The 72089-nt window shown below is 37.0% G+C and overlaps 1 pseudogene; it reads left to right on the top strand.

The window, feature by feature from the left end:
* Nucleotides 1–52603: 52603 nt before the first annotated feature.
* Nucleotides 52604–52971, top strand: LOC102270710 (histone H2B type 2-K1-like; annotated as a pseudogene).
* Nucleotides 52972–72089: the final 19118 nt, after the last annotated feature.

Below are 72089 nucleotides of genomic sequence, written 5' to 3'. Positions count from 1 at the left end.
GGGAATGGTGATGCAATTCTCTCTGAAGGGAAGGCACAAAGAGGATATAGATCATGAGTTCAGTTTGCTGCATTTACATTTGACAGCCTGCTAGGTCATTTAATTCATGAGGAAGAGACTGTATTTGGGGAAGCTTAAGCAAATATATGATCTTCCCTGTAGCTCCCTGTAAGCAAAGATATAATAGGAAACCGAAGGAGTTTTTTGAAATGAAGGGTTATGTTATAAAATTTCTAACATAGAACAAATAAGTTAAAATAAAGAGTAGTATTAGCATCAGAAAGTCTCATTACTCTAGACAATGTATTATTTAAAATTCAGGAGAAAGTTAAAACATATATGAAACTGGAACTCATGTCTTCTTTATCAAATTCTACCTATTCTCCCAGTACTGGCTTTAGTCAGGGAGGTTCTCTCTCTTTTGTGGTTCACATTGTATCCTGAGCACACTTTGCTAGTCTAAATTTTTAGAATGCTCTCTTCTTCCTTACTCTTTATGCAAATTTTATTTGTTTGTGAGCTAAACTCAGGTCCTATCATGTCTATGATAGCTCAGAATTGATTTACATTGTGATATAATGGCTTTATGTATTTGAATCTCATTTTATCAACTAAGATTTAAAACAAAAGGGATTTTCTTAACTATCTTTGTTTCCCCTTTAATGACTTTATAGATCTGAACATCTACTAAGTCCTAGTAAATATTGCTGATGAAAAAGAAGCATTGGGCTGATTGCTTAGAAATAAAAATAAATACAGAGGAAGGAGATCTCTCCCAAGATGAACTGCTTAATCTCATAATAATTTTTTTATAACTTGGGAGTACATTCAAATATTTATGAAAGATTGCAAGGTACTTTGCTAATTGTTTAGAAAATTGTTGCTTGAGGAATTTAAAGTGTTTTCTATAGACACGAGAGAATCTATGCAACTTCTAGAGAGGCTGACAAGGTAGTAAGGGGACAATAATATTCAGAACAATAATATACAGAATACCTCACTTTTTTCCCTATATCCCAGGAATACTCTCTGCCAAGAGTCACACTAAAGGGGATATATAAATTAGAAGGGTGACATGCTCCTGAGAAGAGTAACCATATGGAGCTACAAATAGTCAGGCTAGTTTCCTTTCTTTATTCAGCAATCTGAATCTTGCTGTGGTTTGCCCAAGGTCACAAACCTTTGAAAAGAAATTCAAAGTGCTCTCCAATAAATGAAACTTACATTTGTACTTCAAATGCAGATATATTTATTAATAGTAATACAAGAATAAAAAGCAAACCTATTGTAATTGCATAATTCAAATGATCAGCAGCACCAAAAAAAAAAAAAAAAGCCTTCTAAATTTGCTTTTTTAAAATATATGTCTTCCTAAGGCTAGAATTATTTTGCCTAGATTTTGCTGGAGTATTTTTTCTCATTCAAATTATGAAGTACAAAAGTAAAAGAATGCAGTGAAATTGCAGACAGAACTTTAACATAAATAGCACTAATTTATAACATGCCACCAACTTAAAAGAAAGTAACAAGAGGTCTCCTAAAATGTGTGAATACATTGATAATCAATATTTCATAATTTATTCATGTGAATGCTAAACTGGAAGATATAACTAGAATACTATTACTGAAAAACCTGATGGATTTAGATTATAATACATAGTGAAAATAACTAGGTATATATGGTAGTTTACATTGTGGTTACTTTTTATTATAATTACTCTTTCTAATATCATCCTAAAATAAAACATATACATTTACTCTTTCAGTACTTTTCTTTGAATCAAGCATAACCAATAATGGATTGGAAGGATTACAAAACCTGTCATAGTGACTTGAGGAGGAAAATATTTTCCAAAATGCTATTTGAATAAAAGTATAATTAGAGGCAATATATATAATTGTTATTTTTTTATTTCATAGAAACTTTACCTTTAACACTGCACTTTCTTTGGACTCAATATATAAAGAACAAAAGCACAATGAATCAAATAAGAAAATAACCATTTCTTAAAAAAACACATTTTAAGATGTTTATATCTGCTATAGATTTGATGTTTAGTCAGAAAAAAACATGTTTATAGCAAATGGTGATTAAACGATATTGTACAAATGAAAAAAATCAGTAAGTGAAGGTTTGTGGAAGATCATATTTTTATTAGCAATGATTTCCATATGATCAGATGTGAGATGTGACACATTTGATCAGAAGTCACATGTGACAGGATGGTTACATGAAGCTTGTTTTTTAAAAATTTCATTTCAAGTGGTTTTCCTGATGATTTGATTTATAGCCCAATTAGTCAATTTTTCAAATACCATAAGGGTAAGGCATGCTGGGAGAGTTTTTATATTCTCATCTGTCATACACTCTGAATTTTATTTCATTTAATGTTTACCAATTGTTTTGAATGTATATGGCAAGTCAGAGATATTCTAAGATAACAAAATGCTATAGTAGCATCAAAATAATGGAAATATTTAAATGGTCAAAAAATAATAGGGATATATGTTTATAACAATCTTTAGTGAGAAAATGCTTGCAAAGTGAAAGGTCAAACACTGTATTTCTTAAGTGCCATATGCAGAATCTATCATTCTTAAAAAATGTTTTGTTATTTATAAATGTTCAGTTCAGTTCAGTTCAGTCCAGTCATTCAGTCGTGTCTGACTCTTTGCGACCCCAAGAATCGCAGTATGCCAGGTTCCCCTATCCATCACCATCTCCCGGAGTTCACCCAAACTCATGTGCATCGAGTCGGTGATGCCATCCAGCCATCTCATCCTCTGTCGTCCCCTTCTCTTCCTGCCCCCAATCCCTCCCAGCATCAATTGATGCTTTTGAACTGTGTTGCTGGAGAAGAAGACTCTTGAGAGTCCCTTGAACTGCAAAGAGATCCAACCAGTCCATCCTAAAGGAGACCAGTCCTGGGTGTTCATTGGAAGGACTGATGCTGAGGCTGAAACTCCAATACTTTGGCCACTTCATGTGAAGAGTTGACTCACTGGAAAAGACCCTGATGTTGGGAGGGATTGGGGGCTGGAGGAGAAGGGGACAACAGAGGATGAGATGGCTGGATGGCATCACCGACTCGATGCACATGAGTTTGGATCAACTCCGGGAGTTGGTGATGGACAGGGAGGCCTGGCGTGCTGCAGTTAATGGGGTCGCAAAGAGTTGGACACGACTGAGCGACTGAACTGAACTGAATTGAACAGTTTGACACAGCTACTAAAAAAACAACCAGAGGAGAAATCAGGACATCCCCTATCCATGAGGTTTTCTCCTTCTGAAACCCTAGATAAACCTAAATAACTGACTGCTTAAGTAACCTGCCAACTCTCTCCTAGTACTCTAATTCTCATTATTATGCTTTGAATTAACCAATAAGAGTGAACCTGAAACTATAGATGCCTCGTCCTTCACCTGATAAAAGCAGAGCTCCAGGTCTGAGGAAAACATCTGCAGCTGTTTCTCAGGAGTAACAAGGACCAGGCCAGGGAAGTACCTCAGGAATTTGTCATGTACTATCATTATATGGTTGGACAGAACTTAGCAATTATACCACAACCATCATCATTTTCAAAAGGCTGGGACCTATAGGACATGTAGACACATAGGCAGTGATTAGGTAAATAAAATCATTGTGTTCTACTGCTTAGTTTAGAAATGAAATGCAAGAAAAGATAGTTACATCCACAATGATAGCAAGGTGAAAGTTGTGACTACTTACGTTAACTTTTTGATTCCAATAGAATTAGAGGTATGACCCTAACTATCCTTTTAATGATCAAAAGGAAACTAACATTGTCAAATGCAGATTGGGTCACTCTATCATTTAACATCTAAGGAAGAGAAACTCAAACCCAGTACCATTTCCTGTGTAAAATACGAAGTAAATTCTCAGATGCGCATTCTCATATCACCTCTGGCAGAGTTCCTGCTTCTGTCAGTTGAGCTAAATGTATGGAGTTCTCATTATCTTGGAATTGCTGCTTCTACCCCTTGACCTTTTCTTTCTTACAAAAGACAAAGTGCTTGCTCATGGCCTGTTTGCACTTGGAACACTCAGTCCATTTTGAAACCTATGACTCATGTCAATGCAAATATCTGTGTTGTTGTTATTGTTCAGTTACTAAGTCATGTCTGACTCTAAGACCCCATAGACTTCAGCACTCCAGGCTTCCCTGTCCTTCACTATCTCCCGGAGTTTGCTCAAATTCATGTCCATTAAATTGGTGATGCTATCTAACCATCTCACCTTCTGCTGCCCCTTTCTCCTTTTGCCTTCAATCTTTCCCAGAATTAGTATCCCAACTTTTAAAGAGGCAAAATTTTATCTCCTGTCTTTTTATACAGAAGTATGAGAACCATCATCTACCCCACTACTTTTTTTTTTTCTCTTCTTCCTGTGTCATCAAATACAAAACAAACCAAAAAGAGAACTCAAATAAATTCCCAATGTTTTCTGTTTAAACAGGGAGAAACTTAAGTCCTTTTGTAGTTTTGAAGTCTCCTGTGAGATTCTGTGTTTGATGTGAAATATCTTTTCTTATACAGTTTTGTTTTATAAACAAAGATAATTCTTTGTAAGAGGAATCAGATAGCAAGGGAAATATCAACTACCAAATTCCTAGAAAGATTATTTTTATCAGGAATTTTAGCCAGGCAGGCCTTGATGTTAAATTATTATCCTTTCTTTTGGATTTCAAATGTCAGATCTCACAACTAGAGGCACTCAGTTGGTCAGGTGACCCCTAATTCCCTTGTCCTCAAAGCAGTTCTCACTTTTCACATTTAAGTGCAATTCTTCATCTACATGTTTTATTCCCTGACCAGACTGAATACTACTTGAGTGCAGGAATCCAGTAATATTCACAGATCAACATAAAGAGCATCATAGGATCAACAACTCAAACTCAGTGAATGGGTACACCAAGCATATCATGAAAGAGGAGGGAAGGCATAAGTGATGCCATGGCCACATAACCATCCTCTCTTTAGAATGTGAACTGAATGTGTCTTTCTCTTTATATATATTGCATATGTTGTATTATAGGAAGTGATTTGCTTAAATACCCACACTATTTCTTGAATCTAAGTAATTTTATGACTTTCTTGAGTCAGCAGTTCCATTTCTCTCTCTGGCTCTAATATTCCATTAGAATTCTAAGCAGTCTCCTGCTCTTCCCTTATTTGATTCCCTAATTTTTGATTGGTCTTTTAGTATATTATTATAACACACATAGTAGTATTTTGGACAAAAGGATTTCTAATTTCACAATTAGAAGAAGGAGCTAATATACATTCAACTTGATACTCTTGAAAAACAGAAAGGAAACAAAAGAACTCATATAGTGTCATAGACTCTGTGTGATTTTTCATTCCATGAATTTATACCCCAGTAAATAAGATAGGATCTCTGGTTCTCTTTTTTATCAGTTGTCATAGATGCCTTTCACCTCCTTAAAATCAGCATTTCTCCAAATTAAGTGTAATGATGGTATAAATCTATTGTTTAGAAAACCACTTTCCTCCAGGGCATGTAACCAGTGAATCACAGGGTACAGAGCAGATGGGCATTTATTATATTGGTTGTTAAAAGTTTGTATTTATTATGTATGCAATGTTGAATAATTTAAAATGGATTTTAGAAAAAATACTTAGATATAGACAGCTATCACATGGCATTGCCAAATAAAGAAATGGTGATTAGATACAACAATGAGGAAAAAACTGTCTGTGTTGGTATTAGGCATGGTTTCCCTGAGGGACTTTCAAATATGATTAAAACTAAACACAATTTTTTGCTCTATGTACTGAATTTCCCAAAGAATCTCTAGAGTAAAAGTACTCTTCAGTGTAACACTTTATATTCCTCAATCCTATTATAAAGTCAGTCACTTTGTAGCTCTATGATAAAATATTTCTCCTTAGTGATACACACACAATATATATATATATGTAGTGTGTGTGTGTGTGTGTGTGTGTGTGTGACCACAGATGAATGGAGATGGTTTTACTATTATTAGACAACTATTTTACTTTTTGAAACAAAATCACTGTGGGTCAAAGTACCAAACATCTAAAATAAAAATATCTAGAGCAAGATTATCTCCCTATCTGTGGTTTTCCTTTATTTCTTTTTTCCTAATAGTGATTCACTGGCCATTGACTATGAAACACACAGACCTAGGGGATGCTTTCAGTTTTGGTGGCAAGAGGTGAGAGAGGGGAGAGATTGCTGAATTTTATTAAAAATAAAACCATGCTTTAAAGTAAAACAGAGTTGTTTGGAGTGTAATAGACCCAGAACATATCAGTGTTTATGATAAGAAAGGAAGCAGTGACAGGATGCAGCAGCTATGCTGTGATATAATTATGGGGAGAGTGGTGTTTTTAGTGAGTTAAGTCTATTTTAAATGTACCTATGAGTACTTAGCACATATCTGATGTCCAATAATGAAATAACAATGTAGTTTAAAAGGAAGATAAGGATAGTGGACAGCCAAAATTTGAATTTGCCTGGAGGTTATGGTAAGGAAGAAAGACTTCATCCATCTTTATTGATAACACTACTATTCTGTCTCATACATAATATTACTTTAATTTTAATGAACTTTTATGTCTTAATATTGGCATTGAAAGCTGAATTTGTTATATTCCCCTTAAGATATTATTTTTCCTGGATGTCACCCTTCTCTCATCTCACAGCCACTTGTATGATCCTTCTCTAGTTTGCCCAAGCTCTCAAAACTGAAACCTCTTATTCTCCTTGTCCTCTAAGTTATCAGCAAGTCCCCCAAAATTCTATATACATTTTAAAATCTTGCTTGCCTTTCCTATGTTCTAAATAACTGCTGATCTTAGTTAAATTCCTAAGTAATGTGTATAGACTTTTCTGTTCAATTATGATACAGAAACTTTCCCTAGATATTTCTCCAATTCATTTCTCAACATGCTTGATGTAGCATTCTCACCTAGTACTTTTTTAATGATTCTTAATTATTTTATATAATATTTTCTTTCAAGATTCTGTGTGTGAGTTAAGTGTGAGTTAACTCTTAAGTGTGAGTTAACCATCCTAATTTTTCATCTCTACTAGGTATGGAGTTATGTGTCCCAGGTCGGTTTCCTATTCTGCAATCTAACATGTGCAGCACCCCAAATTTACCTTTTGGCAAATGAACTTGAAGGAAAGTTCATGGAATCGACCCCTGAAAACTATTATATTGAGAAAGGATGAAGGGGAATATTTGCTATAGCCATGCCCTTCACAATTATTTTTAGAATATAAGCAATATTAGTTTTTATCTTCCTAACCTGAAAAAATGTTACTTCATTCCAACTTAACATTATTTTTCCAGCATGTTTTGATAGTAATATTTTAGACTTTTCAACTATTATCATTTATTAAGAGCTATATATTGATCACTGTTTTGTGGCAGGTATTTTACCAGTCATTTTTTTTTTAAACATTGGCTATGGAGATAGAAAGGCTTATGTTGTAGAAGAAGACAAAAGTAGGTAAGCAAATAACCAAGATCATTTCAATAGAAATAGGTCCTAAGAGAGAGTAAACGAGATACTTATAATAAAGGGCAATAACAGTGGGGAAAAAGAAGTGGAAATCTTCAATAGAGTAGTCTAATTCCTCCACAGACAACCTTGTAATGATCTGAGGAAAGTCCATACCTGACAAAAACAATAAACACAGAGACTATGATGTGAAATTGGAGACAAAGGCAGAGTATGACCTTAAGCCTTATGAGGAATTTGTAAGGTGTTTATAATTTAGCCTAGGTATAATTTAGCCTAGGTATAAGTATAAAGGTATAATTTATACTTATAGGTATATTTAGCCTGCTGCTGCTGCTAAATCGCTTCCGTCGTGTCCGACTCTGTGCGACCCCATAGACGACAGCCCACCAGGCTCCCTCGTCCCTGGGATTCTCCAGGCAAGAACACTGGAGTGGGTTGCCATTTCCTTCTCCGGTGCATGAAAGTGAAAAGTGAAAGGGAAGTCGCTCAGTCGTGTCTGACTCTGAGCGACCCCATGGACTGGAGCCTACTAGGCTCCTTCATCCAGGGGATTTTCCAGGCAAGAGTACTGGAGTGGGGTGCCATTGCCTTCTCCGATATTTAGCCTAGGTGTAAGTATAAAACTATTAGAGATTTTGAATAAGAAAGTTATCATTCTCATTTCTATGTAGATAAAAAATTATAAAATACATCACATCAAGCTTGACTGTCATGCATTTGTCAACTTACCTCACTGGCCTTTCTGAACATAATATAGAGATAAAAAGAAATTCCAGGCCTGAGTCTTCAGACATACTGGTATTTAGAGTTTGATCATATGCAGGAAGGACAAGAATTGGAGAATGAAAAGGAGAGCTTTGGGATGGGAAGAAAATCAGAGTAGTATGCAGTTATGGTAACCGTGATCCAAAAACACCTCAAGAAAATAGAAAGTGGTCAACTGTGTCTTATGCTGCTTAGAGGTAGAGTTAATACGTGTTGAAAATGAGCATTGGATATTACAACATAAATGTCTGTGATGACTGTAACAAAGAGAAGTTTTGTTGAATTGGGGATGGTGAAGTGGGGAGATTAAAAACTATAAACAGAAAGCTGAGATATTGAAAGCTTGATTGTAAGGGGGAGAAACAATTTTCTTTAAAAAATATTATTTATTTCCTTGGGTGTGCACACCCAGTTACATTTGACTCTTTGTGACCCCATGGACTGAAGCCTGACAGGCTCCTTTGTCCTTATTTCACAGTCAAGAATACTGAAGTTCATTGCCATTTCCTTCTCCAGGGGATCTTCCTGACCCAGGGATCAAAACTGCGTCATGTCTAATGTCTCCTACATTGACAAGTGGATTTTTTACCACTGAGATGTTTTTATTTATTTGACTGTGCTGGGTCTTATTTAGGGCTGTGCTGGATCTTGGATCTTGGTTGAGAAGTGTGAGGACTCTTAATTGTACCATGTAGGATATGGCTCCCTGACCAGGGATTGAATCCAGACCCCCTGGGAATATGGAGTCGTAGCCACTGGACCATCAGGGAAGTCCCAAAACAATTTTCAAAGTAAGAATATAGTCAACAGAGATCTTTTTAGTTAATTAACTTATAAATTTAACAAGACCTAAAAATAAAATATATTGTATGCTGGGGAGCATGAATCCAAAGACTGAAAAATCGATGATATAGAAATATATATATATATATATATATAAAATCACCATAGTCAAGATATTAGTTCTAGAGAAAATTAAATTCAGCAATCAAATAAATGGAAACTTACAGTAAAGGCACAGTAGCAAAGGAAAATTGTTTGGTACAGATGTAGCTTGTTAACCGATTTGATGGTGAGAATATAAAAACTTTCCTCAATTCCTTTTTTTATTTTTTAATGAAATAAAAGGCAAAATCTTAGCTGAGATAATTGACAGAGGATTGGGAAATGATTTGGTAGGGACTAGGTAGTGTGAAATAGCCTTCTCAGGGGCTTGGAAGGAAAGCACACTAGACAAATGTATATGTGAACAGTGCTGAGTGGCTCATACAAGAGTCAAGATTATGAATTTCAAGTGAGACAAGTGAACACTGTTGTGTCATTTTTTAAAGAAATATTGACCTACAAGTGGGGATGTGTAGAGAGCTGAGATTTAAGACCTAGATGACAGAAAAGAGTTGTTTTTCTTGAAATATGGTGTCCTGATGAATATATCCCTAGTTCTAGAATCCCACATTGGCTGTATGTTTAATTTCAGTTCCAGTGGTCTTCCTCATATAGTTGCACTTTTAACTCCAAAGAACATCATATAAAAAGGGATCTGATGAGTTCTACATGTAATTATTTAGGTAAGTCATTCAAAACATTGATGCACCAAGAAACAATTTAAAGAGGCAAAAATTCCCTCAGAAGATCCTGATATTAAAAAGGCTTCATTTACTATGTAATTTTATTTCTAAATTTTATTAATTCAATGTTATTTATTCAATAACAATTCAATGTTAATTAATATAATTTTATACAAAAATTTTGGAGAATTCAATGGCAAGCCACTCCAGTACTCTTGCCTGGAAAATCCCATGGATGGAGGATGCTGGTTGGCTGCAGTCCATGGGGTCCCTACGAGTCGGATTCGACTGAGCGACTTCACTTTCACTTTTCACTTTCACACAATGGAGACGGAAATGGCAACCCACTCCAGTGTTCTTGCCTGGAGAATCCCAGGGACTGGGGAGCCTTGTGGGTTGCCGTCTATGGGGTCGCACAGAGTCGGACACGACTGATGCAACTTAGCAGCAGCAGCAGCATACAAAATTTTATATGCATTTATATTTGGTGCATACTTTAATCACCAATATAAATAACGTATAAAGTCTAATAAAGTTTGTCTTGTCATATTTGTAATGTCACATATTAAATTGTTAACAAATAGTATAGTATGGAAATATATAAGGGTTATTTTTATGTATACTAGAGCTTCAGTCCCTATCAGATGAACAAGATACTGCATTATTATACATGATTTAATCACACCAAGACAAAATAAATAAAATATAAATTAAAAAGATAATTTTTTAGTGTGTAGTCTTATTAAAGATATTTTGCTTTTACTAGATTTAAATAAATATCTAGTGTATAAAATTTGAAATAGAACATGTTTTTAATGCTACTGTTTCCAACTGTAATGAATTTTGTAAAGTCTAAGTAAAAATTACGATCTTGTAGTGGAATATACCATACTATGATGTTACCTTAGATAGTTTTCAATATTACTATCTTGAAGTTTTGCTTATTTTGATCATTTCCAAAGCTGCAGCTTTTTTCTTCCCATTCAAACCATTGAAATTAGACTATTACTACCTTCTATCGGTAAATAAAAGTTGTATTACAACTCTAGATATTTAGGCACTACTACTGTTTGAGCTGTGATGTCATCTCTGTATTTTTATATTTTGAAAGAATTATTTTGAACTTTGCTTTAGCACAGTGTATAAAGTGTTTAAAGTTTGGGGATATGCTCTGTTTTGTATAGGTCAGCAATAAATATTCTTTTTAATATAAGTATTTAACAATCCTCATCCTTATTGTATTTGATTAGCAGAGTCTCTGATATGTCTATAAATATGCATTCAATACAGTCTAAATCAGACTTGAACTTACTTTATGCTAGAAGGTGGGTAATATTTTAGCGGTTATAAGCCAAATAGAGTCCTTATATGATGTTTGTTTCTTTAACTTTATATTTAACTGTTTGCCTAAAATTATAGGCTTTTGAGGAAGTTAGTAATGTTGGGCCACTTTGTCAGATACACTTGGATATTCCAACTGTAATTTCATCTGAAATGTATTAAAATTTTTCTCACTCAAGCCTATTTTCTTTTTTTTTTTTTTTCTCTTAAAGACTATTTTCAGTGATCAGTCAATAGCTTGTCAGTGGTAAATCAGAGATTGTTAAATACAAAATCTAGCAGGCTGAATATGTCCTCTTGGAAGATAGTGGTTAATGGATTCCTGATCTCTCTTTCCTTTTATTAAATTGTCAAAATCAGCTCCAATTTTTATCTTTGATATATCAGTGTCACCATCAAGAGACAAATTCTTTGACTAAGCATTCTCACCACAAATTCCAACTGCTCTTGAGAAATAAAATAAAACAAAATAAATCTAGTGTTCAGGTATAACCATTTTCATTCATGTAGTAGCAAGATTTTCTCCTATTGGTAATGCTATGCCTTATCAATCTTTTGACTGTGATGTATACAAACTTATAATATCTTTCTTCAAGTTGCTATTTCCTTTCATTTAATGATAAAATTATCTGTTCCTGATAGGAAGAAGTAAGTGAAGTAAAGTCCCTCAGTCGTGTCCAACTGTTTGCGACCCCATGGACTGGGGCTTACCAGGCTCCTCCCATGGGATTTTCCAGGCAAGAGTACTTGAATGGGTTGCCATTTCCTTCTCCAGAGGATATTCCCCACCCAGGGATCAAACCCAGGTCTCCTGCCTTGTAGGCAGATGCTTTATCGCCTGAGCCACCAGGAAGGAATACTTATGGGAAATCTCAGTTTATCAAAGAAGGTTATTAGAAAGCTTAGATGATTTTGTTTTATGATAGAAAATTACCAAAGAAGTAGTGATTGAGATAAATAACAATAAATCTCATTTTTAGATAGTAATTTTCACAACTTCTAGTTGTTATTTTTTTCATTGCTTATGTGAAATCAAGATATTCAGAGATTAATTCATCCTGCTGCTGCTAAGTCGCTTCAGTCGTGTCCGACTCTGTGCAACCCCATAGACGGAAGCCCACCAGGGTCCCCCGTCTCTGGGATTCTCCAGGCAAGAATACTGGAGTGGGTTGCCATTTCCTTCTCCAGTGCATAAAAGTGAAAAGTGAAAGTGAATGTCCGCTCAGTCATGTCCGACTCTTAGCGACCCCATCGACTGCAGCCTACCAGGCTCCGCCATCCATGGGATTTTCCAGGCAAGAATGCTGGAGTAGGGTGCCATTGCCTTCTCCCTAATTCTTCCTACCTTTTGCAAATAACCATAATTCTACCATAATTCATAATATGAACCATAATTCATAAAAGAAGCAGTGATCATTTAAAATTTTACAAATGTAAACAAACACAAATGACTTAAATATGAATTTGCTGAAAGGTACTAACACAGTTCTTAAAATTTATGTACATAATTTAAAAACATAATAATAATTATAAAAATATGGAACTCTGTAAAAGTCAAAATTAGCCATTCTTTTCAAATGTATAAAGAAAATTATTCAAACTTCTATTAATAATTTCTCTCTGCATTTGCCAGATTTTCAAAGGACTATTTAATATATCAGTAGGAACCTTGATGACTTGCAGAAGACTCTGAGAAATATTGTTATTAGCATATTTCAATGTTTCTCAAACTTTAAGAGTCATGAGTAGAGCTTATTACATTGTCATCCCTCAGAGCTCTGGTTTCTTTGGTGATTCTAAAGTGGGATCCAGAAGTTTGCTATTTATTTAATTATTTACTGTGCTGTGCTCAGATGCTCAGTCATATCCAACTCTTTGTGACTCCATGGACTGTAGCCCGCCAGGCTCCTCTGTCCATGGGATTCTCCTGGTAGGAATACTGGAATGGGGTCCAATTTCTTCCTCCGGTGAATTTTTCTGACCCAGGGATCAAGCCATTGTCTCTTACACCTGTCTCCTGCATTGGCAGACAGATTTATTTTTTTTACCACTAGCACCACCAGGGAAGCCCATTTACTTACTGGTAGTTTCCAAATCAATTCAAAACAATTGTATGCAATTACTTCATCGATTTCTCTCCCTCAATTAATTCTCCTCTTCTTTTCTAATGAGTTGCCCCTAACTTATCCTCCTGCTTATAAATCCACCTTAGGCATTTTTTTTCTCTCCTCTTTCTTCTGTATCTCACCTATCTCCAAAATAGTCATTGTATTTCTACTTATCTACCACTCCCAGTGGTATTGCCTTAATTCAATCAACTGCTGAGCTTAACTCCATTTTATCCATTCTGTGCAATATAGAAGAATCATCCTATTAAAACACACTTTTTGCTTTACAAAAGTTTGATTCTATGTTTTCTTGTATTTTCAAATTCCTTGAAATATCTATTAAGGTGTTCTGACCCAAGTCTGGCTTTAATTATAAACAACATTCACAATATATCTTCCTCTTTACCTAATTATTTTTTATTTGTACTTTTTTTCTGACATCACAACCTTTCAAATGGTAGTGGTCAGAGGTAATTCTTAGTCTAATGGACCTCTCTATATATTCTTCAATAATGATTTAAACTTTTAAGGCCATTATGCTTTCATTTCTAGTTTAATAGTCCCAATTTAGAGAGAATGAAAATCATAAAGCATCCTTTAGCTTGAATTGAAACCTTATAATCTTTAATAAGTTCAGTAGAGCTTTTCAAATAATGTGCCATAGCATGCTTGGTACTGAGTGGAATATTTAGGTATTTATTACTACAGTCCTTGGGATAATGGGGTGGAGTACGAGATAGCCAGAGCCTTTGGTTCTTTCTTCTTACCATGAGCTACCTCACTTCTTTCCCCACGTGCGCCATGATGAAAAAGAGATTGAGAACCATACCACTACTCTGATTACTACTATGGTCACTTCAATTTTATGTCTTTCACTTTGTAAACAGCACACAAATAATTGGATATTACTTTAATTAGCTTCAACTTAAAAACCGCGAGGACTGGATTCTAAATTTTGTTCTTTTGTTAGGTAGTTAGAATAGGAAAAATGAGTCCAGAATGGTGGTGGCTAAAAGACAAGGAAGGGACAATCCCATGAAAATAGAACAAAGAAAGGTCCGAGGACCAGAGTGAGGACCTCAGGTAGAACAAACAGCACTCCTAGCTAGCCCAATTTACATAAAGCAGGCCCAGGAGGAGGAGAAAAAACATATACAAAGAGGAACCAAAGGACTGGGGGTCTCTCTCTCTCGGCATGCCTTCACATCTTGAGGATGTATTTTCCTTTATTTTCTAAATAAAATTGAGCTTTAACACGGAGTTGTAACACTGTTCCATCCGAGAGTTGTAACACTGGTCCGTCACTTCAAATTTTTATTGTGACAAGACAGAGGAAATTACACAGTTCCCAACACTTTCATTAACTTGGATGTGCATGAAAATTTTACAAATCCACCAACCTGATTGTCTTCACTGGAAGACGAAATGGTTGAACTAGAGATGCTAAGACCAGTTAAAGTTTTATAAATGTATGATTATATTCTTTGCAATTGCATGGAAAGCCTTGCAGTTTTATTGATGTATTATAAACTATTATATGATAATGATAAGATTATGTGCATTAACATTGTGTATTAACTTTAGAGAAATGGTAAACTATCCAGGAAAGAAATGAAGAAAAAATCTACGTCAAGTATTAATAATGATAAAGTAATAATGATTACATCCATGAATATTATACAGATGTAATACAACAAATCAAATGTCTTCCATGAAACCAAGAAAAACAAAATAACAAAATCATAAGCAGTACCTTAAAGAGTCAAGAGCTTAAAAATAATCTCTTTAGTGGTTTTGTACACATTCCAATGTTTTTTTACCCACATATTGTGATCTTCCTTTGTCCCAGGGAAGTGTTTGTGATTTTAAGAGAAAGTATGAAAATGTCAAAGGCTCAGTTATGTCTAACTCTTTGTGACCCCATGGGTTACAGCCCTGTAAACTTCCAGCCTGACAGGCTTCACTGTCCATAAAATTCTATAAGGAAAAATACTGGAGTGGGTAGTCATTCCCTTCTCCAGGAGATCTTTCCAAACTCAGGTCTCCTGCATTTCAGGCACAATTTTTACTGTCTGAGCTACCAGGGAAGTCCCTGTGGATTTTAAATATATGTAGTTAATTGGTTATAGAAGGCAAGCAAAAACATTCTGAAAGGAACTGTATATGTGTTCCAAAAGAATTAGCCTAATATTCAAAGCTTTAATTTCAGTTCTGCAATGGACTTCATCATCTGGGAGCCTGTTGAGATAACAATATTTCCCTGTCATGAATTTGATGAAAGAAATTGCAAAATAAACATCGTAAGTCAACAATATTTTAAAAATGAGATACTTATGATACAAGAGAACAAAATAATAATACATAAAAGACTCATAAGAGCAATCCTAAAATATTCACTAAATTTTCTCAAAAATTGAGTGTAGCAATAAAAATGTTAAATAGCTATAGAAGGAACAATTATTATCATCACACAATTTCAACTTGTGATGCAAAAAAAAAAAAAAAAAATCCAAGTGAAACAGCATTTTGACTGGAATAAAAGAAATAAATGCCACACATTAAGTTAATAAATTATATACCTCATAATTTATGACCTTTCTGCTGTTATAATCTTATTCTCAAAACTGCATTTTGAAATACCTTGAAAAATAGTTTCTAAGTATGTAAATGAATTATTGGCACTGTTTGCTAATTTTCTTGTGTTTTATAGAGGAAGGTAGCTTAGATATTTGATTTTGAAAACCAGAAGAGTTTGCCAGCTTGTCTCCCAAAGAGAATTCAACTAAACAAACCTTAAGAGCATGATTTTTATCTGAAGATGGATTTTTTATATCTTCCTTATTTTTATCTTTTATTTATTGATTTAATCTATGTAAATTAAATCTTTACCTATGGGCTCCAGAGCTCACATTTCCACACAGTGAAAATTCAACATTCAAAGTCAATTCTCAATTATGCAATGGCTGGTTCCCCCGTCCAGTGCAAGGATAATTCATGCTTCTGGCTGCTTCTCCTACTCTGAGTGCTTTTATTTGGCTGCTTTGCTTATTGTGATTTTTTCTGCCTCAGGATCAACAGTGATGGAATACCAGGTACATTACTCTGACAACCTTACCTTCAAATATTAGGTTATCAGCTTTAAGAAAATCAGTATTTTGGTTAGAGATTTTACCTTTGATGTCACAAGCTTTCTCTGTCTCAATTTCCCAATTTATAGCATCATGCAAATCAGCCACATGCCATAATGCAAAAACCAGATTGTTGCATTTAAACTCCTGTACTAGCTTTAGAATGAGTATTGTAGAATCTTACCAATTACTTTCTTCTAGAAACTGCTAATTTTAGTGAATATTTTAGGATTGTTCTTTATGAGTCTTCCTATATTATTATTTTGCCAGTATGTACTGGTAATGTCATAGATGACAGTAGAGAAATAAGAAATTAAAATTCTAATATCATCTCAATTTACTGTTGTTAGCAAATGTTTATTTTTTGGATGTCTTTCAGAACCATGCCAGACCCATCCCTCCTTCCTCAAGGAGGAAGAAAATGTGCTTCTCTCACACTTTAGGAAGATGCTCATTGTTCAGTGGTTCAGCTCCTACGCTTCTCCAGTGGAGAAATCACCATCATTACTCCTTGTAGGTGTGTTGTTCTTGTATCTCCTGTTATTCAGGCTCTCTAAGTAATCTATGCACCTTTAATGACAGTTACTATTAAACAAATATGATAGGTTTTGTTCTTGTTAAATGCTTAGCCCTGTTACTTAAGGACATAGAATCAAAGGTAATTGAAGAACTGGCATGAATAAAGAGAAATATGGATGTGCTCAGAATTAAGAAAAAATTATCAGAAGAAAGCACTTGACAGATCAAAAATGAAATTCAGTCACCTTAGTCAAACTGAAGAAGCTTCATCAATATGCATTTAACACTTTAGCTATTTTTCCTATTTTGCTGACTAAATATTTTGTAAATCTTAATTTAAAAATAATTTGGTTAACTATCACTTAATTGCCTACATAGAGAAATATTCTCATTGATTTATTGAATAAAGCATTACAGTGAATTTTCCAGACAAATATGAAAACTATAAATATCTAAGGAATGCAATAAAATCATAATAACATGAATTATAGCATTATATATAAAAATGCTCTCATATTTAATCTAGAGGTTTAGAGTGAGGATATTAGATTGGATTAATGCTATTTGGTTTCTTTAGAAAGATTATAAGAAAGAAATTACATAGAAACCCTGAATTGAAAACATGCTTATAAATTTTACTTTCTAAACCTTAGTTCACAGGTTAAAATACAATATTTTTTATCTGTAAGTGAAATATAAAGGAAGAATTATAACACAGAATCTCCCCTTTAACAAGTCTTTTTAAAATTAATTTATTTTTTATTGAATGAATAATTCTTTAAATTCTATTGTGCTTTACAATTTTCAAAAGTGTCACAAAGATGATTTCATATAATTCCATAATGACCCCTTTTCCCTTCCCATATATCGCACCTTTCCCTTTCCCCTTCAACACTGGTAGCCACTAATTTGTTCTCTAGATCTATGAGTCTGCATTGTTTTGGTTTATACACTAGTTGATTTGTATTATTTAAATTTCACATATAAGTGATATCATTTAGCATTTGTCTTTTTCTGATATTTCATTTAGCATAATGCCCTTCATGTTGCTATGAATGGCAAAAATCCATTATTTTATGGCTTAATAATATTCTATTGTATATATAAATATACATTTCTTCTTTATCCATTTATATGGTGATGGATACTTAGGTTGCTTCCATACCTCAAAGTGAAAATGAAAGTCGATCAATTATGTCCAATTCTTTGTGAATTCTCTAGGCCAGAATACTGGAGTGGGTAGCCTTTCCTTTCTCCAGGGGATTTTCCCAACCTAGGGATTGAACCCAGGGTTCCCGCATTGCAGGCAGATTCTTTACCAGCTAAACCTCAAGGGAAGCCCAAGAATAATGGGCTGGGTAGCCTATCCCTTAACCAGTGGATCTTTCTGGGCCAGAAATTGATCCAGGGTCCGCTTTATTGCTGGTGGATTCTTTACCAACTGAGCTATCAGGGAAGCCCAATTGTAAATAACATTGTTATGAACATTGGGGTGCATGTATCTTTTCAAAGTAGTGTTTTCGTTTTATTTTATTTTTTTTAGAAATATACCCAGGAATAGAATTGCTGGGTCATAAGGTAGTTCTATTTTCAGTTTTTTGAGAAACTTCTATACTGTTTTCCACAGTGACTCTACCAGTTTACATCCCCCTCCCCCAACAATTTACAAAAGTTATCTTTTCTCCATATCTTCACTAACATTTGTTATTTGAAGATTTTTGATGGGCTTCCCTGGTGGATCAGATGGTAAAGAATCTGCCTGCAATGTGGGAGACCTGGGTTCCATCCCTGGGTTGGGAAGATCCCCTAAAGAACGGCATGTCAACCCACTCCAGTATTCTTTCCTGAAGAATCCCCATGGAGAGAGGAGCCTGGCAGGTTACAAAAGAGTTGGACATGACTGAGCAACTAAGCATAGCACAGACTTTTTGATGATAGCCATTCTGACAAGTGTGAGGTGGTATTTCATTATGATTTTGATTTGCATTTATTTCCCTGATGATTAGTGATGTTGAGCATCTTTTCATGGGCCTGTTGTCCATCTGCTTTCAGTTTTGGAAAATTGTCTATTCAGTTTTTCTATCCAGTCCACAGAATTCTCCAGGCCAGAATACTGGACTGGGTAGCCTTTCCCTTTTCCAGGGGATCTTCCCAACCCAGGGATCAAACCCAGGTCTCCTGCATTGTGGGCAGATCCTTTACCAGCTGAGCCACAAGGGAAGCCCAATAATACTGGATTGGGTAGCTTATCCCTTCTCCAGTGGATCTTCCTGACCCAGGAATTGAACCAGGGTCTCCTGCATTGCAAGAGGATTCTTTACCATAGATTTATTTATTATAATTGTCTGGATTTATTTCTGGGCTTTGTATTATGGTACATTGATCCATGTGTCTGTTTTTGTGCTAGTACCATAATGTTTTGATTATGATGGCTTTCTAGTATAGCTTGAAATTATGGAGCATGATTCTTCCAGCTCTGTTTTTCTTTTTCCAAACTGTTTTGGTTGTTCAGGATCTTTTGTGTTTATATAGAAAATTTAGAACTATTAGTTCTAATTCTGTGCAAAATGTCATTGTTATTTCAATAGAAATTGCACTGAATCTATAGATTATCTTCGGTGGTACTGTCATTTTAATCATATTAATTCTTCCAATCCAAGAACATGATATATCTTTCCATCTGTCTGGGTCATCCTCAATTTTTTTCATTACTGCCTTACAGTTTTCCCATTACAGGCCTTTTACCTCTGTAGGTAGGCTTATTCCTTGGTATTTTATTCTTCTTCATATGATGGTAGATGGGGTTCTTTCCTTAATTTTTCTTTCTGATAGTTCAATATTAGTATATAGATTCCTATATATTAATTTTGTATCCAGCAACTTTACCAAATTCATTGATAAGTTCTAGTAGTTTTCTAGTTGTGTCTTTAGGTAGGATTTTCTATGTATCTTATCATGTCATCTGCAAACAGTGAGAGGTTTACTTCTTCCTTTCCAAATTGAATTCTTGTTTTATTTTTCTTCTATGATTTCTGTGGTTAGGACTTCCAAAATTATGTTGAATAAAAGTGGTGAGAGTGAGCATCAGCAACTTTTTTCTGATCTCAATGGAAATTCTGCTTTTCACTACTGATTATGATGTTAACTATGAGTTTGTCGTATATGGCCTTTATTACGTTGAGGCATGTTCCCTCTATGGGCTTCCCTGGTAGCCCATCTGATAAAGAATCCACCTGCAAAGCAAGAGACCTGGGTTCAATCCCTGAATTGGGAAGATCCCCTGGAGGAGGGCATGGCAGCCGTCTCTGGTATTCTTGCCTAGAGAATCCCCATGGACAGAGGAGCCTAGCAGGCTACAGTCCATGGGGTTGCAAAGAGTCAGACATGACTGAGTAACTAAGCACAGCACATGTTCCCTCTATGCCAACCTTCTGGAGAGCTTTTATCATAAATGGATGTTGAACTATATCAAACTTTTTTTTCTGCATCTATTGAGATGATCATATGGTTTTATTCTTCAATTTGTTCATGCATTTATTGGAGTATAGATCATTTAGTGTGTGTGTGTGTGTGTGTGTGTTGTTGTTGTTGTTTTTCTGTTGCCAAATCGTTTGAACTCTCTGCGACTTCATGCACTGCAGCACATCAGGCTTCTCTGTCCTTCATTATCTCTCTCAGTTTGCTCAAACTCATGTCCATTGAGTCAGTGATGCCATCCAACCATCTAATCTTCTTCCCCTCCTGCCCTCAATCTTTCACAGCATTACTATCTTTCTCAGTGAATCAGCTCTTCACATCAGGTGGACAAAGTATTGAAGTTTCAGTATCAGTCCTTGCAGTGAATATTCAGGGTTTATTTCCTGTAGGATTGACTGGTTTGATCCGCTTGCTGCCCAAGGAACTCTCAAGAATCTTTTCCAGCACCACAGTTCAAAAGCATTAATTCTACTGTGGTCATTCTTCTTTATGGTTCAACTTTCACATCTATACATGACTACTGGAAACAATAGCTTTGACTATATGGACCATTGTCAATAAAGTATTGTCTCTGTTTTTGAATATACTGTCTAGGTTCATCATAGTTTTTATTCCAAGGAGCAGTTCAGTTCAGTTCAGTCGCACAGTTGTGTCCAACTCTTTGTGACCCCATGAATCACAGCACGCCAGGCCTGCGTGTCCATCACCAACTCCTGAAGTTTACTCAAATTCATGTCCATTGAGTCGGTGATGCCATCCAGCCATCTCATCCTCTGTTGTCCCCTTCTCCTCCTGCCCCCAATCCCTCCCAGCATCAGAGTCTTTTCCAATGAGTCAACTCTTCGCATGAGGTGGCCAAAGTCCTAGAGTTTCAGCTTTAGCATCAGTCCGTCAAATGAACACCCAGGACTGATCTCCATTAGAATGGACTGGTTGGATCTCCTTGCAGTTCAAGGGACTCTCAAGAGTTTTCTCCAACACCACAGTTCAAAAGCATCAATTCTTCGGCACTCAGCTTTCTTCACAGTCCAACTCTCACATCCATACATGACCACTGGAAAAACCATAGCCTTGACTAGATGGACCTTTGTTGGCAAAGTAATATCTCTGTTTTTGAATATGCTATCTAGGTTGGTCATTACTTTCCTTCCAAGGAGTAAGCGTCTTTTAATTTCATGGCTGCAATCACCATCTGCAGTGATTTTGGAGCCCCCCAAAATAAGTACCTTTTAATTTCATGGCTGTGGTCACAGCCCACAGTGATTTCACAGCCCAAGAAAATGAAATTTGTCACCGTTTCTACATTTTTCCCATCTGTTTGCCATGAAGTGATGAGATCAGATGCCATAATCTTCATCTTTTGAATACTGAGTTTTAAGCTAGCTTTTTCACTCTCCTCTTTCTCATTCATCAAGAGGCTCTTTAGTTTCTCTTCTCTTTCTGCCATTAATGTGGTATCATCTGCATATCTGAGGTTGTTGATATTTCTCCAGGCCATTTTGCTTCCACCTTGTGATTCATCCAGCCCAGTATTTTGCACGATGTACACTGTATAAAAGTTAGATAAGCTGGGTTAAAATAGATATAAATAGATACAGACATAGATATAGATGTAGATATAGATAGAGATGTGTCCAGTTGGTTTTAGATTATTTTCCCCATATAGTCTATTATATAGTATTGAGTAAAGTTCCCTGTGCTGTAAATAGGCCCTTATGGAGGAGAAGGGGATGACAGAGGATGAGATGGTTGGATGGCATCACTGACTCAATGGACATGAGTTTGAGTAAACTCTGGGGGTTGGTGATGGACAGGGAGACCTAATGTGCTGCAGTCCATGGGGTTGCAAAAAGTCAGACACGACTGAGTGACTGAACTGAACTGAACTTTACCAAATTCACTAATGAACTCTAGCAGTTCTATGGAAACATTTTCAGGGTTTTCTATATATAATAAAATACCGTTTGCAAACTGTCAGTTTTACTTCTTTTCTCGTTTGTATTCCTTTTATTTCTCCTTCTTCTGATTATCATGGCTAGGATTTCCAAAACTATGTTGAATAATTGTGGCAAGAGTGGACATCTTTGTCTTGGTCCTGATCTTAGAGGAAATGCTTTCAGTTTTTCACTATTGAGAATGATGTTTGCTGTGGGTTTGTCATGTATGGCAATTATTATGTTGAGATGGGTTCACTGTATGCCCACTTTCTGGAGATTTTGTTTACCATAAATGGATGATGATTTTTTGTTTTTTTAATTACAGAATAAGTGTTTTGCACTGTTGGTTTTGTCCATACAACAAGTGATTCAGCCATATAAACACATATTTCCTCTCCATCTTGAGCCTCCTTCCCACTACCACCACATCCCACCCCTCAAGGTTGTTACAGAGCATGAGTTGAGCCCCCTATGTTACATAGCAACTTCCCGCCAGCTATCTAATTTTACACATGGTAATATGTATGTTTAATTGCTACTCTCTCAATTCATCTCACCCTCTCCTTCCCCTAACATATCCACACATGTATTCTGTATGTCTGTGTCTCTGTTCCTACCATACAAATACATTCATCAGTATCTTATTTATAGATTCCACTTGTATGTTTTATTTTACTGTATTTGTTTTTAATTTTCTGACTTACTTTCCACTATATAACAGGCTCTAGTTTCATCTACCTTACTATAGTAGACTCATATTTGTTCCTTTTTTATCGCTGAGTAATATTCCATATTTTTGTACATACCAACTTCTTTTTTTTTTTTAATTTTATTTTATTTTTAAGCTTTACAAAATTGTATTAGTTTTGCCAAATTAGTTTTGCCAAATTAGTTTTGCCAAATTAGTTTTGCCAAATATTGAAATGAATCCGCCACAGGTATACATGTGTTCCCCATCCTGAACCCTCCTCCCTCCTCCCTCCCCATACCATCCCTCTGGGTCGTCCCAGTGCACCAGCCCCAAGCATTCAGTATCGTGCATTGAACCTGGACTGGCAACTCATTTCATACATGATATTATACATGTTTCAATGCCATTCTCCCAAATCTTCCCACCCTCTCCCTCTCCAACAGAGTCCATAAGACTGTTCTATACATCAGTGTCTCTTTTGCTGTCTCATACACAGGGTTATTGTTACCATCTTTCTAAATTCCATATATATGCGTTAGTATACTATATTGGTGTTTTTCTTCTCTTTAACAAGTGGTGCTGGGAAAACTGGTCAACCACTTGTAAAAGAATGAAACTAGAACACTTTCTAACACCATACACAAAAATAAACTCAAAATGGATTAAAGATCTCAACGTAAGACCAGAAACTATAAAACTCCTAGAGGAGAACATAGGCAAAACACTCTCTGACATACATCACAGCAGGATCCTCTATGACCCACCTCCCAGAATATTGGAAATAAAGGCAAAAATAAACAAATGGGACTTAATTAAACTTAAAAGCTTCTGCACATCAAAGGAAACCATTAACAAGGTGAAAAGGCAGCCTTCAGAATGGGAGAAAATAATAGCAAATGAAGCAACTGACAAATAATTAATCTCAAAAATATACAAGCAACTCCTACAGCTCAATTCCAGAAAAATAAATGACCCAATCAAAAAATGGGCCAAAGAACTAAATAGACATTTCTCCAAAGAAGACATACAGATGGCTAACAAACACATGAAAAGATGCTCAACATCACTCATTATCAGAGAAATGCAAATCAAAACCAGTATGAGGTACCATTTCACACCAGTCAGAATGGCTGCGATCCAAAAGTCTACAAGCAATAAATGCTAGAGAGGGTGTGGAGAAAAGGGAACCCTCTTACACTGTTGGTGGGAATGCAAACTAGTACAGCTACTATGGAGAACAGTGTGGAGATTCCTTAAAAAACTGGAAATAGAACTGCCTTATGATCCAGCAATCCCACTGCTGGGCATACACACTGAGGAAACCAGAATTGAAAGAGACACATGTACCCCAGTGTTCATCGCAGCACTGTATATAATAGCCAGGACATGGAAGCAACCTATGTCTATCAGCAGATGAATGGATAAGAAAGTAGTGGTACATATACACAATGGAGTATTACTCAGCCATTAAAAAGAATACATTTGAATCAGTTCTAATGAGGTGGATGAAACTGGAGCCTATTATACAGAGTGAAGTACATACCAACTTCTTTATCTACTCATCTGTTGATGAACATTTAGGTTGCTTCCAGGCCCTAGTTATTGTAAATACTGTTTCAGTGAACATTGGGACACAGGGTACATGTGCAGTACTGCAATTATTGGGTCATATGGTAGTTTTATTCCTAGTTTGTTTGTTTGTTTTTAAAGAAATCTACATACAATATATAGTGGTTGTGTCAATTTAAATTTGCTTAAATAGTGCAAGAGGGTTTCTTTTCTCCACAATGGATGCTGAAATTTATCAAAAGATTTTACCATATTTATTGAGATGATCATTTGGTGTTTATTATTTAATTGTTAATGTGGTGTATCACATTGTTTGATTTGTGGATATTGAAAAAAAAATTGCATCCCAGGGATCAAATTCCACTTGATCATGGGGTGTGATATTTTTTCTGTATTGTTGGATTTGGTTTGTTAATTTTTGGTTGAGGATTTTAGCATCTCTGTTCATTGGTGACATTAACTTGTAATTTTCTTTCTTTTGTGATATCTTTTTCTGGTTTTGGCATCAGACTGATGATCAGTTCAGTTCAGTCTCTCAGTCGTGTCTGACTCTTTGCAGTCCCATGGAGTGCTATATGCCAGGCCCTCTGTCCATCACCAACTCCCAGAGTTTACTCAAACTCATGTCAATTTAGTCGGTGATGCCATCCAACCATCTCATCCTCTGTTGTCCCCTTCTCCTCCTGTCTTCAATCTTTCCCACCATGAGGGTCTTCTCAAATGAGTCAGTTCTTCGCATCAGGTGGCCAAAGTGTTCTTCCAATGAATATTCAGGACTGATTTCCTTTAAGATTGACTGTTTGGATCTCCTTGCTGTCCAAGTGACTCTCAAGAATGTTCTCCAACACCACAGTTCAAAAATATCAATTCTTCAGTGCTCAGCTTTCTTTATAGTCCAACTCTCACAACCATACATGACTAAAGGAGAAAACATAGTTTTGATTAGATGGAACTTTGTTGGCAAAGTAATGTCTCTGCTTTTTATTATGCTGTCTCAGCGTCAGGGGGTCAGTCACTCAGTTGTGTCCGACTCTTTGCGACCCCATAGACTGTAGCCCAACAAGCTCCTCCATCCATGGGACTCTCCAGACAAGAATATTGGAGTGGGTTGCCATTTCCTTCTCCAGGGGATCTTCCCAACCCAGGGATCGAACCCAGGTCTCCTGCATTGCAGGCAGATGTTTTAACCTCTGAGCCACCAGGGAGATTGGTCATAACTTTTCTTCCAAGGAACAAGTGTCTTTTAATTTCATGGCTACACTCACCATCTACAAGGATTTTGGAGACTCCCCCAAATAAAGTCTGTCACAATTTCCACTGTTTCCCATCTGTTTGTCATGAAGGGATGGGATCTGATTCCATCATCTTAGTTTTCTGAATGTTGGGTTTTAAGCCAGCTTTGTCACTCTCCTCTTTCACTTTCATCAAGAGGCTCTTTAGCTCTTCACTTTCTGCCATAAGGGTGGTATCATCTGCATATCTGAGGTTATTGATATTCCTCCCAGCAATCTTGATTCCAGCTTGTGCTTCCTCCAGCCTGGCATTTTGCATGATGTACTCTGCATATAATTTAAATAAGCAGGATGGCAATATACAGCTTTGATGGTCCTCCTTTCCTGATTTGGAATCAGTCTGTTGTTCCATGCCTAGTTCTAGCTGATGCTTCTGGACCTTCATACAGATTTCTCAGCAGGCACATCAGGTGATCTGGTATTACCATTTCTTTAAGAATTTAAATAATTTTGTTGTGATCCACACGGTCAATGGCTTTGGCATAGTGAATAAACCAGAAGTAATGTTTTTCTGGAACTCTCTTATTTTTTCGATGATCCAGCAAATGTTGGCAGTTTGATCTCTGCTTCCTCTGCCTTTTTAAAACCGGCTTGAACATCTTGAAGTTCACAGTTCATATACTGTTGAAGCCTGGTTTACAGAATTTTGAGCATCACTTTGCTAGCATGTGAGATGAGTGCAATTATGCTATAGTTTGAGCATTATTTGACATTGCCTTTCTTTGGGATTAGAATGAAAACTGACCTTCTCCAGTCCTGTGGCCACTGCTGAGTTTTCCAAATTTGCTGCATATTGAGTGCAGCACTTTCACAGCATCATCTTTTAGGATTTGAAATAGCTCAACTGGAATTCCATCACCTACACTAGCTGTGTTTGTAGTGATGCTTCCTAAGGCCCACTTGACATCACATTCCAGGATGTCTGACTCTAGGTGAGTGATCACACAATCATGGTTATCTGGGCCGTGAAGATCTTTTTTGTACAGTTCTGTGTATTCTTGCCACCTCTTCTCAATATCTTCTGTTTCTGTTAGGTCCATGCAATTTCTGTTCTTTATTGTGCCCATCATTTCATGAAATGTTCCCTTGGCATCTCTAATTTGCTTCAAGAAAATTAGAGTGATTAGGGTGATGGTGGCCTCATATAATGACTTTAGAAGTGTTCATTACTCTGAATTTTTTTTTTTTTTGAATTATTTCAGAAGGATGGGTATTAACTCTTCTCTGAGTGTTTGGTAGAATTCACCTATGAAGCCATCTGGTCATGGATTTTTTGTTTGTTTGAAGTTTTTAAATTACTAATTCAGTTTCATTACTGGTAATTGATCTATCAATTTTTTTTTTTTAATTTCTTCCTGGTTCAATCTTGGGAGATTGTCCCTTCTACAGATTTATTTCTTCTTGATTGTCCATTATATTGGCATACAGTTTTTGGTGGTAGTCTCTTATAATCCTTTGTATTTCTGTGGTATTGGTTTTTACGTCTCCTTTTCATTTCTCATTTTATTGATTTTGGACCTGCGCACGTTTTTTTCTTGATGAGTCTGGCTAAAGTTTTAGCAAGTTTAAACCAAAAATCTCTCCTTTTATTCAAAGTCTTAATAGAGGAAACATGGAGGCTCAAAACAGCATTTCTTTTGAAATCAGATTAGCTAAGGATGACATCATCTTTATATAGCATGTATTTTTAAGTGTTAAAAATGGCTGACAAATGCTTCTCTTAAAAGATTCAGCTTTATTTCTAAAAATATTTTCAGGCACGGGGCCTTATATTTGTAATATTTGATTAATTTCACTATCAAAACTTAATTTGACTCCCAATTAATTATGAACTCACATTGTCAAGAATCAATAACAAGTTATAATGAATGTCTTATAGTACAACTGGAAATTTCTCGATGAAGAAGGTGATATAAATGGATAAGACCAGGGAATAATAAATAGTTTCAGACTGATTAGATTCTTCAGTGGGAAAGAAGCTGAGGATACTCAGCCCAGTGAATAAATGAAGAGTACAAATTATTATTTCAAGAATAATTTAGCACAAATATTGGCATAATGCCTATTGACAGAAGTTAAACATTTTCTCAATTTCTATTAAGGGCATTTTTTTTTTCTATAAATTTCTGAAATCATGCAATTGTATATTGTTAACTTGGGAGGTCATAAATCGTATGTGTAGGAAAATTAAATCCAGGACGTAACTGTGATTGATTGTGGTTTATTATGAATTAGAATCCAGTAATCATCCATTGTGGAACTTTCCTGGTTGCTCAGATGGTAAAGAATCTGCCTGCAATGCAGGGGACCAGATTTGATCCCTGGATGGGGAAGATCCACTAGAAAGAGAATGACAACTCATTCCAGTATTCTTACCTGGAGAACTCCAAAGACAGAGGAGCCTGGTGAGCTATAGTCTATGGGGCCATGAAGAGTCAGACACAGCTGAGAGACCTAACACACACACACACACACACACACACACACACACACACACACACACACAAATCATCCACTGTACCTAGTGTTTACCATCATATAAGAAGTTTAGGAATATTAAAATTTTATAATTATTATCTCTCTTATCATTAATTTGTTGGGGAGAGATCAATTAAATGTTAGATTATTTATTCACTTGACCACACCATTCAGCTTTTGAGATTTTAGTTCCCTAACTAGATGTTGAACACAGGCCCTCGGCAGTGAGACCACAGAGTCCTAACTATTAGACCACCACAGAATTCTCTAAATATTAGTTTTAATCAAGGTGAAGATAGTTACAATGGTTTATCCTATGGTGTGAAATCACCTATGATTGATGAGTTGCTGAGAAGAATAATGGAGAAAGAATGAATTCATTTTTCATTATTACTGGAAATATTTTGGGTAAAAATAATTATTTATAAAACAGAATATAAAAAGCTGCTGAATAAATGTTGCAGAATTTATACCCCTTGTATAATACTCCTGAATCCTTTATGAAGTTTTTATTTTCTGTTTCTTATATTGTTTTAAAAATCAAGAAACAATATCTCCAAGCAAACATTTTAAAGTTTATTTTGTTTCATTTTTTGAATTTTCTTATACCTTCCCCAAATCGATTTATTCATTTACTGAATACTGATTTACTAAGTTGCTAACACTAAATGTTTATAATTAAAGTAGTATTGTTCTGGGAGATGTATATAGGGAATAAAGTTTCTCTTTTTATTTTACATCAATTTTATTTATTTTGTTTTTGTTGGGTTTAATAAATTTGAGAGACTAAAATCTTTACTTATAAACACACTGAAAAATCTGGATAATTTTCTAGTAAAAAAATTGTTTAACTTTTTTCAGTTTACTATTTTCAAAATTGATATTAGCACAACAAATTTTTGTTGAAGCACTACTAGTGAACATACTTTTAGACAGACAATTTTAACAGTGAATTAAACAATATAGTGTGCATCATGCAACAGCATCACATTGTTCATGAAACTTCTGACAAATGCAGGCATGTATTTTAATAATCAAGGGGAAAAATCCCACATACACAAAATCATAAGACATTAAAGCCCTACTGAACACTAGTGAAGCAACCTCCTTCTAAAAATGAGAAGAAATAAGGTAAATTCAACTCAATTTATTAAATATATTGAGCAATCTTTTATGCACAAACTATTCTGCAATTTGCTGCTGGCATTCTAAAATGAATTTCTATGGACACACTTCTCAACTTATAAAAAAATTATTGAGCCTAATGTAATAAAATATTATAGAAAAGCATTCCCCAACCTTTTTGTTACCAGTGACTGTTTTTGTGGAAGACAATTTTTCCATGGACCAGGGTGTTAGTTTTTTGTTTTATCCCAGCTAATCTGCTTCCTGGTGGCTTAGACAGTAAAGGATCTGCCTGCACTGTGGGAGACCCTGGTTTGATCTCTGGGTCAAGAAGATCACCTTGAGAAGAAATAGCAACCCACTCCAGTATTCTTGCCTGGAGAACTGTATATAGTCCATGGAGTCACAAAGGGTTGGATGTGACTGAGTGAGTACCAGTACTGGTCTGTGGCCAGGGGTTGATTATCCCTGGTATAGAAGATAATGCATAAATAAATAATAAAGCATTTGATACAGTGTGAGGATTAAATAATTAAAAAAAATTTTTTGAGGATCTAAGCAATGAAAGAGGTGAGGTTATATGAGCACAGAACTCATGATATGTTAGCAAAGGAGAATATATTTCAATAAATGAAGGTGAACACTGTTTTAGATAAATTTTACAAACCGTTTGGTAGTATACAGGGCTAGAGTAAATTTTTTCATTATTTTTTCAAAATAAATAAATACGAAGAAGTCATGTGTGCTTAGCTGATCAGTTGTATCCAACTCTTTGTGACCCTGTGGACTATAGCCCACCAAGTTCCTCTGTCCATGGGATTCTCCAGGTAAGAATACTGCAATGGGTAGCAATTCCCTTCTCCAAGGGATATTCCCAACCCAGGAATAGAACAATGGTATCTTGCATTGCAGACAGATTTTTTACTGTCTGAACCACCAGGGAAGCCCACTGTTCATAACAGATAGACAAACAGAGTGTCTTGAAATAATAGAAATTTGTCTCACATTTCTAGAGACATTATGTTTTAAACCATATTGACAAACTCAAATAATTATCCCTAAATGAACTGTGGTGTTGGAGAAGACACTTGAGAGTCCCTTGGACTGCAAGGAGATCCAACCAGTCCATTCTGAAGGAGATCAGCCCTGGGATTCCTTTGGAGGGAATGATGCTAAAGCTGAAACTCCAGTACTTTGGCCACCTCATGTGAAGAGTTGACTCATTGGAAAAGACTCTGATGCTGGGAGGGATTGGGGGCGGGAGGAGAAGGGGACGACAGAGGATGAGATGGCTGGATGGCATCACTAACTCAATGGACATGAGTCTGAGTGAACTCCTGGAGTTGGTGATGGACAGGGAGGCCTGGTGTGCTGCGATTCATGAGGTCGCTACTAGTCGGACACGACTGAGTGAATGAACTGAACTGAAATGTTTATGAACCCTAAGGAAAAATATATGAAGATGTGCTAAAATAGAAAACAGGTATCATTAGGAGTTAACATAACCAACAGGATTAACTATAATAGTAACTCTGAAACATATTTCAAAGAACATTAATTTTGCTACAAAATTAATAAATAAATATTCTCATAAAAATAATTCCTTGGTCAAAAATGTTTATAAAATAAAGCCTGCTGCTGCTGCTAAGTCGCTTCAGTCGTGTTCGACTCTGTGCGGCCCCATAGACGGCAGCCCACCAGGCTCCCCCGTCCCTGGGATTCTCCAGACAAGAACACTGGAGTGGGTTGCCATTTCCTTCTCCAATGTGTGAAAGTGAAAAGTGAAAGTGAAGTCACTCAGTCGTGTCCGACTAGTAGCGACCCCATGGACTGCAGCCTACCAGGCTCCTCCGTCCGTGAGATTTTCTAGGAAAGAGTACTAGAGTGGCTAAAATAAAGCGTAGAGTGTGTGTTTGTGTGTGTATGTATGTTTACAGAAGCATTTTTCATATTAACATAGAAAGGTTCAGAGAATGCATACGGTTTATAAGCTCATCTCTTTATCATGTTATAGCCCAGGATATCCCAAATTTAATGAACTATAGAGAATTTTTATTAACTTTTCATTGGATATTGCAGTACATTGTATCAAAAATACAGAATTGTTATAGTATACTACACTAGGATTATTTCATTTTTGTACATATGTATCATAGAATTATTGGTAAAGTAAAATGAACTCTCTGGAGAAGGCAATGGCACACCACTCCAGTACTCTTGCCTGGAAAATCCCATGGACGGAGGAGCCTGGTAGGCTGCAGTCCATGGGGTCGCTAAGAGTCAGACACGACTCAGCGACTTCACTTTCACTTTTCACTTTTATGCATTGGAGAAGGAAATGGCAACCCAGTCCAATGTTCTTGCCTGGAGAATCCCAGGGACGGGGGAGCCTGGTGGCTGCTGTCTCAAGCAACTTAGCAGCAGCAGCTGCAACATGAACTCTCAGATATGTTGTGTGTTGAATTTAGAAAGAGTCTCCAATAAAAATGTTATATGAAATCCTTGATATGGGTTGGCAGAGGCCATTCTTAATCAATTCATATGTTGCTTATATTCTTTGATGCCAAATTCTAATCAAGATTGATATATAAATAGGAGCATAATTTATTTTTAATGGCATTAATGGATCTCTGTTTTTGCTCATTTCATATATTTTTAAATGAATTAGAGAAAGACTAAGAAGGTAATCCTATAACATTTTTTAGGTTAAAATATATAAGTATTATATATAATATATAGAAATATATAACTATTATAATATATAATAGAAATAACTATGATATGGCAATAAAATGTAAAATAAGTGGGATATAAAAATGGGTTTATTTCAGAAATTAAAAGTTAAAGATAAGTTATTTGTACATGTGTTGGTGTTAGTCTGTTGCATAGTAATGAATTTGTCAGGGCTTTTAAACAAACAGGCAGAGTGCAAAGGCTTTCAAAACTTGGAAAAATGATCCACAGAAAAGTGATCTTGTCAGGTTATTTTTCTCCCATTTTCTCTCTTATATTTGCCCAGGTATAGGCACTATCCCAGAACTTCCTTCCAGGAGAGAATTTCAAAAGGGAGAAATGTAATGTATTAGTTTCTTAGGGACATCCTAATAAAATACCAAAAACTGGGTGTCTTGAAACAATAGAAATTTGTCTCACATTTCTGGAGGCATGAAATTCAATATCAAGGTGTCTGCAGGTTCCTTTGAAAACTGGAAGGAAGACTTCTTCCATGGCTTTTCTTGTTTCTAGTGTTTACAACAATCTTTGGTGTTCCTTGGCTTGTAGCTACATCACTCCAATTTATACCTACATTATCCCATTTCCATCTTCTCCCTGTGTGTCTCTGTCTTCAAAAACATGGTGTTCTCATAGAAATTTCCATCTCGGTATCTCTGAAAAGAAAAGAAGCACAAAGCAAAGAAGAAAGATATAACCATTTGAAGGCAGAGTTCCAAAGAATAGCAAGGAGAGACAAGAAAGCCTTCCTCAGTGATCAATGCAAAGAAATAGAGGAGAACAATAGAATGGGAAAGACTAGAGATCTCTTCAAGAAAATTAGAGATACCAAGGGAACATTTCGTGCAAAGATGGGCTCAATAAAGGACAGAAATGGTATGGACCTAACAGAAGCAGAAGATATTAAGAAGAGGTGGCAGGAATACACAGAAGAACTGTACAAAAATGATCTTCACAACCCAGATAATAATGATGGTTTGATCACTCAAACTTGCCTAGAGCCAGACATCCTGGAATGTGAAGTCAAGTGGGCCTCAGGAAGCATTACTACAAACAAAGCTAGTGGAGGTGATGGAACTCCAGTTGAGCTATTTCAAATCCTAAAAGATGATGCTGTGGAAGTGTTGCACAAATATGTTAGCAAATTTGGAAAACTCAGCAGTGGCCTTAAGACTGGAAAAGGTCAGTTTTCATTCCAGTCCCAAAGAAAGGCAATGCCAAAGAATGCTCAAACTACCACACAATTGCACTCACCTCACACTCTAGTAAAGTAACGCTCAAAATTCTCCAAGCCAGTCTTCAGCAATATGTGAACCGTGAATGTCCAGATGTTCAAGCTGGTTTTAGAAAAGGCAGAGGAACCAGAGATCAAATTGCCAACATTCATTGGATCATCGAAAAAGCAAGGAGTTCCAGAAAAACATCTATTTATGCTTTATTGAATATGCCAAAGCTATTGACTGTGTGGATCACAATAAACTATGGAAAATTCGAAAAGAGATAGAAATACTAGACCACCTGATCCGCCTCATGAGAAAACTGTATGCAGGTCAGGAAGTAACAGAACTGGACATGGAACAACAGACTGGTTCCAAATAGGAAAAGGAGTACGCCAAGGGTGTATATTGTCACCCAGCTTATTTAACTTATATGCAGATTACATCATGAGAAATGCCAGGCTGGAGGAGCACAAGCTGGAATCAAGATTTCTGGGAGAAATATCAATAACCTCAGATATGCAGGTGACAACTACCCTTATGGCAAGAAAGTGAAGAGGAACTAAAGAGCCTCTTGATGAAAGTGAAAGAGGAGAGTGTAAAGTTGGCTTAAAACTCAACATTCAGAAAACTAAGATCATGGCATCTAGTCTCATCACTTCATGACAAATAGATGGGGAAACTGTGGAAACAGTGGCTGACTTTATTTTTCTGGGCTCCATAATCACTTCAGATAGTGATTGCAGCCATGAAATTAAAAGATGCTTACTCCTTGTCAGGAAAGTTATGACCAATGTAGAGAGCATATTATAAAGCAGAGACATTACTTTGCCTACAAATGTCCACCTAGTCAAAGCTATGGTTTTTCCAGTAGTCATGTATGGATGTGAGAGTCACACTATAAATAAAGCTGAGCACTGAAGAATTGATACTTTTGAACTGCAGTATTGGAGAAGACTCTTGAGAGTCCCTTGGACTGCAAGGAGATCCAACCAGTCCATCCTAAAGGAGATCAGTCCTGGGTGTTCATTGGTAGTACTGATGCTGAAGCTGAAACTCCAACACTTTGGCCACCTGATGCGAAGCGCTGACTCATTTGAAAAGGCTCTGATGCTGGGAAAGATTGAGGGCATTAGGAGAAGGAGATGACAGTGGATAAGATGATTGGATGGCATTACCAACTCAATGGACATTAGCTTGGGTGAACTCTGGGAGTTGATGATGGACAGGGAGGCCTGGAGAGCTGTAGTTCATGGGGTTGCAAAGAATTGGACATGACTGAGTGACTGAACTGATCTTTTTTCATCATATAAAGATATCAGTGATCTTAGATTAAGGACCCATCTTACTCCAGTAGGACATTATCTAACTTAAATCTCTTCTACATTTTCAGAGACTCTATTGACAAGTGCCTGTGGCTAGGTCTCTGTCATATTTACTACATTTCAACCCATAATACCTAGAAACCCTGTCTTTCTGAAGAAAGAAATAGTACTTGAAGCCTATTCGGGCTGAAGTCTGCAAAGGGAATACTGGAGAGGAGTGTTAGAGAAGGTGGTATCCTAATTCTATGTATGAATAAACATATGTCTGGGATCACTCACAAAAGTGAGTGCTCACACATAGCACAGAAAGAAATTCCCAGATATTTAGACATGACCCATTTGTAAGGAAGTTCCCCTGGAAGAGGAAATGGCAATCTACTCCAGTATTCATGCCTGGAAGATCCCCTAGACAGAGGAGCCTGGTTAGGGTTAGGGTTAGGGTTAGGGTTACATGTCATAGAGTCACAAGGAGTTGGACATGACTGAGAACACATGCAGTTTTTAGGCTAATCTCTGAGTAGTATATTCAGGGGACAAATTCAAAAGAGGAATACGCTTTGAAAAGTCAACTGAAAATTGTACTGCCAGAATGTTCTCTGAACTTGACTCAGTTGTCTGTACAAAAAAATAAAACAAAACAAAAAATCAATACTTTCCTGAGGATTTTTAAAGGAGAAAGAATGTGCCCAGTATAATATTGAAAATATCCAAGCTCCAGTCCAATATAAAGCATATAAAGAGCTATAAATACCTTAAGGGAAAAGACAATCAGATGCTGAACCTGGAAAAATGTAGATAGTTTAAATGTCAAACAAATATTTTAAAGTAGCTACTGCAAATATGTTTCATTAAATTAATGGAAAGATATAATTTCTCAGTGCAGAAGTAGAAACTAAAACAAAATGTAATTAAAAAAAAAATCACTGGTCGGACTCAGATAACAGAATGTAGATGCAAGAAGAAATATTTACTGAACCTGGGAATAGGTAAATAAATTGCATTCAATCTGAAGAAAGAAATGAGAAAAGGAGGGGGGGGAAAATAGAGTCTCAGAGATATGTGACAATATCAAAAGAAGTACTATTGAAGTCTCAGAAAGAGAATAGAAAGATATTAGGGCAGAAAAAGAATTTTTTTGAAGCAATAATGGCCAAAACTTCCCCAAATACTTGAAAGACGTAAACTTAGAGATTCAAGAAATTCAGTGACTTCCAAACAGAAGAAACTAAAAAAAAATAAATAAAATAAAATGCATACACAGACATAACGAAACTGACAAACACCAAAACATAAAATGAAAGACTTCATAGCAGCTAGAGAATATAACACATAATATAGAGGGAAGTAATAGTTCACATGACTTCAAATCACTCATCAAAAAAAATGGAAATCAAAATACATTGGCATGATGTCTTTAAAACTGAAAGAAAAGCCTTCCAACCTATAACTGTATATCTTGAGAAAATATCTTTCAGGAATTAAGGTGAAATGAAAGCATTCCCAAAGGATGAAAAAAAAGCTAAAAGAATTCAAAACAGCAAACATCCTTCGCAAGTATTTCAAAAGGAAGTTATTATGTCTACAAGAAATAATACCAGAGAAAATGGATTGAGGGGAAATAAGGAATGAGAAGAAAAACACTAAACAGCTGGATAAATATAAAAGACTGATTTTTCTATTTAAGAGAGGTAAAGTTTACAATGTGTGGATATGTAAGAGATACCATAACAGTAACATAAAGGGCCTAGAGAAGAGAAGAGATTGCATATGGTTGCAAATCTTTTATGTTTTAATAGAAGTGGTACAATCTTCACAGTAAGTTAATTGATACAGCTGCTGCTGCTGCTAAGTTGTTTCAGTCGTGTCCGACTCTGTGCGACCCCATAGACGGCAGCCCACCAGGCTCCCCCGTCCCCGGGATTCTCCAGGCAAGAACACTGGAGTGGGTTGCCATTTCCTTCTCTAACGCATGAAAGTGAAAAGAGAAAGTGAAATCCCTCAGTCATGTCCGACCCTCAGTGACCCCATGGACTGCAGCCTACCAGGCTCCTCTGCCCACGGGATTTTCCAGGCAAGAGTACTGGAATGGGGTGCCATTGCCTTCTCCGTTACTGATACTAACTGGTTCCAAATTGGGAAAGGAGTACGTCAAGGCTGTATATTGTCATCTTGCTTATTTAACTTACATGCAGAGTAAGTACATCATGTGAAATGCTGGGCTGGATGAAGTGCAAGCTGGAATCAAGATTGCTGGGAGAAATATCAATAACCTCAGATGAACACAGATGAAACCACCTTTATGGCACAAAACGAAGAGGAACTAAAGAGCCTCTTGATGAAAGTGAAAGAGGAGAGTGAAAAAGCTGGCTTAAAATTCAACATTTAGGAAACTAAGATCATGGTATCTGGTCCCACCACTTTATGGCAAATAGATGGGGAAACAATGGAAACAGTGACAGGCTTCGTTTTTTGGGGCTCCAAAATCACTGCAGATGGTGACTGCAGCCATGAAATTAAAAGACGCTTGTTGCTTGGAAGAAAAGTTATGACCAACTTAGCATATTGAAAAGCAGAGACTACTTTGCCAACAAAGGTCCATCTAGTCAAAGCTATGATTTTTCCAGTAGTCATGTATGTATGTGAGTGTTGGACCATAAAGAAAGCTGAGTGCCGAAGAATTGATGTTTTTGAACTGTGGTGTTGGAGAAGACTGTGAGTCCCTTGGGCTGCAAGGAAATCTAACCAGACAATCCTAAAGTAAATCAGTTCTGAATATTCATTAAGAGCACTGATGCTGAAGCTGAAACTCCAATATTTTGGCCACCTGATGCAAAGAACTGACTTATTGGAAAAAAACTGACCCTGATGCTGGTAAAGATTGAAATCAGGATGAAAAGGGTATGACAGAGATGAGATGGTTGGATGGCATCATTGATTCAATGGACATGAGTTTGAGCAAGCTCCTGGTGATGGACAAGGAAGCCTGGCCTGCTGTAGTTGCATGGGGTCGCAAAGAATAGGACACAACTGAGCGACTGAACTGAACTGATACTTATATTGTAATCCTCAGAGCAAGTATAGCCCATGAACCATTATATAATTTAACATTATACAGAAACATCAAGAAAATAGGGCAAAAGATGAAACTTAAAAGCAAAAGAGATCAATCAGAAAACAAATGATAAATAAATAAATTTAGTAGGCCTAAATTCAACTATATCCCTAATTACATTCAATCATTTGTTTTTGTTTTGGTTGCTGAGTCGTGTCCAAGTCTTTATTGACCCCATGAACTACTGTGACCACCAGGCTCCTCTGTCCACAGGATTTCCCAGGGAAGAATACTGGAATGGGTTCCCATTTGCTTCTTCAAGGGATCTTTCCCACCCAGGGATCAAGCTCTCCTCTTCTGCATTGGCAGATAGGTTCTTTACCACTGAGCCACTAGGGAAGACTCAGCTGTCTAAATACTGCAATTAAAAATCATCATAATTTTCCAAATGTCCAAGGTAGAATTTAACATAGTTACTGTAGCACAAATTGAATATAAATAACTATATACTAAAAAGCAAAACTTAAATATCAACACAAAGATTATTAAAAAAAAACAAATAGAAAAAGATATAGTATGCAAACAAAACACATAAGTCTGGAATTACTCCTAAAATATAGGTAAATATAACTTCCAAACAAGGAATTTTACCAGAGTAGAGATAAAGAGAAACATATCAGAGTGATGCAAGGGAAAATATATTAGGAAGACTTAAAAATTGAAAATGTGTATACATCTAATAATAGAAGCTTACATGAAGCAACATTGATGACATAAGGAAAGAAATAAAAATTCTGCAGTTATAGATGATGTTGTGGAACTATAGAGAAAACACTTTTATGTTTTATATTTTGGCACAGTTAGAGCTCTGTGAGCAAACTCTACTGAAATTTGAAACTTTAACTAAAAGAGTAAGGCTTAAGAAAGACTAACCAGATGGTGAGAGAACTCCAGAAGGACTAACGTTTCTAGGTGTGTGTGTTTATATTTTAAGTGGGATTAAGCTCTGGGACCACAGGAGATATCCCTGAATCATAATGCTTTACTTTGTACTCTTAATTCTAAATTCATGACTTCGTAATCAGAATAAAAGTGCTCATTAACAGAGAGATCCTTAATTTCTCTGCTTAAAATGGCTTCTAAAAACAGATATATCTTTCTTTTCTCCTATTTGCAATTATCAGTTTACCCAGACTTCAAAATAATATAACATATTGATTATTATAGCAAACAGCTAAGAATGGTGATTGTCAATGAAGTATGAGATACAAAATACAGACAAAATATTTTGTTACAACACAATTATTTAATGACAAAAATTTATTTTACAGAGAAATCAAATGGAATTTTCTGATTCATTTGGTAACTTTAAAATGCATTTGCAAAACCAATACAATATCGTAAAGTAAAAAAAAATAAAATGCATTTGCTTGATGTACATACATTTGGCTATTTTCTTATGAACATATAATATTTTCTCTGGCTATTAAGACAATGATATGCAAATGGGTTTAAGTTATATGAGCATGAGTGGAAGACTGAGTCACTGGGGATTATAAGGAGTGGTGTAAGAATGGGAGATGTTTATAGGAGACTTGACATCTAGAGATATTTGGAACATTAGCCAAAGAGGTCTAAGAAGTCAGAATCACCTTCATGCATGCTTAGTAGACTTACTGTGAATATTAGATTCCATACAAAGATTCTACTGTGGGATTAGATTTCTGGAAAGTTGGCCATTCATGATATGCCATAAATTCAGAAATAAGCAAAAGAACAAAAATGGAAGTCATGAAAATGAAATGTGCCAACACAGCTATTTTAAAATGTACAAGAATTAAAAAAAAACCCACAAAATTCAGTCAGTTGCTAATGGCTTGTATATGTATATAAATAAATTATATATGTGTGTTATACATACACACACACACACACATATATATATATATATATATATATAAGACAACAGCTTGAAAACCATATATAAACTAAGTCAAAGAGATCAAATCTAGAAATTGGAAGAAATACACAACAAATACTTTTTGCCATCAAAAGACATTTATAATTAGTAGAAACATCTAATACTCAAAAAAAAAAAACCCTAAGGATATTAGAAATTTTATATTCTGACAAGAACTCTGAATCAATAAGACAGGATTCAAGGTGAGCCACTATGCTATACTTAAACACGAGTAATGAGGGAGTTTTATACATTTTAATATGAAAATAATATGGTATTTTGTTTTATGCTCGTCTATCATCTGCTTTTCTTTTTTGGCTACAAGTGAGAGGTATCTTAGCAGAGTGCATTCAGTTCAGCTCAGATCAGTTGCTGCAGTGGTATACAACTCTTTATGACCCCATGGACTCCAGCACACCAGGCCTCCCTGTTAATCACCAATGTCCAGAATTTATTCAAATTCATGTCCAAGAGTCAGTGAAGCCATCCAACCATCTCATCCTCTGTCATCTCCTTCTCCTCTCACCTTCATTCTTACCCAGCATCACAGTCTTTTCAAATAAGTCAGTTCTTCACATCAGGTGACCAAAGTATTGGAGTTTCCGCTTCACCATCAGTCCTTCCAGTGAATATTCAGGAATGATTTCCTTTAGGATGGACTGGTTGGATCTCCTTGCAGTCCAAGGGACTCTCAAGAGTTTTATCCAACACCACAGTTCAAAAGCATACATTTGTCAGCACCCAGCTGTCTTTATAGTTCAACTCTCACATCCATACATGAGCACTGGAAAAACCATAGTTTTGACTAGACAAACCTTTGTTGGCAAAGTAATGTCTCTGCTTTTTAATAGTTGTCTAGTTTGGTCATAGCATTTCTTCCAAGGAGCAAGGGTCTTTTAATTTCATGGCTGCAATCTCCATCTCCAATGATTTTGGAGACCAAAAAATAAAGTCTGTCACTGTTTCCACTGTTTACCCATCTATTTGCCATGAAGTGATAGGACCGGATGCCATGATCTTCGTTTTCTGAATGTTGAGCTTTAAGCCAACTTTTTCACTCTACTCTTTCACTTTCAACAAGAAGCTCTTTAGTATTTTCTTAGCTTTCTGCTATAAGGGTGGTGTCTTCTGCATATCTGATGTCATTGCTATTTCTCCCAGCAATCTTGATTCCAGATTTTCCTTCATCCAGCCCAGTATTTCTCATGATATACTCTGCATATAAATTAAATAAGCAGGGTGACAATATACAACCTTGATGTACTCCTTTCCCGACTTGGAATTGGTCTGTTGTTCCATGTCCAGTTCTAACTGTTGCTTCCTGACCTGTATACAGATTTCTCAGGAGGCAGGTCAGGTGGTCTGGTATTCCCATCTCTTTCTGAATTTTCCACAGTTTATTGTGATGCACACAGTCAAAGGCTTTGGCATAGTCAATAAAGCAGAAATAGATGATTTTATGGAACTCTCTTGCTTTTTCCATGATCCAGTGGATGTTGGCAATTTGATCTCTGGTTCCTCTGCCTCTCCTAAATCCAGCTTGAACATCTGGAAGTTCTTTTTTCACATATTGTTGAAGCCTGGCTTGGAGAATTTTGAGCATCACTTTGCTAGTGTGTAGGATGAGTGCAATTGTGTGGTAGTTTGAGCATTCTTTGGCATTGTCTTTCTTTGGGATTGGAACGAAAACTGACCTTTTCCAGTCCTGTGGCCACTGTTGAGTTTTCCAAATTTGCTGGAATATCAAGTGCAGCACTTTCACAGCATCATCTTTTAGGATTTGAAATAGCTCAACTGGAATTCCATCACCTCCACTAGCTTTGTTTGTAGTAACACTTCCTAAGGCTCTCTTGATTTTACATTCCAAGATGTCTGATTCTAGGTGAGGGATCACACCATCATGATTATCTGGTTCGTGAAGATCTTTTTTTGTATCATTCTTCTGTGTATTCTTGCCACCTCTTCTTAATATCTTCTGCTTCTGTAGGTCCATACTATTTATGTTTTTTATTGTGCTCATCTTTTCATGAAATGTTCCCTTGGTATCTCTAATTTTCTTGAAGAGATCTCTAGTCTTTCCCATTCTATTGTTTTCTTCTATTTCTTTGCATTGATCACTGAGGAAAGCTTTCTCATCTCTCTTTGATATTCTTTGGAACTCTGCATTCATATGGGTATATCTTTTCTTTTCTTCTTTGACTTTCACTTCTCTTCTTTTCACAGCTATTTGTAAGGCCTCTTCAAACAAGCATTTTGCCTTTTTTTGTGTTTCTTTTTCTTGGGGATGCTCCTGATCCATCAACAGAGGTTGAGATGGTTGGATGGCATCACCAACTCAAGGGACATGAGTTTGAGTAAACTCTGGGAGTTGGTAATGGACAGGGAGGCCTGGAATGCTGCAGAGGCATTGGAGGTTCAGTTTCCCAATTTGGCTGTTGGCCATTTTGATCACTTTTTTTCCTGTGCCGGCTTGATATTATAGGTAAAATATTATAGAAAAATCAGAAACAGGTAAAATATTTAGACATTTAAAGCCTTATGAAGAGAGACTGTTTCTTTCTCTGTTTTCCAATCTGTCATGTTTTATTTATTATTAGATACCATGTTGTTTTACGGAAGGTAGCTGATGAGAATCCTTGAAGATATATAACTTAAAGATGGCATTTGGAAGTAAATAAAGAATTTTCAGAGGAATATTTAAGTAGGTTTGGAGAAGGGAATGGCAACCCACTCCAGTACTCTTGCCTGGAAAATCCCAACAGCAGAGGAGCCTGGTAGGCTGCAGTCCATGGGGTTGCGAAGAGTCAGACATGACTGAGCATCTTCACTTTCACTTTTCACTTTCATGCATTGGAGTTAAATGGCAACCCACTCTAGTGTTCTTGCCTGGAGAATCCCAGGGATGGGGGAGCCTGGTGGGCTGCTGTCTATGGGGTCACACAGAGTCAGACACGACTGAAGCAACATAGCAGCAGCAGCAGTAGTTATAGGACTGTTACTTGGGTGGAATAAGTTTTAAAAGTCTTGGTTTCCTCTACATCCAACAAAAGGCCCTTATTCATCCTCAATTTTAAAATGTAGAGGAAAACCATTTAAAAGTCCATGGTAAAGCAAAATGATACTTTTTATACATAAAATGTAATGGAATAACACACAGTCTCTGGAGCGTAAACTTCAGTTCTGAAAAAGTATGGAAACCAGGCTCTAGGACGCTAATGGCCAAACAGCTCCCTATTTTTTCTCACTTCTTGTTTCTTCTCCTGGTAAGAAGCAGGTGAAAAGGTGGAATATGGCAAGAAGAGTGATATAAAATAAAATCTTTATGCTTGATTATGTTCTTCTTGGCCTCCTTTAGCTCCATTAAGACAGAACGAAGGTAACACAAGAAAGCACTACAATAAAAAGCCCATGCAAAATAAATAAATAAATAACCCCTGCTCACCACAACTAGGGAAAACCCATGCACAGCAATGAAGACCCAGTACAACCAAAAAATAAGAGAGGAAGAGAGATAGGGAAAGGAGAAAGAAATAACCTGAACATTTAAGGTTGTTTGTCTTATCCAAATTCAAGAGAGTGGATGAGTGTCACTATATGAAATGTCTTAATTTGTTCATAGATTTTCAGAAAGAAAAGGATCTCAGGGATTCTAGTCCTCATCCAAAACTTAATATTTAATGGTTTTCAAGTAGTGTTCTCTGGGATACAAGGATTGTTCACTGGCAGTTTAACCCCAATCCAAGCTAAGGATTGTTGTGCTTACCTGACTTATAAACTGGAATTCTAGGCAAGATTTTATTTGGGGCAGGAGAGTTGTGGGGAATCAACAGTTACACTTAAAAGAAAGAAAAAAAAATACTGTAAAGTCACTGAATCCTGAGTAATAACAGTCCATATATGAGTACAAATTCCTACAGTAATAAGGAACTCACTATTTATGAGCCAGCTCATGAAAATTTTATATGGCTAAATAGTTAGGAAATGCATTCTTATGGACAGAAGAAATTTGCCTTCTTATAACTTACACTGTAGTTTTGTCCTCTTAGAGCACAAAAAGTCTAAGCTTTCAACAGGACAGTTTTTCATTATTGGAAGATGATTGAAAGGATGTCTCCATCCTCTGTTCTTCAGGTACAGATTTCCAGTTAGAACTGGGCATGGAACAATGGACTGGATCAAAATTGGGAAAGGAGTACATCAAGATTGTATATTACCACCCTGCTTATTTAACTTCTATACAGAGTACAGCATTACTGCTGGGCTGGATTAATCACAAGCTGAAATCAAGATTGCCAGGAGAAATGCCAACAACTTCACATATGCAGATGATACCACCTGAATGGAAGAAAAGGAACTAAAGAATCTCTTGATGAAGATGAAAGAGGAGAGCAGAAAAGCCAGCTTAAAACAATATTCAGAAGACTAGGATCATAGAATTTGGTCCCATTACTTCATGGCAAACAGATGGGGAAAAAAATGGAAACAGTGAATGACAGACATTCTTTTCCTGGGCTCCAGAATCACTGCAGATGGTGACTGAAGCCAGGAAATTAAAAGACACTTGTTCCTTGCTAGAAAAACTATGACAAACCTAGACAGTGTATTAAAAAACACAAACATTACTTTGCCAACAAATGTCCATATAGTCAAAGCTATGGTTTGTCCAGAAGTTATGTACTAATGTGAGAGTTGGACCATAAAGAAAGCTGAACACTGAAGGACTAATGCATTTATTAAATTGTGGTGCTGGAGAAGTCTCCTGAGAGTCCCTTGGAAGCAAGGAGATCAAACGGGTCAATCCTGAAGGAAATAAACTTTGAATATTCATTGGAAGAACTGTTGCTGAAACTGAAGCTCCAATACTTTGGTCATCTGATGTAAAGAGCCGACTCACTGGAAAAGACCCTGATATTGTGAAAGACTGAGGGCAGTTGAAGGAGGCAACAGAGGGTGAGATGATTGGATGGCATCATACACTCAATGGACATGCATTTGAGCAAACTCTGAGAGATAGTCGTGCTGCAGTTCATGGGGTTGCAAAGAGTTAGACAGGACTTAGCGACTGAACAACAACAACAATACTTGGTAGAATTTTAGGTCCTTTTGTCTTCCAAACCACTTTGTTCTGGTCACACTCAGGATGTTGAGCCCCACTCTGTGTTCTTTTATATACAATGTAAGACTGTCAAATCTTTTCTACCTTCTTCATCTCCCTTAAGACAAAAAAGAGAGAGGGATAATATCAGCCAAACATTTGAAGCTTTTTAATCTGTCCATGGTTCAGTTTGTTCATCACTGGCAATTATATAACACAGTTATATAATAACAGTTTCTGAAGATAAATTTTGTTACCAACAGGAAACTATTTTGTGCTTGGACAGAACATAAAAATCCATAATAGGCTGTTTCTCTTTATGTATCTCTTTTGTCAAAATTTGGCCATTTTACAGACTTCTAAGACAATCATTGCTAAGAGTGGGCCTATCATTTTTGACTATCAGATTTTTACTCTTGTCATATTGTAAACAAATTCTACCAACAAGAAAAAAAAGCAAGTATTGGTTATTATTTAAGTACTAATAAAGGCCTGCAGTGTTTTCAAAATATGAGTTAGTATATAAAGGTTTCTCATGTTTGGCATTTTATGGTGAAATGAGACTCAGGATTCTGGTCAAAAAAAAAAAAATCAAAACAAATTTTGGAATGAAAATGTGGTCAAAGTCAAAGAATAATTAAATAATTCTGGATAAATGGAAGTTTGGAAATCTCAAAAAGCTATTAAGGTAATAAGAAAATTGGAACCATAAGGATAAAAATGAGAAAGCATTTATTTATTTATATCTTAATTTACCTATTGTTTACATTATTTAAAAACATTTTATTGAGCATCTAGTTTTTGAGTCATACTTAACTAGAGCATTATGTAGTCAATGATCAATAAGACATGTATTATCCCTGCCTTATTTTTTTGTGTATAGTAAGGATATAATTTAAATAAAGGTAAAGAAAAAGGCACAAAATTGCAAAATATAATAATCAATACAGACATAGTACTGCAATATGCAGATGAAGAGATACCTTAAATAATAATGACATTGTGACCCTCTCATAGAATGTGGCATACATGGTGTTAGCTATTCAAGCAGCCAGTCTTGGAAGAATGTCAGAAGAGAAAATATATTCTGAGACTTCAAGGAAGAGAAAACTCACAGAAGCCAAGAACTGAATGAATTTAGTGGCTACAACATAGTGATCAAGAAGAAGAGTGATCTGTGAAGAAACTGAAAAGATTGTAGAATCTAAAACATTAAAGTCATAGACCTGGAAAGGAATTTGTATTTCATTTTAACCCAGCAGGAATCTGGAAAATGATGTAAATTTAAGCTGACAAATAGAAAAACAAACATAGGATTCCAAAAGATAGGATAACTTAGTATTGTAGTTAATACTCATGAAAATTAAATTCATTTTATTCTCTCCTGTCCCTTCTTCGCCTCTTCCTCCTAAACATTCTCATTTCCTCTTCTCTCCTCCTATAGTGTCTCCTTATACTCTCCTTTTCCACACTCTCCTTCTTTCCTCTTTCTCTTTTCCTCTCTCCTTCTTCCATTGCCCCTCCTCATCATCATGTTTTTCTTCTTTAGTAGGAGCAAACTTAGGTACTTTATCAATTGGTGTACAAAACCTTGTTAGTTAATCATGTCTTTTTTGGTTATGGATTTTGAGATTGTGTGTGCAGCATAATTGAAGACCATTAACATATAGGGAAAACTCATTCAGGGCATCTTATTACCTTATGAGAATGCATCATTGAGTGGTCATTATACAATTTATATAAAATTCTTCTCTCCCAGTGCTAGCTTTTTTTCTTACTTGTAAGAATCTCTAGTGATGAGTTTGGAGATTTAAGCCAACACTGAGGTGTGGAAAACCTGGTTAGCATTCACTAATTTGTCCAACTAAAAGTGTATGTTTACTGTTCGGGTCTGAGAACTCAAACATAGTCTCTACCACTGAATTTGTTACTCAATTACCCACTGTCTAGAATCCCTCCTTATGGCATTGCATACAGCTTACCTACCAAAGAGACCACTATCTGAGAGCATTTATTTAGTAGATTTTGCTATCTTAAATAACACCATAGAACATAGAAGAATGTTCTATAAAGGTGCTCAACTGTTGTTTGGAACTGAATCACTAACCATCATTTATACTCTACTGTAAATTCAATATAGTTAGGAACTGGGTTGCATTCATCTTTGTATAAAATAAGTACTAGCTTATCACCAAGAGAAGACTAGACGTTCCATGAACAAACTTATCAAGCTTTAAGTTTTAGTTTTCAGGAAATACTAAGGGCAACACTTTGCCATAATCCTCAGATTATGTGGTAAATTCATGGCCACTTTTTTGTTGTTGTTGTTTTGAATTTTTCTTTCCCTAATTTATAGGATCCCAAAGAGTCAAATAAACGTGAAATATTTGATTTAATTTTTGATTTTGCGTAAAAAATATGTCCAATAGAGAAAAGATTGTCCTTAAAGATTTTCAAAATTATTATTAGAGTATAAGAGGAAAGCAAAATTTGAGCTGATGTTTATTAATAGCAAATAGACAGTGGTAAGCATTCTTCTTTAACATTCACAAATTAGAGAGCTAAGATAGTGTGTGAGGAGTAGTATAGGGAACTCCTGCTTTACATCAGAAGTTCGCAGAAATTTATAAATAGTTTTAACATGTCATTCAAATGGTTTGTAAAAGTTTGTGTGGACTAAAGGTTGTCTGTTTTAAAATGCATGATAAATTCTCAATTAAATATAGGGGCTGGATAATACAATTAGAATTACAGTTTCAGTATTTTCATCTCACATTTTAATACAAGAATGAAATAATATATTGCTCTCAGTGATGGTAAGCAATTTGTCAGTAATAAACCTGGATAATATATCCAAAAGATAATTCAGTTTTGCAATTCCCTTCACAGTATGACTAAGCCCATAAAAACCATTTAATTCACTTCATCATAGTTTTATTTAGTATCCAAACCTAAAGCAACTACATGGGCCTCCCTGGTGGCTCAGACGGTAAAAGCATCTGCCTACAATGAAGGAGACCTGGGTTTGATCCCTGGGTCGGGAAGATCCATTGGAGAAGGAAATGGCAACCCACTCAAGTATTCTTGCCTGGAAAATCCCATGGATGGAGGAGCCTAGTAGGCTACAGTCCATGGGGTCACAAAGAGTCGGACACGACTGAGCAACTTCACTTTCACTTTCATACCTAAAGCAAGCTATATAGTGCATGCATGTGTGCTCAGACACTTCAGCATGCCCAACTCTTTGTGACCCTGTGGGCTGTATCCTGCCTGGCTCCTGTGTCCATGGGATTCTACAAGCAGAAATACTGGAGTGGGTTCAGTGTCCTCCAGGGGATCTTCCTGACCCAAGGATCGAATCTGCACCTCTCTTGCATTGCAGGTGGATTCTTTTACCCACTGAGCCACTTGGGAAGCCCATATAGTTCTTCATATTATATCAAAGATGTGTAAACGTTTAAGTGATCATTCAGATCATGGTGCACTAATTTTCAAAATATTCAATTCATTCATTCAAGACATACATACCAAAACCTGACTATGTGTCAGTTTCTGGGCTTTAATGAGTGCTATAGTCTCACAAACATTTTAGAATTCATAATGCAACACATTAGGAAAGTATTGGGAGTGGAATTTCATGTTCAATGTTTGAGCAGGGTGGGAATCACCATATCAGTTTTCATTAAATCATTTTTTTCCAAAGTTGGTAAGCATGGTACCAAATTTCTTTTTTAGTAAAACTACTATTTCTAAGGACTACTAATCTCTTTTTTTCTTATAAATCAGGCAGATATATGCATTCTTTGTTAAAAATGTGCCATCACTTTGTACATAACTGACTTTATAGGTACATCCTGAAACTAGAAGTTGGTAAGAAAGGTCAGGAAGAGGAAATAGTAAGAGAAATTCTTCAGTAAGCATAAAGCGGGAGCTTTAATCAAGTGGATGAGTTTTAATATTGTTATTTTGCTGTGTACTATTCAACATAAAAAATGTTTAGTCATTATAAAGGATATTTTATAGTTTAAAACATACTGTTTGGGGTTAGAAATTCTGATAATATCTGTATTTTTCTTTTAAAAATTTAACTTGCAATTAAATTTTCTCTTTCAATTCACTCATATTGAAAGAGAAATGTACAGTTCAGTTCAGTTCAGTCACTCAATCGTGTATAACTCTTTGTGACTCCATGAATCACAGCACGCCAGGCCTCCCTGTCCATCACCAACTCCTGGAGTTCACTCAAATTCATGTCCATTGAGTCGGTGATGCCATCCAGCCATCTCATCCTCTGTCGTCCCCTTCTCTTCCTGCTCCCAATCCCTCCCAGCATCAGGGTCTTTTCCAATGAGTCAACTCTTCACATGAGGTAGCCAAAGTATTGGAGTTTCAGCTTTAGCATCAGTCCTTCCAATTAACACTCAGGACTGGTCTCCTTTAGGATGGACTGGTTAGATCTCCTTGCAGTCCAAGGGACTCTCAAGAGTCTTCTCCAACACCACAGTTCAAAAGCATCAATTCTTTGGCGCTCAGCTTTCTTCACAGTCCAACTCTCACATCCATACATGACTACTGGAAAAACCATAGTCTTGACTAGATGGACCTTTGTTGGAAAAGTAATGTCTCTGCTTTTTAATATGCTATCTAGGTTGGTCATAACTTTCCTTCCAAGGAGTAAGTGTCTTTTAATGTACATTTAACATGTCCTTAATTAGAAAACTAGATATTAGTCACTTTGACATGGAGAGGCACAAATGATATTTATATTTTAGCTCTTTTGAAATGGCGCTTGTTCATGAAAAATGTTAACATTTTTAGAAAATTAATGTATACAAATCATTAGCATATATTACAGATGGACAATGATATATAGACCAAATTGAATCTTATTCATTGAATACAATATAATATGCATAGGTCATATTCATAAGTCTTGCCAAAATATATTCAATGGTAAATATATTGATGTGCTAGGGTTGCTATAACAAAAAGCATAGACCGGATGGCTTAAAACAACAGAATTTTATTTTTCTGACACTTCTGGAAGCTGGAAGTCCAAGATCAAGGTATTGGCAGATTTAATTTCCTTTGAGGCCTCTATGGTTGGGTTGCAGATGGATATCTTTTCACTCTGTCCTCACAGGGACCTTTCTGCTCTGTGGGTGCATCCCTGTTCTCTCTCTTTGTGCCCAAATTTTCTTTTCTTATAAGAGCTATAGTCATACTGAAATAAGACCCAACCTAAAAGATTCATTTTAACTTAATCACCTCTTTAAAGTCTCTACCTCCAGCTAAGTCACATTCTGAAGTGTTGGGAATTAGAATTTCAATATAGGGATTTTGGGTGGAACACAGTTCAGTCCTTAGCAGTAAGGTAATGACTCCATATTGAAATAAATTCCTTATGAAAGGACAATGGGCTTTGTCTTTCCTATGCTCTTTAACTTCATAATCATTAAGTCAACTTTGTATTACATATTTCAGGAAAGCTCTTTGGATCCATAAGGATTAATGTACTGCAGCTTTGCATATCTTCTGTTTCACAGAAAGAATTCAGGTTCAGGAAACAGATCCTTGGTCTAATTGTTTTATCAGGACAAAACATCATGTTTAATGAGTAAATGCTTTCCCTTACTATTAAACTGCAATAGGATTCTGATCCTATTATTTCCTGACTTCTCTCACTTAAAGTTGATGTTGCATTGTTTTTGTTTCAACATACAAATGCGGAGCATCTTACATTTCTGCTTTTATTCAGACTAAAAGGTACCGTGAATCTTTGCATGTTCTACTGTTGTTAGCATTTCTGTTTTCCCTACTTTTGCTTCCTGAGAAATATGCTTCTTCCATGGCTCTTATACTTGTTCTCTTTACTGGAAATATTTTTAAGGTTTCTATGACCGTTTTGCTCAAAGACTAGCTAGGTGTAAACCAATCTCATATAACATAGAAAAATGCGCTCTGAGGCCACCAAAATCTTTATTCTGGTTGTCACAAAGAATCTACAAGAATCATGAACCATGTAACTAACATATAACCATGTGTTAAGGATCTTTCTCTTGGAATTCCATGGTATTGGCAAAAGGTATAATAATAATATGATTATGCATACATATATAATGATTATTTTATAGCGATAACTATAAATGCCACATACACATATGGGATAATACGTAAAAGATAGACACACTAGCTTCTAATCTCCATTTACAGGTATCTCTTTAGAAGTGGTTTTGACTATTGTAGACTGTTTCCCAGGTGGTTCAGTCATAAAAAAACTGCCTGCCAATGCAGGAGGCACAAGACACAGTTTTGATCCTTGATCTGGGGAAGATCCCCTGGAGTAGGAAATGGCAATGCACTCCAGTATTCTTGCCTGGAGAATTCCATGGACAGAGAAGCCTGGCAGACTATAGTTGATGGGGTCACAAAGAGTTGGACACGATGGAGCAACTGAGCATGCACTCTACAGACTAAGCATTTGAAAGTCGTAGACTCTGATTTGCCAGTCAAGATCCTCTGCTGCGTGTGCCATCTCGCAGCTTATCCACACCATCTACTCTGAGATGTCTGCTTCCCATTTCAGTGATCGTAATTAGGTTCCCGAGAAGTGTTAAATTGGCTTGTTAATCCCTGAGATGTCTGCTTAATGTTGTATCTTTATTCTAAATCAAGCATACAATGTCTGCACTTTCTGTTATTTGCGTTCTCTACTTAAAATGAGCATTGCTTTTTAAATCATGGCATGAAAGAAAAACACCAATACAGTATATTAATGCATATATATGGAATTTAGAAAGACGGTAACAATAACCCTGTATATGAGACAGCAAAAGAGACACTGATGTATAGAACAGTCTTTTGAACTCTGTGGGAGAGGGAGAGGGTGGGATGATTTGGGAGAATGGCATTGAAACATGTATAATATCATATATGAAACGAGTCGCCAGTCCAGGTTCTATGCACGATACTGGATGCTTGGGGCTGGTGCACTGGGATGACCCAGAGGGATGGTACGGGGAGGGAGGAGGGAGGAGGGTTCAGGATGTATACCTGTGGTGGATTCATGTTGATATATGGCAAAACCAATACAATATTGTAAAGTTTAAAAAAAAAAAAAAAACAGAAAAAAAATAAAGCTTTTGGGGAAAAAGTAAAAAAAATAAATAAATAAATAAAAAATAAATCATAGCATGAGGGTGAGTTTAAATCACCTTTCATAGCAAAAATCTATCTCTGTCAAATTTTTTACTTCATTATTTTTTTTCTGAACCAAGACACATCCTATATACTTTTTAAAAAAATATCTACAAATAACAATGATTTGGGGCATTGCCCTTGAATTGTTTTCTTTCCAGAGTCCTTACAAAGAAAGCTGACCATATTATTACATTATATTTGTATATAGAAAGCAACCATATAAGCAAAGGCTCACAGCTTATTTGGAAACTTATTGAAAACTTCTATAAGATAAAAATTAAAGAGAGTCATTAACATCATCAGACATCTCTCTCAAAGATTAAAGGTGTGTTTGTATGGAACAAAGTAATATCTTAACAATAAGCCACAACTTGCAATTATATATTAACCATATTTCTAATGGAGCCCCTTTTTCCTTTATGTACCTAAACTGCATATTGCATTCAGAGTATAAAATAAAAGTGTCATGAAGTACACTGGAGGATGAGCGCCGAGCACGGACAGCTGCAGCAGTCTGGGGGCCGGCGGGGCGGAGTCCTGGGGACAAGAAGTCCAGAAGGTGCAGCCGGGGCAAAGAAACCTACTCCATGTACATCTATAAGGTGCTGAAGCAGGTGCACCCCGACATCGGCATCTCCTCCAAGGCCATGAGCATCACGAACTCATTTGTGAACAATCTGTTTGAGCGGCTGGCTGGCGAGGCCACCCGGCTGGCCCAGTACTCGGGCCGAACCACACTGACGTCCCGGGAGGTCCAGACGGCCGTGCGTCTGCTGCTGCCTGGGGAGCTGGCCAAGCACGCTGTGTCCGAGGGCACTAAGGCCGTGACCAAGTACACCAGCTCCAAGTAAGCCGGGGCCCGACCTTAATAAAGGCTGCACTGCTCAAAAAAATAAAATAAAATAAAATAAAAGTGTCACGAAGTATAAAAGTATGAAAAAAAAATATTTCCCTAGCAAGTGAAAATATTACTTCATTTTCTGAGGATATTGATTTCAATGGCTTCTGCTCTGTATTCTTATAGATACATATTCTCTATTACTTATTTCAAATAACATGAAGTAACAAATTATTTTATATGATTTAAAATTTGTATTAGAGTGTACGAGTCAGAGGATTTTTCTTTGTGTGTTTGCAATCAATCAAAACATCTTTAAATAGTTTCTAGAGGAAATGAATTGATCAATTGCTATTATTAAGCCCACAGAATCTTAAGAAATTCTGAATACCAGGCTGTAATGACTCATAGTGAGGAGCATTAAGACAATGGAACTACAAGATGGTTCCAATGGAAATGTACTGACCCCAGCCAGTCACTCACAGACCCTGCAGCTTAATGTGCACATGCTACCACCAGGCACAACTGCTAGAATTACTGCCAAACTGACTCTGAAAGTGGAACATTGTTAGCCTCCCATAACATGATCAAAATGCCATGTGTTGCTTGATTATCCACAAGACTTGCTTCTAGATTAAGGCTTCACACAGTGAATTTGATTTGTGGAACCATGATCAAATCTATGCACTCTGGTAAGAAAGACAGATTTCTGTATTTCCCTTTAGGAGAACTTTCATATATACTAAAAGTATTCAATCATGACATGTGTTCTAAAAGAATGATAAATGTCTATTACACAGATATAATGCAGTTTGTATATTTAATTACTCCATTCAAGCTGAGATTTAATGTGAAACAGGGGAACAAAGTAGAATAATCAGTCATTCACATGTAGCTTAAAGAGATGAGAGAAAGAGGATTTGCAACTAGTGTTCCCCATAGGTGCAGCAGGTAGGAAGATATTCTCCTGGATAGAGATAGTTAGTTAGTTAGTTAGTTCAGTCACTCACTTGTATCCAACTCTTTGCGACCCCATGAATCGCAGCATGCCAGGACTCCCTGTCCATCACCAACTCCTGGAGTTCACTCAAACTCACATCCATTGAGTCAGTGATGCCATCCAGCCATCTCATCCTCTGTCGCCCCCTTCTCCTCCTGCCCCCAATCCCTCCCAGCATCAGAGTCTTTTCCAATGAGTCAACTCTTCGCATGAGGTGGCCAAAGTACTGGAGTTTCAGCTTTAGCATCATTCCTTCCAAAGAAATCCCAGGGCTGATCTCCTTCAGAATGGACTGGTTGGATCTCCTTGCAGTCCAAGAGACTCTCAAGAGTCTTCTCTAACACCACAGTTCAAAAGCATCAATTCTTCGGTGCTCAGCTTTCTTCACAGTCCAACTCTCACATCCATACATGACCACAGGAAAAACCATAGCCTTGACTAGACGAACCTTTGTTGGCAAAGTAATGCCTCTGCTTTTGAATAAGCTATCTAAGTTGGTCATAGAGAAAGAAGATAGAGAAGGAAATGGCAACCCACTCCAGTGTTCTTGCCTGAAGAATCCCAGGGACGGCAGAGCTTGGTGGGCTGCCGTCCATGGGGTTGCACAGAGTCAGACACGACTAGAGCGACTTATCAGTAGCAGCAGGTTGGTCATAACTTTCCTTCCAAGGAGTAAACGTCTTTTAATTTCATTGCTACAGTCACCATCTGCAGTGATTTTGGAGCCCCCAAAAATAAAGTTTAACACTGTTTCCACTGTTTCCCCATCGATTTGCCATGAAGTGATGGGACCAGATGCCATGATCTTCGTTTTCTGAATGTTGAGCTTTAAGCCAACTTTTTCACTCTCCACTTTCACTTTCATCAAGAGGCTTTTGAGTTCCTCTTCACTTTCTGCCATAAGGGTGGTGTCATCTGCATATCTGAGGTTATTGATATCTCTCCCAGCAATCTTGATTCCAGCTTGTGTTTCTTCCAGTCCAGTGTTTCTCATTATGTACTCTGCATATAAGTTAAATAAACAGGGTGACACTATACAGCCTTGATGTACTCCTTTTCCTATTTGGAACCAGTCTGTTGTTCCATGTCCAGTTCTAACTGTTGCTTCCTGACCTGCATACAAATTTCTCAAGAGGCAGATCAGGTGTTCTGGTATTCCCATCTTTTGAAGAATTTTCCACAGTTTATTGTGATCCACACAGTCAAAGGCTTTGGCATAGTTAATAAAGCAGAAATAGATGTTTTTCTGGAACTCTCTTGCTTTTTCCATGATCCAGCAGATGTTGGCAATTTGATCTCTGGTTCCTCTGCCTTTTCTAAAACCAGCTTGAACATCAGGAAGTTCACAGTTCACATATTGCTGAAGCCTGGCTTGGAGAATTTTGAGCATTACTTTACTAGTGTGTGAGATGAGTGCAATTGTGCAGTAGTTTGAGCATTCTTTGGAATTGCCTTTCTTTGGGATTGGAATGAAAACTGACCTTTTCCAGTCCTGTGGCCACTGCTGAGTTTTCCAAATTTGCTGGCATATTGGGTGCAGCACTTTCACAGCATCATCTTCCAGGATTTGAAATAGCTCAACTGGAATTCCATCACCTCCACTAGCTTTGTTCATACTGATAGTTCCTAAGGCCCACTTGACTTCACATTCCAGGATGTAGGGCTCTAGGTCAGTGATCACACCATTGCGATTATCTGGGTCATGAAGATCTTTTTTGTACAGTTCTTCTGTGTATTCTTGTCATCTCTTCATAATATCTTCTGTATAGAGATATCTATATATAAATAGATAGATATCTCTATATATCGTTCTATATGTTGTTCACTTGCTAAGTTGTGTCTGCAGCCCCATGGATTGTAGCCTGCCAGGCTCTTCTATCCATGGGATTCCCCAGGCAAAAATACTGGAGTGGTTGCTGTTTCCTTCTCCAGGAGTTCTTTCCAGATCAGGGATTGAACCAATGTCTCCTGCATTGGCAGGCAAAGTCTTTACCACTGAGCCACCAGGGAAGCCCATCCCTCTGTATAGATACATAGTCTTTTTCTTCTGCGTAACATTGTTGTTGTTGTTCAGTTGCTAAGTCATGTCCAACTCTTTGCAACCCTCCTGCAGCATGGAAACCCATTCCAGTACTCTTGCCTGGAAAATCCCATGGATGGAGGAACCTGGTAGGCTACAGTCCATGGGGTCGCAAAGAGTTGGACATGACTGAGAGACTTCACTTTTCACTTTGCAGCACACTAGGTTTCCCTGTCCTTCACTATCTCTGGGAGTTTTCTCAAACTCATGTCCATTGAGTTGGTGATGCCATCCAACCATCTCATCCTCTGTTGCTCACTTCTCCTCCTGCCCTCAATCTTTCCCATCATCAGGTTTTTTCCCAATGAGTCTGCTCTTTGCATCAGGTAGCCAAAGTGTTGAAACTTTAGCTTCAGCATTAGTCCTTCCAGTGTTGATTTCAGGAGTAATTCCAGGGTTGATTTCCTTTAGGATTGACTGGTTTGATCTCCTTGATGTCTAAGGACTCTTCTATAGTAATTCATTAATATTCAATTATTTCACTTGCCTTAATCCCTAAAGAATAAATAGTTTAATTAAGGATGGAAAAAGTATATAAAAATACGAATTCATTTTAGAGATTCCTCTAAGAATTTAGTTATAAAAGTGGGAATAATTAATTGCTCAAATTTTGTATCTTTTTTATTTTATATATTTTTAATGTTTTGTATTTTTACTCACTTAGAGTCAAAGTTGTACTTAACTGTACTATCAGTGAAAGGGAGGCAGACAGAAGAAATAGAGTGGGTAAATCAGATAAAATATGCTACATACAAAAAGGCACACAGCACTCGATCATTTTCTGTCTATCTCTGTTACTCTGTGTGAGATATCACCCAGAATCTGACTGAGGTAGGCTTGATCTGTAAGAATGTGTATGGATAGATATAGGTTTATATTTCTTTTTAAAAGTGATTTTGCTGGTTTGAGCAAGACATCAGATAAGATTTCAGTTTCATGCATTTCTTTCCTCTGGTAATTGCTCTTCTTATCTTCTTTTCTGCTGCATTAAAGTTGAAGTTTAATGTGCAATATAATGAATTCAACTGCCTGTTTTATATAAAGGCTTATGTTTATTTTTAAAATAAAATAATTTTTCACAGAAAGGACTATGGTTAGGTCATTGGTAGAGTAGTTAGCATATTACAATCAAAGTGAAAAAAAAAAATGCACCTTCATGGAGTTAAGGTGCTAAGTTGCTTTAGTCATGTCCAGCTCTTTGTGACTCTATGGACCATAGTGTGCCAAGCTCTGTTGATCATAAGATTCATCAGGCAAGAATACTGGAATTCTTGCCACTTCCTTCTCCAGGGATCTTCCCAATCCAGGAATCAAACATATATCTTTTATGCCTCCAGCATTGGCCAACAGTTTCTTTACCACTAGTGCCATTTGGGAAGCCCTTATGGAGTCAGTTCAGTTCAGGTCAGTTCTGTCGCTCAGTCATGTCTGACTCTTTGTGACCCCATGGACTACAGCATGCCAGACTTCCCTGTCCATCACCAACTCCCGGAACTTACTCAAGCTCATGTCCATTGAGTCAGTGATGCCATCCAACCATCTCATCCTCTGTCATCCCCTTCTCCTCCTGCCTTCAATCTTTCCCAACATCAGGGTCTTTTCAAATGAATCAGCTCTTTGCATTAGGTGGCCAAAGTATTGGAGTTTCAGCATCAGTCCTTCCAAAGAGTATTCAGGATTGATTTCTTTTAGGATGGACTGGATGGATCTCCTTGCAGTCCAAGGGACTCTCAAGAGTCTTCTTCAACACCACAGTTCAAAGCATCAATTCTTCTGTGCTCAGCTTTCTTTATAGTCCAACTCTCACATCCATACATGACTACTGGAAAAACCATAGCTTTGACTAGGTGGATATTTGTAGGCAAAGTAATGTCTCTGCTTTTTAATATGCTGTCTAGGTTGGTCATAACTTTTCTTCCAAGGAGGAAGTGTCTTTTAATTTCATGGCTGCAGTCACCATCTCCAGTGATTTTGGAACTCCAAAAGATTAAGTCTGTCACTGTTTCCACTGTTTCCCCATCTATTTGCCATGAAGTGATGGAACTAGATGTCATGGTCTTAGTTTTCTGAATGTTGAGTTTTAAGCCCAGTTTTTCACTCTACTCTTTCACTTTCATCAAGAGGCTCTTTAGCTCTCCTTCGTTGTCTACCGTAAGTGTGGTGTCACCTGTATATCTGAGGTTATTGATATTTCTCTCAGCAATCTTGATTCCAGCTTGTGTTTCATCCAGCCCAGTATTTCTTATGATGTACTCTGCATATAAGTTAAATAAGCAGGATGACAATATATAGCCTTGTTGTATTCCTTTCCCAATGTGGAACCAATCTGTTGTTCCATGTCCAGTTTCTAACTCTTGCTTCTTGACCTGCATACAGATTTCTCACCTGACCTGCCTCATAGAGTCAAGGAGTCCACTAAAATGTCAAGATGGCATGTTGTATATTGAATGAGATGACATAAAACATCCCGAGAAACCAGTTTGTGCTAATTATGTATTTGTTTAATTTTTCTTCTTGAAGACAATGCTATTAACATGAAGATATTTCCCTTTAATAATATAAATCAAGTAATCCTATTCCTTGAGCTAAGTATCAGTATATAATACCTCCTCACTTTTCTTCCAACACAAAATATATGACAGTGACTGTATGCATACATACACTTAACCATTGTTTTTGGCAAGTTATTTCCCTTAATCATATATGCAATGCTGCATAAAATACTCACAGAATGTCATGTTTAAGCTTAGTATGATTTCAGTATGACTTTGTGTTTCATTATAGGTGTTCTAGATATGTGTTTCTGTTATGACATATTTGATGAATTGCCGGGGAGCAGCCCCGGCTGATCCAGGGTATTCGAAGGAGAGACGGCATAGGCGACCTATTTATTTAAATATTTATCAAAGATATAAAGAGTAGTAGAATGAGGATAGCTCAGTAGGAAAATTCAGTGAAGAAAAGAGGCTGAGTAGCTTGGTTTACGCGGGAGACCAATAAAACTTCAAGACAAGAAGTTTGCACCACTTACGTAGGCCGTAGGCGTCCTTCCGTTCTCCTGAAGGAGAGGAGACACTGAGGCCTCCCCAGTCGGATCTTAGAAGCCCAGGCATAATTAGCAAGCATGGCGGGTTCCACGCTCCAGATGGAGACTCAGCCAGAATTTGGGAGAGAGAGCGACATGGGGAGACCAAGTTTCAGTGAACAAGGCCCGCACTTTATTTTCCAAAGTAGTTTTTATACCTTAAGTTATGCATAGAGGATAATGGGGGAAGGGGTAGAGTCATGCAGCAAGCCAGGCTTTCTTCCTGCAAACTTATCATATGCAAAAGCTTAGGTGATTTGCATCATCTTCTGGCCCAGAGGCCTGTTAACATTTTAAGACCCTTTCTTCAGAAAACTTATTTTTCTCTAAAGGTGATTGGTCAGGAGCCACCCTCCAAAAGCATTAGATAAAGTTGCATTCCTACAGAGCAAAGGTGTGGTGGGCTATAACAAGAAAAAGAATTAACTCAAGGGTCCCAGGTTACAAACATTAAAGCTACTACTTACACCAATTATATTAATCAATACCCTGCCAGGGACACAGCAGGTAAGGGATATGGAAACTTAGCAGCAAACATTGGCCCAACAAGTGAAAATCCCTTCACCAATACAATTTCTAATCAATCTTTTAGCTACTCAAAAGAATCTGTGTTTAGACAGTTTAGAACATCTCCTGCCTCTCACAGTTGGGAGGCTCTGAACAATCACATGTGGCCAGAAAAACCTATTCAGGCAGGCTGGAGGATTTCCGAAGGAGTTTGTAGGTTGAAACACTGTCACACCCAGGAATTATTAACTGGAGCTGTAAGCTAACTCTTTTTTCAGAGAGGTAGTGGGGGACAGCCCCCCGTAAAGTCAGAGGTGTAGGTGAAAGCACAAAGCAGAAAGTAGGCAGACTCTGGTTTTGGGTGGAAATGTTCGAGAATTTCCAGGGGGACTCCTGAAGCTCCATCCCGCCTTTGCATATGCCAAGCCTCCTTCCTCATGACCTTTGTCATGGGTGGAGCTCCTCACGTTGGCTCCCGGCAGTGATAGAATTCCAGTTGAGCTATTCCAGATCCTGAAAGATGATGCTGTGGAAAGTGCTGCACTCAATATGCAATATGCACTCAATATGCAATATGCCGGCTCCCGGCAATGAATGATACTTACATGACTGACATACTCACATAGGCTTATTGCAGATGTTGTAGAAGTCATAGTTCTTTACTTGCCATAGTTCTTTACTGCTGTCCTGTTTGGAATTTAATGCTATTTTGGGATTTTTGTTGGGATCATTTGTTTTGTTTTGTTTTGACTCTCCAAGAAAAATGAAACAAAATATCTTAATGCTTTGCTTGTGCAGTAACTTTCTCATGGTTTGTTCTTTCTTCTGTCTTATTTTCTAGATAATATAAGTTTTGATGACCATCTACTTCCTCTAATTCCACCACATAATTTATCTGTCCCCTTCTAGTGCTTTATACATAGCCCAGTTTTGTCATATATCATTTAATTCACATCACTTTTTTATTTGTGTATCTCCTTTGGTATTTTTTATCTCCCAAAGAGGCATATACAATAGTTCATCTTTATTCTTCTTGTTATAATATCAGTATTTAACTCATAGAAAGCATTCAGTAACTTTTAGCTGAATTGAAGTAAGGTAAGAAAGTGAAAAATATTAGCCATTTAATAATATGTAAACAAAATGAAGTGGAAGAAAATGCTATAGGGATTCACCTTGGCTCAGTCTTTTACAAAATACGTATGTGTATATGTATGTGTGCTGTGCTAATTCGCTTCAGCCATGTCTGACCTGTGTGACCCTATGGACTGTAGCCCACCAGACTTCCCTGTCCACAGGATTCTCCAGGCAAGAATACTGGACTGGGTTGTCATGCACTTCTTCAATATGTATGTATACATTTGTACATAAATACTTATACCTTCTAATTTATAAAAAACAATGGCAGAGATAAGCCAGAACCAGAAAATTTAAGTACAATATCTAAACCCAGCTATTGTTTTAAAAAACAACTTATAATATAGTAAGAGACTCTTTGTTCCTTTTTAATAGTATTTATGAACATATAGCTTATACTTTGACCCCAAACATTATTACCCTTGGAAAGACTAGGAGTATTGCCTAAGATTGGATGTAGAACCCTCTTTCTCATTAGTATTGAAGCAAGTCTTTAATAGTTGTTGAATATTAAAAGGGAAAAATTATAAATATCAATAACAATTTATCTCAATCTTATGGCAAGGAAATAAAGCAGATTGAACAGGAAACAGGATAGTTCTTCACAATTTTAATTTATATTCTCAGATAATGAGAGGTTATTGCATCCACACACCAAAAATAGGAGGCTATGAAATAAATAGCATATATATTTCTAATAGTGGTATTCCTTTCTCTAATTTTAAAGTTTTTCTGATTATAATACCACAATTAATAGCATTATTTTCATGAATTCCATCTATACTGGAAGTGTACAATGGCAGTATTAAACTAACTCAGACCTAGCATCAACTTCTTTGCTATATATATATATATTTAAGAAATCAATTTGCAAGTGAAAAAATATACATTTAAACTACTTAAGATTTTTGATATAGAATTGTCACATAAATTGTGTTTTCTACATGAAAGATCCAGTTCAGACTTTTTTATAAACTGAAATTTCAAATTCAGCATGGCCTCCATGGTGACTGTCTGAAGTGCCATTGCAGTCTAATAACTAACACAACTTTGTGTTTTGTGCTTAATTTACCCACAGTTATTACTTTTTGTTTGGTACAACATGTAGACAACTGAAATATGGCCCTCATTGTCACCCCAGACCATTTTCTTACAAGCTTATTTTCTTTACCTGTCTATAGATGTTTTGTGTATTTATTCCTTCACTTATTTTACAAAGTCACTTGTCTTTTTGTGTCCAGGAGGACATTCATTTTGTGTTCCATGGGCTAATGATGTTGAATATAAAATGGAGTGAATTTCCTTTCTGAACATGGAGTTGGGGAAAATGTAAAAATGAACACTTTAATACATATTTTCTTCTCAGTTTTAATGTAGAGAAAGAAGTTACACATAAGGGAAAGAACTGAGGTAACAAATGCAGTGAGCTTTGAAAGATGGCAAGATTGGATAAGAGTCAGGACTGTGATGGGGAGGAATGGATTAGAAAGGAATAATGAGTAGAAAGAACACCCTTTTTATGCTATAGTAGAAAATCAGAGAAGTAGCGGTAAGTTCCCCTATATATTTGTAGGTGGAAGTGGTTGAAATTCTCATCTCCTTGCATAATTCTGCGAAAATTATGCAAAAGCATCTGATGAATTAAAACTGATGGATAGAGTGTGAAAAATATTTTGATAAGAATGGAAACATTTGAAGTATCTGCTATGTGTGTGTGTTAGTTGCTCAGTCATGTCCGACTCTTTGTGACCCCATGGACAGAGGAGCCCGCTGGGCTTCTCTGGGATTCTTGCCTGGGATTCTCCAGGCAAGAATACTGGAGTGGGTTGCCATTTACTTCTCCAATCTGCTATGTAAAAGGGGAAAAAAATAAAAATAATAAAATTCCCAGGATCCATTTGTGGATCCAAGACTATGGGTATATTGAAGCACCCATATGTGAGTCTTGCTACATTTCTCTCTGAATAGTGTTTAAGTTCAGAGAAGATAGAAAGATTTATCTCGAGTTGGAATATTACCTGGTTGTGCTAAAAATGCAATCAATATACTAAAAAAGAAAATAGACATAGAAAAACCTAGCATGGAGGGATGGAAAAGGTTTAGGATTAATGAGAAAAGAGTAATTCATGCTCTGAATTGCTTTGAGAGGTCAAAAAACAATGGTGCTGTAACTACATGACACTGCTAGAGACAGAAACTTTCGTGGTTCTGGGCTACCAGAATGTATCATTTCAAAGGTAGGTTGTTTCAGATGATTTAAAAATTCCCAACAGCAATGATTGACTGAAGTTGTTTTGAGAGTCTCAGTCAGCCAAAAGCCTGAGGTTACATTTTGTATACCTGTCACTCATCTGGTCAATGTTTCTAATCCAGTTTGCCTAAATATCCTCTCCCCTCTTATAAAACTAGATGTTCACCATTAAAACTAATAACAACTGTTAAGAAATTTCACAGTCTTTTATCTTGCATGACTTATCAGTCAACTGTTATTTACTGTCACTGTCACTATATTTCCTACAAAGAAACACATTTTCAGATTCAGATCTCACAAGCCTCAAGAGCTAAATGAACACAAAGTGGCAGTTACACACCAAGCATGACTAGTCAATGTAAGAGTTATATGCCACCTGAAGAACCATGCTTCCTTTACACTGAAGATCTTCAGACTTGTGTGTGTTAACAGAATAAATAAGCACTCACTAGCAACCCACTCCAGTGTTCTTGCCTGGAGAATCCCAGGGATGGGGGAGCCTGGTGAGCTTCCGTCTTTGGGGTCACACATAGTCGGACACGACTGTAGTGACTTAGCAGTAGCAGTAGCAGTAAGAGTCAGGGTAAATCACTGATTAAATAATGAGTATCTCTGTTGTGACAAACTTTTCCATTAACCCTTAAAAAAAGACATATAAGGAGAAGAGTATAAAAAAGCATTCTATATAAGGAAAACAGCCTCTATTTTATTTTCTAATTCCACTAATCTTTACCTTTATTTGCAAATTTATGCTCATAACAAGTCCTCTTGGCTTTCTCTATGTCTCTGATACAATGTCAAAGACATAAATCCTCTAATATCTGCTGTGCTCTTTTCCTTCCATATTTGCCACTGCTGTCTCTTTGCCTTGAATTGTTTCCTAAGATTTTAAACTCTTGGGCTTCATCTATAAAAAAAAAAAAAAAAAGAGAGAGAGAGAGAGATAGAGTTACTGTTCCACTAATGCCTGCTTATCATTCTTTGAGGATGACTTAATTTCCTTCTTTTTTTTTTATTTTTATTTTTTTCTAATTTTATTTTATTTTTAAACTTTACATACTTGTATTAGTTTTGCCAAATATCAAAATGAATCCGCCACAGGTATACATGTGTTCCACTGTAGTAACTCAAGTCATGATAACTGTTCATTATCAACAATGTCTATATTTTGTTGAAATCTGTCTGAAAACTACTATAATGTAAACTGTGAACTATTCACACAAGGTGGAAACAAAGTATTCCTTTAAACAAATCTGATTTATTGCTTATGGACTGAAGAGCAATCTTTTTCTCCAAGGACATAGCATGGTCAAATATGACTAATATAAGAGACATCCCCTGAGACTAGACGTTTTGAAAAATTGTGTACTGTCTCAAAGTCCATCTGGGCCTGGAAAGACAAACTTCAACTGAGCTATGTATTTAAATGTATTTTTGCTTAAGATTTACTGCTCTTTAAATTAAAGCACTATCATATTTGGAGTGGAGAAGGCAATGGCACCCCACTCCAGTACTCTTGCCTGGGAAATCCCATAGACGGAGGGGCCTGGTAGGCTGCAGTCCATGGGGTCTTGAAGAGTTGGACATGACTGAGCGACTTCACTTTCACTTTTCACTTTCATGCATTGAGAAGGAAATGGCAACCCACTCCAGTGTTCTTGCCTGGAGAATACCAGGGACGGGGGAGCCTGGTGGGCTGTCGTCTGGGGTTGTACAGAGTCATACATGACTGCAGCGACTTAGCAGCAGCAGCAAAAGCAGCATATTTGGAGATGGATCATAATTATAAATTGGGATCCTATTTCCAGGAAGACAAACTTCAACTCCTTGCTGCAGAGTTGAGTGAAAAAGGAACATTCCCACCCCCACCCCGCACCCCTATTTTGGGGCTAACTTAAGATACTTGCAATGTTTTTGTGTATCTTCAGCTTTAGTTGAACTAGAAATCCTAAACATAAAATTAATTTTGCAGACTTCTTTGGTTTATAGAAGAGGATTTCCTTTGGGGATTTTTTGAAGGCAGATATGCCCTAATTCTGATGTGAAAATCCCCACCAAAGATTTAGATGTACACAGCAACAGGAGACCACCGAGCCTTCTTGTCCTGTCACATTTCTCCAGAAATGAATTCCTAATCCTCCTAGAAAATGAAAGTATTCACACTGGAAGGCATAAAAAGTTGCAGATGTGCTGTAGGCTATGATGTATGAACAATTTTATCTAAATTTTACAGTAAAGGAACATGAGACTCAGAAAGTATGTTTCAGTAACTACTGTTGTAGAATCAAGGTAAAATTGAGACTTATCCATCTTTCTTGAAATTTTAGTTTTTTTTTTTTTTTTTAATTTGCCTTAAATCATTGGTTTTCAACTGAGCCATCTTTTGCTCCAAAAGGACATTTGCAGTGTCTGGAGACATCCTTTGATTTGTCACAACTGGAAATGCTTTCAACATCTAGTGAGTAGGTGCTCAAAATTCTTCTAAAAAGCCCTGCAATGCACAGGAGAGTACTCTGCTCTCATCTCTAACAAATAATTGTCTCATTCTAAAAGTCCATAATGACATGTTGAAAAACCTTGCCTTAAATATTATTGATATATTGTGGTATGTGGCAAGAACTTGTACTTACTGAGGTATTGTGGGAAAAGGATGTCTTGTATCTTTGCATTTATACACAAGTTTTGCTCAGAAAAAGGAAACCTACTGGTTGAATTTCCCATAAAAAATAAATGAACTCCATAGTGCTTGCCAGCATATGTAGCCACATCAAAAGGCACCAGGGTTACCCTTAACAGATCACTAATCAAGTGGGAAAGGTCAGTTTTCATTCCAATCCCAAAGAAAGGCAATGCCAAAGAATGCTCAAACTACCACACAATTGCACTCATCTCACATGCTAGTAAAGTAATGCTCTAAATTCTCCAAGTCAGGCTTGAGTATTCAGCAATATGTGAACCGTGAACTTCCAGATGTTCAGCTGGTTTTAGAAAAGGCAGAGGAACCAGAGGTCAAATTGTCAACATTCATTGGATCATCGAAAAAGCAAACAGAGTTCAAGAAAAACATCTATTTCTGTTTTATTGACTATGTCAAAGCCTTTGACTGTGTGGATCACAATGAACTGTTGAAAATTCTGAAAGAGATGGGAATACCAGACCATCTGACCTGCCTCTTGAGAAACCTAGATGCAGGTCAGAAAGCAACAGTTAGAACTGGACATGGAACAACAGACTGGTTCCAAATAGGAAAAGGAGTATGTCAAGGTTGTATATTGTCACCCTGCTTATTTAACTTCTATGCAGAGTACATCATGAGAAATGCTGGGCTGGTAGAAGCACAAGCTGGAATCAAGATTTCCAGGAGAAATATCAATAACCTCAGGTATGCAGATGACACCACCCTTATGGCAGAAAGTGAAGAGGAACTAAAAAGCCTCTTGAGGAAAGTGAAAGAGGAGAGTGAAAAAGTTGGCTTAAAGCTCAACATTCAGAAAACTAAGATCATGGCATATGGTCCCATCGCTTCATGGGAAATAGATGGGGAAACAGTGGAAACAGTGTCAGACTTTATCTTTTGGGCTCCAAAATCACTGCAGATGGTGATTGCAGCCATGAAATTAAAGACGCTTACTCCTTGGAAGGAAAGTTATGACTAACCTAGATAGTATTATCAAAAGCAGAGACATTACTTTGCCAACAAAGGTTCGTCTAGTTAAGACTATGGTTTTTCCAGTAGTCATGTATCAATGTGAGAGTTGGACTGTGAAAAAAGCTGAGCACCAAAGAATTGATACTTTTGAACTGTGATGTTGGAGAAGACTCTTGAGAGTCCCTTGGACTGCAAGGAGATCAAACCAGTCCATTCTAAAGAAGACCAGTCCTGGGTGTTCATTGGAAGGACTGATGCTAAAGCTGAAACTCCAATATTTTGGTCACCTCATGCGAAGAGTTGACTCGTTGGAAAAGATCCTGATACTGGGAGGGATTGGGGGCACAGGAGAAGTGGATGACAGAGGATGAGATGGCTGGATGGCATCACCGACTCAATGGACATGAATTTGAGTGAACTCTGGGAGTTGGTGATAGGCAGGCCTGGCATGCTGTGAGTCATGGGGTCTCAAAGAGTTTGACAGGACTGAGAGACTGAACTGAACTGAATCAAATGGGAGAAACCAAAGCTAGGGATTGTAGCAAGGTCATTCTTTCCAACAAACTAATTAAGTTTTATGTATTATAGTCACACTCTATAAGAACAAAAAAAAAAAAAAGAAGAAGTTGTTTATTGGTACATAAGCCTTTTCTGGTGTCTGCAGTATTAAAGGGTCCTCAGTAGAGACCAATGTAAGCAAAGAAAGGAAAGCAAGTGTAAACAAGTACAAATGAAAAGTAGATTGCACATTTGGATAATACCCTTCTTATAGAGCTATAAATCAAGATGCCCAAATAGAGAAAATTGAAAATTCTGAGCTATATTTTTGGCCACCAATCAAGTGGTTTCAAACAAAAAACTAGTATTCTAGACAAAATCAGTCATCTTTTCAGTTCAGTTCAGTTCAGTCGCTCAGTCGTGTCCCACTCTGTGACACCATGAATTGCAGCACATCAGGCCTCCCGTCCATCATCAACTCCCGGAGTTCACTCAAATTCACATCCATCGAGTCAGTGATGCCATCCAGCCATCTCATCCTCTGTCGTCCCCTTCTTCTCCTGCCCTCAATCCCTCCCAGCATCAGAGTCTTTTCCAATGAGTCAACTCTTCGCATGAGGTGGCCAAAGTACTGGAGTTTCAGCTTTAGCATCATTCATTCCAAAGAAATCCCAGGGCTGATCTCCTTCAGAATGGACTGGTTGGATCTCCTTGCAGTCCAAGGGACTCTCAAGAGCCTTCTCCAACACCACAGTTCAAAAGCATCAATTCTTTGGCGCTCAGCTTTCTTCACAGTCCAACTCTCACATCCATACATGACCACAGGAAAAACCATAGCCTTGACTAGATGAAACTTTGTTGGCAAAGTAATGTCTCTGCTTTTGAATATGCTATCTAGGTTGGTCATAACTTTCCTTCCAAGGAGTAAGCATCTTTTAATTTCATGGCTGCAGTCACCATCTGTAGTGATTTTGGAGCCCAGAAAAATAAAGTCTGACACTGTTTCCCCATCGATTTCCCATGAAGTGGTGGGACCGGATGCCATGATCTTTGTTTTCTGAATGTTGAGCTTTAAGCCAACTTTTTCACTCTCCACTTTCACTTTCATCAAAAGGCTTTTGAGTTCCTCTTCACTTTCTGCCATAAGGGTGGTGTCATCTGCATATATCTGAGGTTATTGACATTTCTCCCAACAATCTGATTCCAGCTTGTGCTTCTTCCAGCCCGGCAGTTCTCATGATGTACTCTCCATATAAGCTAAATAAGCAGGGTGACAATATACAGCCTTGACGTACTCCTTTCCCTATTTGGAACCAGTCTGTTGTTCCATGTCCAGTTCTAACTGTTGCTTCCTGACCTGCATACAGATTTCTCAAGAGGCAGATCAGGTGTTCTGGTATTCCCATCTCTTTCAGAATTTTCCACAGTTTATTGTGATCCACACAGTCAAAGGCTTTGGCATAGTCAATAAAGCAGAAATAGATGTTTTCCTGGAACTCTCTTGCTTTTTCGATGATCCAGCGGATGTTGGCAATTTGACCTCTGGTTCCTCTGCCTTTTCTAAAACCAGCTTGAACATCAGGAAGTTCACGGTTCACATATTGCTGAAGCCTGGCTTGGAGAATTTTGAGCATTACTTTACTAGCGTGTGAGATGAGTGCAACTGTGTGGTAATGAATACTTACTTACCAGTGTACCCAGTGCAGAAATTGATTGAGTTTTAACAGTTTGCCATATCTTCTTGTGTTAATCTGGATCCTCTCAGAGGGATATCAAGATGGGATTAGACCTTCAAGAAATTCATTGGAGAAAATGATGTTTAGGAAAAATGTAAAGCAAGCAAGAAAACGTTAGGAGTGATCCTGGAGCATAATGCAGTTTGAACCCCATGCCAGAGAAAGGGAGGGGAGAAAGGAAGAAATGTAGTAGATTACAATACTATTCTAGTTATTTTCACATCTGACAGGGATTTCTGGAGCCAAAGGCACTATAAGAGATGTGAAACATCACCCAAGGACAGATTGTACCTTTCTGTGCTCAGTCATTGTTAGGAGCAGCGTGTAGGCAGCACTACATTTGTAGAAATTCAAGGGCAGATTTCAGATTTCAGCAGTTGATTCGATGCAAAATCTGACAGGAATATTTTCAAGGCTGCCATATTGCTTTATAAAGTGTTTATTACTTTGTGCAGTAGCAGCGTTCTTTAGGAGAAAAAAAAGTCCTCTGCAGGCTTCATCATCCTAGTATTCTACCTCACTCACAAATAGAAATTATTCACAAAAATTTGGTGTTGAAATTCTTATATTTTAATTTGATTTTAGTATGTTGTTATAACCACAAGCGTTGTACACTAAAGTTTTGTAGGTTTGATAATATACATGATATCTTATGCATATCTTGCTACCTAATGCTTTTTTCAGTAGACATTTACTTTGGATAATATTATGTACTGATACACACATTTCTCATTCACTATTTTCATGGCTGCATGGCTGTCCATCATATAAAAATATAGCCATTTATTATTTTAATATAGAAGGACATTTAGATTGTTTCTAATACTTTACTATAACATGTTTCAGCACATAACTGTTGGGGGCCAGAGTGAGGTACTCCGCCCGTGGCAAAAGTCATGAGGAAGGAGGCTCGACATACGCAAAGGTGGGATCGAGCCCAGGAGTCCCCCTGGAAATCCTCGAGCATCTACCCCCATAACCAGAGCCTGCCTGCTTTACTACTTTGTGCTCTCACCTACACCTCTGACTTTACGGGGGGCTGTCCCCCACCACCTCTTTCGGAGAAGGAGTTAATTTAGAGTCCAGTTAATAAAAACTCCTGGGTGTGACAAGAGTGTTTTAACCTACAAACTCCTCTGAAGGTTCTCTAGCCTGCCTGACAGGCTTGTCCGGCCACAGGTGATTGCTCACAGCCTCCCAACCGTGAGAGGCACAAGATGCTTTAAACCTTCTTAAAACAGGTTCCTTAAAAAAGTTAGAAAACTATTAGTATAAGTATAATGGGCTGATTAGAAATTGTATTGGTGAAGGGTTTTTTCATTTGTTGAGCCAATGTTTGTTACTAAGTCTCCACATCCCCTGCCCTTACACACATTAATGAATATATAGAAGAAATAAGTATTAACCTTTGATATAAATCATGTTAGACCTTAGGCTAAGTAAATTCTTTCCTTAACTAAAACCCACTATACCCTCACCCTATAGGAATATAACTTTATTTGAGTGGCGTCTGTTTTAAGAATAATCACCCCTGGAGAAATAAGTGTCCTGGTTGACTGACCGCTGTCACAAGGAGAGGGTCATAAATTGTCAGCAGGCCCCCCTGGCCAGAAGATGATGTAACACCCCTAAGACCTCTGTATACATTTGTATGAAGCATCTGACTTTGATAAAAGTCAGGACTGCTGACCCCACGTGACTTTTGCATAACATCTCAGTATATAAAAGTAGACCACGGAAAATAAAGAATTGGGATCAGTTTCTCGAAATACCAGTCTTCCCATGTTTCTCTCTCTCTCACTCTGGCTGAGTCTCCATCTGGAGCGCGGAACCCACCATGCTTACTAATTATGCCTGGGCTTCTAAGATCTGACAGGGGAGGCCTCAGTGTCTCCTCTCCTTTGGGAGAATGGAAGGATGACTGCAGCCTACGTAAGTGGTGCAAACTTCTTGTCTTGAAGTTTTATTGGTCTCCGGCGTAAACCAAGCTACTCAGCCTCTTTTCTCCACTGAATTTTCCTACTGAGCTATCCTCATTCTATTACTCTTTACATCTTTAATTAATATCTAATTGAAACTACTGTATCCTGATCCTCGCCGACGCCGTCCCCGCTTCGAACTCGCTGGATCAGCCGAGGCTGGACCCCGGCACATATCCTTCTGTATATTTAAGATTATTTTTCTGTGAACATATTTAGAAGTAAAATTTCAGAGTTCCAGGGTAGTTAGTTTTCTTATTTAAAAAAAATGCCAGTCTTGGGTAAGGGTTAATAACTAACATTTTGGTTAACATTTTCTTTATTTCTAATTAAATCAAGCATTTTCCTATATGTATTGTCAATTGATAATTTTCCTCCATGAATTATCTATTTACATTTATTCAATTTGATACATTTTTCTTTTCTTTACATTATTAGGAGATTTTACTTTTTTGTGTTTTTATTTTTATTTTATTTTATTTTTTAACTTTACAATATTGTATTGATTTTGCCATATCTCAAAATGAATCCACCACAGGTATACATGTGTTCCCCATACTGAACCCTCCTCCCTCCTCCCTCCCCGTACCATCCCTCTGGGTCATCCCACTGCACCAGCCCCAAGCATCCAGTATTGTGCATCAAACCTGGACTGGCGATTCATTTCATATATGATATTATACATGTTTCAATGTCATTCTCCAAATCATCCCACCCTCTCCCTCTCCCACAGAGTCCAAAAGACTGTTCTATACATCAGTGTCTCTTTTGCTGTCTCGTATACAGGGTTATTGTTACCATCTTTCTAAATTCCATATATATGCGTTAATATACTGTATTTGTGTTTTTCTTTCTGGCTTACTTCACTCTGTATAATAGGCTCCAGTTTCATCCACCTCATTAGAACTGATTCAAATGTATTCTTTTTAATGGCTGAGTAATACTCCATTGTGTATATGTACCACTACTTTCTTATCCATTCATCTGCTGATGAACATCTAGGTTGCTTCCATGTCCTGGCTATTATACACAGTGCTGTGATGAACATTGGGGTACACGTGTCTCTTTCCCTTCTGGTTTCCTCAGTGTGTATGCCCAGCAATGGGATTGCTGGATCATAAGGCAGTCCTATTTCCAGTTTTTTAAGGAATCTCCACACTGTTCTCCATAGTGGCTGCACTAGTTTGCATCCCCACCAACAGTGTAAGA

Source organism: Bos mutus, chromosome 1, assembly GCF_027580195.1.
Source record: "Bos mutus isolate GX-2022 chromosome 1, NWIPB_WYAK_1.1, whole genome shotgun sequence".
Classification (NCBI taxonomy): Eukaryota; Metazoa; Chordata; class Mammalia; order Artiodactyla; family Bovidae; genus Bos; species Bos mutus.
This window is presented reverse-complemented; position numbering and strand designations above follow the sequence as displayed.